General features: G+C 44.4%; 2 protein-coding genes across 2 annotated transcripts in view; both read right to left on the reverse strand.

The window, feature by feature from the left end:
• Positions 1-3,412, reverse strand: part of GSG1 (germ cell associated 1) — a 33,667-nt gene extending 30,255 nt beyond the window's left edge. The window contains exons 1-2 of the mRNA XM_056523808.1: positions 2,752-3,412; positions 1-66 (exon numbers count right to left, since the gene is read on the reverse strand). The exon at positions 1-66 is cut by the window's left edge and continues 247 nt beyond it. Coding sequence (XP_056379783.1) covers positions 1-66; positions 2,752-2,808 — 123 coding nt within the window. The 5' untranslated portion in view covers positions 2,809-3,412. The remainder of the gene's footprint in view (positions 67-2,751) is intronic.
• Positions 3,413-9,415: 6,003 nt separating this feature from the next.
• LOC130275619 (40-kDa huntingtin-associated protein-like) lies at positions 9,416-41,574 on the reverse strand. Its single transcript, XM_056523809.1, has 12 exons — positions 41,441-41,574; positions 39,051-39,097; positions 37,966-38,038; positions 33,210-33,369; positions 32,294-32,362; positions 28,975-29,095; positions 25,096-25,188; positions 23,039-23,103; positions 20,321-20,402; positions 15,932-15,978; positions 15,697-15,752; positions 9,416-9,980 (listed from the first exon to the last, which is right to left on the reverse strand). The coding sequence occupies exons 1-12, from the start codon at positions 41,545-41,547 to the stop codon at positions 9,899-9,901; spliced, it is 1,002 nt and encodes a 333-aa protein (XP_056379784.1). The 5' UTR covers positions 41,548-41,574; the 3' UTR covers positions 9,416-9,898.
• Positions 41,575-60,948: the final 19,374 nt, after the last annotated feature.

Here is a 60,948-nt window from a genome sequence, read left to right on the forward strand (position 1 = left end):
GGAAAGCAGATTGAAGCCGATGGCCAGTATTGCCCGGCGCCACGGGACAACCTCTGTGATCTCCATCTAGAGAAAACAAGATGTCAGATGTGTTATCCCTAGTGCAGCATGCATAATGTAGATACTCTATAAGACATTAATGGGGTTTGACAATCTGTCATGTGACTCAATGAAGAATTAGGAGTGCTAGAAAAAAACACACCAATATACGTGCACACTTTGGGGGAGATTTATCAAAACAGGTGTAGATGAAGAGTGGCGCATTTGCCCATAGCAACCAATGAAATTGCTTCTTTCATTTCAGAGGTCATTTTAAAGCGCAACTGTCACCAGTGTTTTACCCCCCAGACTACCCACATGACCTTACTGTTGTGAACACATGTAATGCAGCCATACACCTTTGGCTGCGCTTTCTGGCGGCTTTATCCGTGTGAATATTATGATTGGATGGCGGTCAGCAATAGTCGGTGGTCAGTAACAGTCTCTTTGGCAGTGGTCCAAGCGGTGATCTAGGGAGGATAGGCGTGGCAGTAGAGGAGGCCATTGCGAAGCCCAGCCACACCTATCCTCCCTACGTCACCGCTTGGACCACTGCCAGAGAGACAGAGGTACTCTGTACACGTGCCCTTGATGTCTTGGACGCACGCATGGTCCGGTGTCACTTGCCAGAGCGACCGCTGGCTCCTGCCGGCTGAAACCTCCGTGCGCCTGCGCTGTGCTAGAGGCAGGGAGCGAGCGAGCGAGCTCTCTGCCTCTAGCACAGCGTAGGCGCACGGAGGTTTCAGACAGCGCTCTCGGAGGGAGCGAGCGCTCGCTCTGGTAACACCACAATTTCTTAAATAAAATAATAAAATCATACCCAAAGCATGATGCATTTTGAAAACAGGCAAGAGTGTATTAGTCCATGTTCACATGGAGGAATTTGCAAGCAAAACCTGGCGGAAAACATTCCACTTGGAAATTCCATTGCAACAGAGTCCAATTGTTTTCAATGGGATTCTGCTGCGCCGTGCACACTGTGAAATTTCGGCAGAGGAAACATCTGCCATACAAATTCCGATTCCGGCCTGTGCAAAAAGAATTAAAAAGTCAATGCTTTCTGCAGAATCTGTTCTAAAATGCATTGCTGTCTATGGAACGGTGCATTTCCGAGTGGCCTGCAGTCTTCGCACATTCTGCCTTGTAAACATAGCCTAAAAATGGAGGGTGAAATAAACTCAATGTGGGTACAGATTTTGATATTTTCCTATTGACCCCCAGTTAAGGGCTCATTTACACCGCCGCTGGGCTCCGCTCTGCTTAGGGTCTGTTCGGCGCCAAAAAAGGAAGCCAAGCAGACCCTTTTCGTAACAGACACCACCAGGTCCAGACGGATCCCATTGACTTGAATGGGGTTCATCGGGTATCCATATGTTACAGGAGTTGAGTGGAGGACATAAAGAATAGGACGTGCAGTATTTTTTTTTCTCTCGCCTTTTAAATGGATTAAGCAAGGAAGCCCCCTTTAGCGGAAAAAAATTCAGGAAAACCTCCATGGCGTTTTTATTTATTTATTTTTTTGCTCCAATAGACTACTATGGGATAGAAACACCAAAATTTGGTCCAAGATCTGACTTTCAGCTAACATGTGGCCATTACGTTTTTTTTTTCAACAAAAAACAAAATACATTTCCTATATGTGCATTACCTAAAGAAAAAATACCACACAAAAGATGCATCTTGGGAGTGAACAATGAAGGGGCAGTTTTTGTTGATAAAAAAAATAAAAATAATAAATAACACAAAACTTGTGTGGAATCTCAGTCATACACCTCTATGCCCATCCCCAAGTTTGTGGGAAACATTAAAGACTAGTAAATCCCTCATTAACATATTATGCTCAATTTTGGTATTTCCTGACCAGTGTGCCTCCAGCTGTTGCCAAACTACAACTCCTTACAAAACTACAATATCCAAAAAAGGCTGGGAGTTGTAGTTTTGCAACAGCTGGAGGCACACTGGTCAAGAAACACTTCTCTGTTTTCTTCCTAGACCCAATGATGAGGTATTATGTAAGGCAGTGTTTCCCAACCAGGACGCCTCCAGCTGTTGCCAAACTACAACTCCTTAAAAAACTACAGTATCCGGAAATGCTGGAAGTTGTAGTTTTGCAACAGCTGGAGGCACACTGGTCAAGAAACACTGCTCTGTTTTCTTCCTAGACCCAATGATGAGGTATTATGTAAGGCAGTGTTTCCAAACCAGGGCACCTCCAGCTGTTGCCAAACTACAACTCCTTACAAAACTACAATATCCGGAAAGGCTGGGAGTTGTAGTTTTGCAACAGCTGGAGGCACACTGGTCAAGAAACACTGCTGTTTTCTTCCTAGACCCAATGATGAGGTATTATGTAAGGCAATGTTTCCCAACCAGGGCGCCTCCAGCTGTTGCCAAACTACAACTCCTTACAAAACTACAATATCCGGAAAGGCAGGGAGTTGTAGTTTTGCAACAGCTGGAGGCAAACTGGTCAAGAAACACTGCTCTGTTTTCGTCCTAGACCAAATGATGAGGTATCATGTAAGGCAGTTTTTCCCAACCAGGGTGCCTCCAGCTGTTGCAAAACTACAACTCCCAGCTTGCCCAGACAGCCTTCGGCTGTCTGGGCATGCTGGGAGTTGTAGTTTTGCAACAACTGGAGGCACCCTGGTTGGGAAACACTGATGTAACATATTTATGTATTTCCCCATAAACATAACAAGAAGCACTCACGGAGGTCGCCTTCTGCAGGAATCTCGCGGATGAAACGGCTTCGGAGGAGAGGTGCATGGTGCGGCCGGAGCGTAGCGCATACAATAGTTTTTTTTACGGATTGCAGATTGAAGATGCAACAAGCAGAGCGAAGAGGGAACTGCGGCTAATACTCCTCTGCTCCCGTCTAATAGCAATACCCAGGGACCAACTCGAATCATCGCCGCGAAATCACCGACATCTGCTGCACAGAAATGGAGGTTCCTAATCCACAAAACAATCAGCTCCCAGCTGTTCCCTCTAAGCCCCTCTCATTCATTCTGATCTCAGATCCTGTACACGCCATAAGTGTACTACTCACAATTTATTATAAGAACTCCAGGAAATTGTCACATGGATCACATCGTCTCGCACTGTATAATGAATTGGCGCAGTTTTATCAAAGCTTCATAACATTTCCAGATCACTGCGTTAGGGGTATGTACATACGGTAGGAAAACGTGCAGACATTCCCCACATTTAAATGATCCGAAGGGCGCTGGGACCGCTCGGAAATGCGGCGTCTCATAGACGGCAACACAGGTCTATTCTTTCTGCCTACCCCGGAATCAGGATTTCTGAGGTGGAAACATCTGCTGTGGAAATTCCACCGTGTGTACAGTGCAGCGGAATCCCCTTGAAATCAATGGGAATATCCCACGGTGTTCACATACCCTCAGTCAGAGGTATCAGTTGGCATCCCGCCAAAAACGAGATGCCAACGTATATGGTAACGCAGGGAAACGGGGTGCTCCTTATTGCAATGGACGGAACAGACTCAGTTTGGGACATATGCGCTATTTTAAAGGGGTTCTCCGGTGCTTACACATCTTATCCCCTATCCAAAGGATAGGGGATAAGATGCCTGATCGGGGGACTTCTGCCGCTGGGGACCCCCGGGATCTTGCACGCGGCACCCCATTTGTAATCAGTGCCCAGAGCGTGTTCGCTCCGGGTCTGATTATGGACGACCACAAGGCCGGCGGCGTGTGACATCACGCCTCCACCCCCGTGTGACGTCACGCTCCGCCCCTCAATGCAAGCCTACGGGAGGGGGAGTGATAGCTGTCACGTCCCCTCCCGTAGGCTTGCATTGAGGGGCGGAGCGCGATGTCACACGTGGGCGGAGGCGTGACGTGGGCGGAGGCGTGTGGTCGTCCGTAATCAGACCCGGAGCGAACATGCTCCGGGGACTGATTACAAACGGGGTGCCGCGTGCAAGATCACGAAGTCCCCAGCGGCGGGACTCCCGCGATCAGGCATCTTATCCCCTATCCTTTGGATAGGGGATAAGATGTCTAAGCACCGGAGTACCCCTTTAAGGTTGTGGTGAAAACTTGTATGCAACAATGTAAAATGGTAGGGCAGGCAAAATAAAGTACAACAGCCAAAGAGTATATTAGATTCTCACACAAAATGAAAACAAATAAATTATTATTTTTTTCTTTTTTTTATCAAAAACAAATATATCCCAAAAATAATAACCTGTCTGCTATATATGAATGTGGTGCATAGACACCTAGTAAAGGCGTGCCGCCGGGAGATTCCACATGATTAGTAAATATGTCCCAATGTACATTAGTGAGTTGCTAATCCCCATGATTGCTGTTTGCTTCACTTCTTTTATTTACTAAAGCCTGGAAAACCCCTTTAAGCCACGAACTGAAAATCTGACAAGTTATGCAACAATAAATCCCCTGATCCTGTATCTCCACCTAACTAGGCAGATGAGCCGGACCCATACGCACACAAAGGTATTCTGTTTACCAAACCGGATGAGCTTCAATCCTTTCTGACTGCAATCCTTAGCTGGACTTTAGGTCGAAGGGCGCTTCTACACGTGGGCCGAACTGTCCGAGGTGGACACGTGCGTCTATTGTGGTCGGCACCTGGACTCAACATTTTGGCCATGGCAAGTCAAAGTGCCGCCAGCGGTTAGCCGTGAATCACAAGCTGCGGCTACAAGAGCTTGAGATCAATGGTTTATTGTGGGCAAAAAAAAAGCAGTGTTTCCTAACCACTGTGCCTCCAGCTGTTGCAAAACTACAACTTCCAGCATGCCCGGACAGCCAACGGCTGTCCAGGCATGCTGGAAGTTGTAGTTTTGCAACAGCTGGAAGCACAGTGGTTGGGTAACACTGGCCTAAGGCACTGAGTTCAGGTGCTGAATGTGATTAAAGGGGTACTCCGCTCCTAGACATCTTATCTATTATGCGGCACCCGGCGTTCATGTAGAACGCGGCACCCGGCGTTCATGTAGAATGCGGCACCCGGAGTTCATGTAGAATGCGGCACCTGGCGTTCATGTAGAATGCGGCACCCGGCGTTCATGTAGAATGCGGCAACTGTTTTAGAATACTGGGTGCGGGCGGCAGGGGTCGTAATGTGACAGCCACTCCCCTCGTGACATTACACCACGCCTCCTCAATGCAAGCCTATGAAAGAGGGCGTGGCGGCCATTACACTCCCTCCCATAGATTTGCATTGAGGAGGTGTGGAGTGACGGCACGAGAAACATGGCCGTGACGTCACAAACCCCGCCGCTCACTCCAAGTGTTCGGAACAAAATGTGCTGAACACAGGGGCAGCAGAATACCCCTTCATTTGGAAAAACTTTTGAAATGTTGTCCAGACGTCAAAATTTTCGATGGCAGCGGGTTGCGAGTTGGTAGATGGCAGGGATCGGGAGTTACAGCTGGGTGAAGTGTGCAACTTACGCCCAAGCGGTCACTTAAATCTGACTCATCCCCTATAGGCCATGTTCACACTGCAACATTTTTGCGCCCATTCCACAAGACTGCGCGCTCTGCCGGAAATGTGCTGTCTCCATAGACATGTCAAATCTTTCTGCGGAGGCCAGAATCTGAATTTTCACAGAAGATGTTCCCGCCGTAGAAATTCTGCCGTGTGTACGGTGCGACAGAATCCCATTGTAAACAACGGAATATCCGATTCTGGCTAGAAATTCTGCCGTGTGAACGAGGCCTTACACTTTCCTTTGGGCCATCAGATTAACTTTAAAATAATTGTATAATACACTGTTTCTCAACCAAGGTGCCTCCAACTGTTGCAAAACTACAACTCCCAGCATGTCTGATATTGCAACAGCTGGAGGCACCCTGGTTTGGAAACACTGCTATAATATCTAATAACTGTATAATGTATCAAGTCATCAACTGCCGAGCCGAGAAGTTCGTAACTAGAGATGAGCCAACTTACAGTAAATTCGATTCGTCACAAACTTCTCGACTCGGCAGTTGATGACTTATGCTGCGTAAATTAGTTCAGTCTTCAGGTGCTCCGGTGGGCTGGAAAAGGTGGATACAGTCCTAGGAAAGAGTCTCCTAGGACTGTATCCACCTTTTCCAGCCCACGGGAGCACCTGAAAGCTGAACTAATTTATACAGGAAAAGTCATCAACTGCCGAGCCGAGAAGTTTGTGACGAATCGAATTTACTGTAAGTTCGCTCATCTCTACTCGCAATATCTGCTTAATTAAAAAAAAAAATTTAAGAATGTAAAAAGACAGACTAGAGAATAACATACCGTATATATTCATGTGGACAAACATCATTATTTATAAAAAAAATGAAAAAACAAACACTAGATAATATTGAAAACAAAGACCATTTTATTGAGGGGTTTTTACAGTACATACTATGAAATTATAGAATTTTATACATCGCAGACAGTGCTGAAAAAAACGAAATGGAATGTGATGAAAAATAAAAAAAAGATCATATTATTTTGAAACATTTTAAAAACGTCACCAGGACAGACCTCATGACCAATACAGAAATCGTAGGGGCAGGGGCGGGGTCAAACAGCGATTTTGGAAAAACAACACTGCAATTTTTTTAGGCCAAAGCCAGAAGTGGATCCAGGAGGGAGGAGAAGTATAAGGCTATGTTCACACAGCCGTATATCTGAGCAGAATTCTGCTGAATATTCCTCTCTGAAATTCCGCTGTAGCAGAGTCCCATTTATTTCGATTGGATTTTGCTGCACTGTGCACATTGCGTAAATTCTGGCAGCAACATCTGCTGCAGAAATCCCAATTCTAGCGTCTGCAGATTCCACTCGGAAATGCATTGCTGTCAATGTAATGTCGCATTTCCAAGCGGTCCTAGCACCCACGGGAACATACAAATGTGAAGAACGTCCACCCGTGTTTTCCAGGCGGACATTCCACACATTTTCTGCCATGTGAACATTGCCTTAAAGGGGTACTCTGCTGCTCAGCGTTTGGAACAAACTGTTCCGAACGCTGGAGCCTGGAGCTTATGACATCATAGCCCCGCCCCTCATGATGTCACGCCCCACCCCCTCAATGCAAGTCTATGGGAGGGGACGTGACAGCAGTCACGTACCCTCCCATAGACTTGCATTGAGGGGGCGGAACATGACATCATGAGGGGGCAGGGTTATGACATCACAAGCTCCCAGCGCTGGCTCCAGCATTCAGAACAGTTTGTTCCAAACGCTGAGCAGCGGAGTACCCCTTTAAAGGGGTATTCCATGAAAAATCATTTTTCTTCATATCAACTGGCTCCAGAAAGTTGAACAGATTTGTAAATTACTTCTATTAAAAAAATCTTAATCCTACCAGTTGCTGAAGTTGAGTTGCTCTTTTCTGTCTGACCACAGTGCTCTCTGCTGACACCTCTGTCTGTCTAAGGAACTGTCCAGAGCAGGAGAGGTTTGCTATGTTGATTTTCTCCTGCTCTGGACAGTTCCTGACAAGGACAGAGGTGTCAGCAGAGAGCACTGTGGTCAGACAGAAAAGAACCACTCAACTTCAGCAGCTGATAAGTACTGGTAGGATTAAGATTTTTTAAAGGGGTACTCCCGTGGAAAACTTTTTTTTTTAAATGAACTGGTGCCAGAAAGTTAAACAGATTAGTAAATTACACAACAGAAGAAAGAAACAGAAGGAGAGCAACTCTGTATATGAGTGGTACCGATATGAGGAGTCTGCTGCAGTTGTCAGGGTCCAGTTACTCCGTAATACCTGCGGGGTGCATGCAACTAGGTAAAGTATCAAAAATGTAACAATAAAAGAATGTAGCATTCACTCACCGCTACAATGGTATCGATGTCCCCGGCTAGAGGGGATCGCGGGTCGGCGTCTTGTGGACTTCAGGAGCGCTCAGAGGCTACAACCGGTTTGTTTCACGCGCTGTTGTGCGCTTCGTCCGACTTATCCATATTATCCATTATGGATAGGCCGGACGAAGCGCGCAACAGCGTCTGAAACAAACCGGTTGTAGCCTCTGAGCGCTCCTGAAGTCCACAAGCCAGGAACATCGATACCATTGTTGCGGTGAGTGAATGCTGCATTCTTTTATTGTTACAGATTTGTAAATTACTTCTATTAAAAAAATCTTAATCCTTCCAGTACTTTTTAGGGACTATATACTACAGAGGAAATGCTTTACTTTTTAGATTTCTCTGATGTCATGACCACAGTGCTCTCTGCTGACCTCTGCTGTCCATTTTAAGAACTGTCCAGAGCAGGAGAAAATCACCATAGCAAACATATGCTGCTCTGGACAGTTCCTAAAATGTACATCAGAGGTCAGCAGAGAGCACTGTGGTCGTGACATCAGAGAAATCTAAAAAGTAAAGCATTTCCTCTGTAGTATACAGCCCCTAAAAAGTACTGGAAGGATAAAAAAAATTTAATAGAAGTAATTTACAAATCTGTTAAACTTTCTGGAGCCAGCAGATATGAAGAAAAATGTTTTTCCATTGAATACCCCTATAAAGGAGATCTGCAGCGGTATATAACTTGTCCCCTATCCGCAGGCTAGTGCTTGTGTCGTCGACCTCACTGAAGTCAACAGACACACCCCCTCCATTCAGCTCTACGCGAGAGGCGGGGATGCAAAAACGCTGCATCTCCGCCTCTCCCATAAAGATACATGGAGGGGGCTTGTTGGCTGCGGTGTCATGCTGCGGTCAACACGCCTCCTGCACGGGGAGAGCCGCGACAGAGCCACGGCCTCGTACAGGAGATCGCGAGGGGTTCCAGCAATCGGACCCCCCGCGATCAAACACTTATCTCCTATCGTGTCGATAGGGGATAAGTTATATGCAGATCTCCTTTAAGTCCTTCCTTTAAATTATTCATTCCTTATGAACCCACTTTTGCCTTTTGCTATAAAACTGCATCAGTACTTAAAAAAAAAAATAATGTGCTGTATGTGAAACCGGCCTTAAAGGGGTACTCCGGCGCTTAGACATCTTATCGCCTATCCAAAGGATAGGGGATAAGATGCCTGATTGAGGGAGTCCCACAGCTGGGGACCCCCGTGATCTTGCACGCAGCTCCCCAGTTAAAATGAGTCCCCAGAGCATGTTCGCTCCGGGTCTGATTACCGGCGACCACCGGGCAGGCGGCATGTCACGTCACATGTCCGCCCCCTATAGGCTTGCATTGAGGGGCGGAGCGTGACGTCACACGGGGGGCGTGACGTCACACGGGGGCGGGGGCGTGACGTCACACGCCGCCTGCCCCGTGGTCGCCGGTAATCAGACTAGGAGCGAACACACTCCGGGGACTGATTTTAAATGGGGTGCAAGATCACGGGGGTCCCCAGAGGCGGGACCCCTGCGATCAGGCATCTTATCCCCTATCCTTTGGATAGGGGATAAGATGTCTAAGCGCTGTAGTACCCCTTTAAAGTTAGATCAGCACTGACAGCACATTTAGAACATGCTCTGTTCTAATGGAAACAGCAAAGAGAAATCACAATAAACATAACACAGCATAACATACCAGCCATTAAAAGTGTACGCTGCAACAAACAGTGAGAAATACCAAATGTGCAGTCACCAGCATTACGGACGTCTTCTTCACATACTTCTTGGTTATACGGATTATGCAGGAAAAAAAGAAAAACAAAGGTAATTTCTTCCAAAACCAGCGCCACACCTGTCCTCAGGTTGTGAGTGGTATTGCAGCTTGGATCCATTCAGTTCAATGGAACGGAGCTGCATTACAGCACCCAACCCGAGGACAGGGGTGGTGCTGTCTTTGAAGAAATTAGCTCTGTTGTTTCTAATCCTGGATAACACCTTTAACCAAGATTCTGCATTTTCTAGGAAGTCACCAGAATCTCAGGGTTCATATGCCTTGACCAGAAGGAAAAATCATTTCTTGAAGGACCAGATGTAGTAAGTGGTTCTGTTCTGCTGTCAACAGTGGCCTGGAAACATGAAGGGACACAGGTTATAAGTGGCACATTACTAATCATCAGACCAGTGTGCCTCCAGCTGTTGCAAAACTACAACTCCCAGCATGCCCGGACAGCCAACGGCTGTCCGGGCATGCTGGGAGTTGTAGTTTTGCAACAGCTGGAGGCACACTGGTCGGGAAACACTGCATTAGACTGTGACATTGTTCACACGTCGCTTTCAGACTGTAGCAGAAACCTGCGGCTGACCACTAGACTTCTTGCTATAGGAATGCTGCAGCTTGTCATTTAAAGGGGTATTCCAGGGAATTTTATTTATTTTTTTTTTTAATTAACTGGTGCCAGAAAGTGAAACAGATTTGTAAATTACTTTTATTTAAAAAATCTTAACCCTTCCAGTACTTATCAGCTGCTGTATGCTCCACAGGAAGTTCTTTTCTGTCTGACCACAGTGCTCTCTGCCGACACCTCTGTCCATGTCAGGAACTGTCCAGAGCAGGAGAAAATCCCCATAGCAAACTTCTCCTGCTCTGGACAGTTCCTGACATGGACAGAGGTGTCAGCAGAGAGCACTGTGGTCAGACAGAAAGGAAATTCAAAAAGAAAAGAACTTCCTGTGGAGCATAACAGCAGCTGATAAGTACTGGAAGGATTAAGATTTTTAAATAGAAGTAATTTACAAATCTGTTTAACTTTCTGGCACCAGTTGATTTAAAAAAAAAAAAATCTCACCTGAGTAACCCTTTAATGGAGGCCATTCTTCAGTTTTTTCATGCACAAATAGGTACATGCTACTTACTTCCCAGGGGGACACAAAAATGTATTCCCAATGCATGTAGAGGAAGAAGAGGGAACCCAATTCCCATGCATAAGGGGCAGACAGTCATTAAATCCAACAGGGCCCTAAAATGCTACTATTTAGAACACCCTAAATGACACCATGGTTAATGTGGTACCTTATAAGAAGGGGTTATCTAATTATCCAATTTATTCAAACTGATGATGTATCCTCCGAAAAGGCCAGCAGTATTAACCCCTTAGCTGCTGTACACGTATGGCAGACGCATGTTCCGGAAGTATAAAGTGAGCTTGGGAGCTGAGTGGGTCTCCTACACGGCAGGTGTCGCTAATATCAGCAGCCAACACTACAGACTCCGGAGATATTCCAGAGTGAGTTGCCGCGTGCATGCGCAGTATACCCGCACACATCGCTCCGCTCCCCCTGCTCCCCGAGCTAGGCCGAGAGCAGCCGCGACGTATGCGAGTATACTGCACATGCGCGCGGCGACTCGCACATCGCAGTGTGACTGCTCGTAGCGGCGGATTGCCGCTCCGAGCAGGCACATCTGAGACACACTGTAGGAGTTCATAGTCAGCGGACCCGTAGCGTAAATTACTTTGTGGATCCGCTGACGATGGAGCTCTAAGGCTACGTTTAGACGAGCGGATCAACATTGTATTTTACGCTGCGGATCCGCCGCTGCATGTTGCATTTACATGTGCCTGCTCGGAGCGGCAATACGCTGCTACAAGGAGACACACTGCGATATGCGAGTAGCCGCACGCATGCGCTGTATTCTCACACATCGCAGTAGCTCGGCCTAGCTCGTGGAGCAGGGGGAGCGGTCGCAATGTGTGTGCTAGTAAACCGCAAATGCGCAGCGACTCGCACATCGCTTCAGTGTGTCTGCTCGTAGCAGGGTATTGCCGCTCCAAGCAGGAACATGTAAAGGCACCATGAAGTGGTCCTTCGGCGGCAGATCCGCAGCGTAAAATACGCTGTGGATCCGCTCGTGTGAACGTACCCTAAGGGTCCATTCACAGGAATCCAGCGTAAATATTGGGTGCACACGGCAGAATTTTCAGAGCAGAGAACTGCTGTAGAAATTCAAATTCCAGACTCTGTAGAAAGAATGAACATGTTCAGCAGAATCCTCTCGGAAATGCAGTGCCATCTATGGAGACGTCATTTTGTCCAGGCAGATACTGGCCGTGTAAATGGGCCCTTACTATCACTGACAATTGTCAGCAATCATACCGATCCTGGTCAGTCAACCTCCTAATCTATAGTCATCGCAGCATTTAGGAGGTTGCTTGACAGGTGCTGCACCTGTCAGACCTCTGATCGGCACCTCTGCAATGTTTAAAGGGGTACTCCGGCCCCAAGACATTTTATCCCCTATCCAAAGGATAGGGGATAAGATGTCTGATCGCGGGGGTCCCCCGCAATCTAGCATGCAGCACCCACAGGTAAGTACTGCCGGAAGCGCTGGAGGTTCTCAGTCTTTTGCCTCCTGACCACGGTGACGGAGTATCGTGATGTCATGACCCCGCCGCGTGTGCTGTCATGCCCTGCCCCCTCAATGCAAGTCTATGGGAGGGGGCATGACGGACGCCCCCTGCCATAGACAAGAATGGAGGGGGCGTGGCGTGGAGTGATGTCACATCTCCGGACGCCCAAACCCAGTGTCCTAAACATACTATGTAGAATGCTGGGTCTGCACGATAGGGGATAAGATGTCTGTGGGCGGAGTACCCCTTTAACAGCATACAATGGTATATGCGGCTCTCACCAGCAAATACAGGTGACCGATTTATTTTACGGGTTTAAATCAGTGGAGGACCGACCCCTTGCACTTCTGTCAATCAACTGTTTTAAAGAGGTGCTGCACTTGTTAGGGCACTACAGCTTCCTAGTGGCAGTACAAGAGATTGCAGCTTTCCCCCATTATTTGCATGAGTCAAGGGGGTACAGAATTTGTAAGCAGAAGGCAGCACTTGCTCGGCTGTTGCACCTTTTTGAACAGGAGATCAGGGTCGCGCCAAGGGGTCTGCCTTCCACAGATCTAATATTGATGGCCTTTCCTGAGGATACGCTATCAGTTTATAAAGGCTGCCTTACCCCTTTTAAGACACGCATGGAAAAAATACAGTATTTTAACCTTGCACAACAAGAAACTCGAAAATCTGCTGAAATGTGTAAATGCAGAGTTCATAGTTTGATCCTGTAACCTGAAGTTACATTATCACTTCAATAATAACTGAGGTTACAGCAATCTAAAAACATATGAAAAGCTACAGCGATAACAGGAAAAAAAAACATGTCTTACAAACTAAGGAAGAGACTGAGAATTGCATAACATCAATAGTGCTTCAGGATTCCTTCAAGGATTAATGAAGGATTAAAGTAAGATTAGGCACTGTGTAGGAAGAAGAGAAGCTCTCTATGTTTATTACGTAATAACGCAGCCAACACATGGTGTAAAAAAACGTCAACTAACCAAATTAAGAGAGCAAATTGTTGACCCAAAACTGCCTAAAAATGAAAGGGTTATTCCAATCTTCCATATATGTCTGGGGAGATGCAGGTACATTTCTGGGACCTGCACATACACCATGGGGAGATTTATCAAAACCTGTCCAGAGGAAAAGTTGCTGAGATAAAAATGTCCAATGAACCCACGGAGAACCATTTTGTGGAACTTCACATGGAAAGTGAGTCACCAGACTGTAGCCGCGGGAGCGGGAGGAATGGGGGAGGACCTGGTGGAGTAGAAAACCATGCAGACACAGTCTGGCTATGTGGCATAGGGGCCATGGCCACACCAGGTCCCGTATTCAGAAACCACACGCTGGAGTGTGGCCAATCCAACGGGCGACCTGGCGGTGTAGGAGACCAGATGAAGGTCTGGCTGACTGGCCTCAGTCCAGAATACCTGCAGGAACAGAAATCCAGATCCCTCACACCAGCAGTGAGGTACAGGAAACCTGGCCATGCCTGCGGCAGCCCTGAGATGGGAGACCGACGGCAGTGGAAATTGTGCAGACAACAGTCTGGCTAAACAAGTACACTTCCAGGCACTGGCGAAAAGGGGGCAGCCAGATAGGCGATCACTGTGCCCCTGTGTTGCATGTGGGAGGGAGGGGAGGCCTAGGAGCCATGGATAATTTCCCCGACATCGGGGGAAGCTGAGGAACAGTGGATGGTATCCCTGTCACCCTGGATAGGGTCCATAGGACACGCTGGGTCACTTCTTCGGACACCTCGCACAGCAGTGGGGTACCGGAACTCCAGCCGCAGATGCCTCAGCCGTGTTATGAGTGACAGGCGGTGGTGGAAACCACAAAGACCACTGTCTGACTTACTGGTATGGGTCCATAGTATACAACTGGTCACTCCATCAGGCACCTCGCACTAGTAGTGGGGTACCGGAATGCCAGCCGCAGAAGTGGCAGTTGTGCAAAAGTGACAGATGAGACTCCTGTCCGGCATATCGATATCAGGTCCAATTCATGCCTACGCAGGGACACTTCCAGAGACCTTGCACTGGACGTAAGGATCCGGAGAACTATCCGCAGATGCAGTAGCCAGTGAAGGAGGGAATCATATTGTATGACACGCCAAGAAACACCCCCTTGAGGCCGGCAGACCTGACAGAGTGTCCGCAGTGTATGCAAGGAATGCAAAAGCCCTTGCAAGGGCAACCGACCAAAGTCTTGCCTCAGTTGGGAGGGACAGGAGTTAGGCCGAGGGCACGACGGACATGGTATGACACTCAGAGTAAAAGGGAAGGAGGGAGAGGGGAAAGGGGGTTTGTAGTACATACTCACCCACAGGCTCCATCTTACTCATACTCACATCTCATACTTACCCTGAAGTCTTCAATCAGCTTATGCATCACACCAGGATAAGATAGCAGGGTGAGCAGGGGCAAGTGGGGGAGACTCAGACCCAGGGTACAACCTCCAGGCGCTGGCCGTTGGCAAGAAGGGGTTACCTGAACATCCTCTGTCTGTGCCCCTTCATCGCATATGGTGGAAGCCCCTTTATCACATATGGGGGAACAGGTAGCACCATGCACCTGAACCCCCACCTGAAAAAATGGAAACAAAAGGGAGGAAAAAACCTAACTAAACAGCCCTTACTAGAAAATAATTTAAAAAAAAGACCAGGTCTGGAAAGCACCAGACCTGTGTCCTGCCTCCTACTGACACTAGCTAAACTGATTACCTCACTTCCAGTGGGCGGGTATATCCTGCCAGGGAGGAGCCGACTTTTTTTCCTTAGTGTCAGCGCCTCCTAGTGGCAAGAGCATATATCCATTGGTATAGGTGTTCCCAATGAAAAGCGACTGAGAAGTTATGTTTTTATATGTTGCTGTCATGCTGAGATGTTGCATTGAAAGTCAAAAAGGTGATATATAAAATTTAAAGGGTACTTCTCATCAAAAAAACTTTTGATATATTATAGATTAATGTATGCAGAATAACTTTACAATTGTATGTTATTAAAAAATATGCTTTTTTCTATTTAATTTTCCCCTTTGAAGAAATGACCACTAGGGGTCTCCCTACCAGTCCTGGTAGCAAGCATTTCAGACTCATGCTGGAGTCCTAAACACTACGAGCTGCCAGTCTGCTTTGTTCACAAAGGAGAACACTCAGAGCTGCCAGCCTGCTTTGTTCACAGCCTGTTTGGCTGTGAACAAAGCAGGCTGGCAGCTCTGAGTGTTTAGGACTCCAGCATGAGTCAGAAATGCTTGCTGACAGGACTGATCGGGAAAAATACAATAGAAAGAAGCATATTTTTCATTAACATGCTATTGGAAAGTTATTCAACATTCATTAATCTAAAATATATCAAAAGTTTATTTGATGAGAGGTACCCTATAAGTTCTACGTCCCTGTACAGTATAGCCTACAATGGGTAGATGACTGTGGCACATACCAAAGTTCCACTTGCAAAATCTTTAGTGATTCCACATCGTTTTCCTGGCATGCCATCTGTAGGTACAAATATACAGGTCAATAAAAGAAATGCCATAAGCCAACATGAGACCCCAAGTTTATAGAAAGAAAAGGGCATCGCAGTGTAAACCCAACCTAAGAGATACAATAACACTATAATACAGACCTTATATCATCGTCATGTACAAAACAGAAAGGTATATGGTGATACTTGCCACTACAGACTGTAACAGTAAGAATACCTCCTCCGTCAAATAATTCACTGCCGAAACAACAACAAAAAGAGAAGACAATAAAAATAAGATACTGTTGTGTCTATGGAAAGAATTAGTCATCTATTATCCACAATATGAGACACGGTCATTTTACAATTATTGGTGACTTAAGACAGGGACTGCCTGAGCTTATGTAATCCCTAAATATTTATACGATAAACAAAAGTGTAACCTCAACCCCATAAAAAAAAAAAAAAAGAACTCCTCTAATTCACCATTTTACTTGTCGATCTGTAGCTTACTGATGACCTAAAAATGCTGGTGGTTTCAACCAGCTAAGGAAGTAAGCCGCTATATTACTAATCTTATTGCGGTCCTGTCTTTGGTATCTGTGGGCTCTGACAAATGCCTAAAACAGTGTTTCCCAACCAGCGTGCCTCCAGCTGTTGCAAAACTACCACACCCAGCATGCCCGGACAGCCAACTATATTACTAGTCTTATTGCAGTCATGTCTTTGGTATCTGTGGGCTGTAACAAATTCCTAAAACAGTGTTTCCCAACCAGCGTGCCTCCAGCTGTTGCAAAACTACAACACCCAGCATGTCCGGACAGCCGTTGGCTGTCCGGGCATGCTGGGTGTTGTAGTTTTGCAACAGCTGGAGGCATGCTGGTTGGGAAACACTGGCATGAAGACACTTACATTAAAGGGGTACTCCACTGGAAAACATGTTTTTTCAAATCAACTGAGGACAGAAAGTTACACAGATTTGTAAATTACTTCTATTAAAGAATCTGAATCCTTCCACTACTTATCAGCTGCTGTATGTTCCACAGGAAGTTCTTTTCTTTTTAAATTTACTTACTGTCTGACCACACTGCTCTCTGCTGACACCTCTGTCCATGTCAGGAACTGTCCAGAGCAAGAGAGGTTTGCTTCTACTCTGGACAGAGAGTTAAAAAGATTTGTAAATTACTTCTATTAAAAAATCTTAATCCTTCCAGTACTTATAAGCTTCTGTATGCTCCACACAAATTTCTTTTCTTTTTGAATTTCTTTTCTGTCTGACCACAGTGCTCTCTGCTGACACCTCTGTCTATGTCAGGAACTGTTCAGAGTAGAAGAAAATCTCCATAGCAAACCTCTCCTGCTCCGGACAGTTCAGAGGTGTCAGCAGAGAACACTGTGGTCAGACAGAAAGGAAATAAAAAAAAAATAGAAAAAAAACTTCCTGTGGAGCATACAGAAGCTTATAAATACTGGAAGGATTAAGATTTTTTTAATAGAAGTAATTTACAATCTGAATCCTTTCAGTACTTATAAGCTTCTGTATGTTCCACAGGAAGTTCTTTTCTTTTTAAATTCTCTTTCTGTCTGACCACAGTACTCTCTGCTGACTCCTCTGTCCATGTCAGGAACTGTCCAGAGCAGGAGAGGTTTGCTATGGGGATTTTCTTCTACTCTGGACAGTTCCTGACATAGACAGAGGTGTCAGTAGAGAGCACTGTGGTCAGACAGAAAGGAAATTCAAAAAGAAAAGAAGTTCCTGTGGAGCAAACAGAAGCTTATAAGTACTGGAAGGATTAAGATTTTGTAACAGAAGTAATTTACAAATCTTTAACTTTCTGTCCTCCGTTGATTTTAAAAATGTTTTCTAGCGTAGAACCCCCTTTAAAAGGGTTCGGACAATTCCTACTTGTCAGAAGGGTCCAATGACCTAATCACATAGTGCTGCCCCCTACTGGGACCCTCGGCAATCAGTTATAATCTGTAGAGACACCTGGCAGTAATCGAACAAATTCTCTGCTCCGCCACAACGGAAGAAATTATTTTAAAAAATGTTATTCATTTGATTTTTTTATTGAAGAATTTTAAACATAACAAAATAAAGAAAAATTTAAAGTAAAGAATTTTTATTACATTTATTTTTTATAACCGTAATTTAATAACCGTAACTCTTATTTTTCTACAGACCCACATTAGGCTTGTTTTTTGTGGGACCAATTCACCATGCGATCAAACTGACATTTTATCTGATGATGATTTACTAGTTTAAAAAATAAAATAAAAAATAAAATAAAATAAATAATAATAATAATAATAATATGTATGTGTAAAATTGCCCTGTTCTGACCCCTTATAACTTTTTATTTTTCTGCCTATGGAGCTGCTTTTGGGGCCCCTTTTCATGTGTCTTTTATAGGTACCACTTTGGTATAGATAGGACTTTATTGCCTTTTTTTATTCTATTTTTGTGGTAAATTCCGGTGTTTGGTATTTTTTCGTTTACGCCATTCGCCATGAATGTTCAATAATGTTATATCCTAATAGTTCAGACAATTCTGTACATAGAGATACCAAATTTGTTTATTTTCAATGAGCAAAAAAGGGGGCGATTTCAAGTTTCAGCATGGAGGGGGTTAATTTATAGATACATACCGTATATACTCGAGTATAAGCCAAGTTTTTCAGCACGATTTTTCGTGCTGAAAACACCCCCCTCGGCTTATACTCGAGTGAACTCTCCACCCCCAGTGGTCTTCAACCTGCGGACCTTCAGAGGTTTCAAAACTACAACTCCCAGCAAGGGCTTGCTGGGAGTTGTAGTTTTGAAACCTCCGGAGGTCCGCAGGTTGAAGACCACTGCGGCCTTCGACATCATCCAGCCCCCTCTCATCCCCTTTAGTTCTGTACAGTACTCACCTCCGCTCGGCGCTGGTCCAGTGCTGCAGGACTGTCCGGTGAGGAGGTCGTCCGGTGGGATAGTGGTTCCGGGCTGCTATCTTCACCGGGGAGGCCTCTTCTAAGCGCTTCGGGCCCGGCCCCAGAATAGTCACGTTGCCTTGACAACGACGCAGAGGTACGTTCATTGCCAATGTACTTCTGCGTCATTGTCCAGGCAACGCCTCTATTCTGGGCCCGCAGCGCGGAGAAGAGGCCTCCCCGGTGAAGATAGCAGCCCGGAACCACTATCCCACCGGACCACCTACTCACCGGACAGCCCTACAGCACCGGACCAGCGCCGAGCGGAGGCGAGAACTGTACAGAACTAAAGGGGGTGAGAGGGGGCTGGATGATGTCGAAGGCCGCAGTGGTCTGCAACCTGCGGACCTCCGGAGGTTTCAAAACTACAACTCCCAGCAGTTGAGGATGATGAAGGGGGGGGGTGTGGGATGATGAAGGGGGGTTGGGATGATGACAAGGGGATGATGAAGGGGGGGGTGTGGGATGATTACAAGGGGATGATGAAGGGGGGGGTGGGATGATGATAAAGGGGGGTGGGGATGATGACAAGGGGATGATGAAGGGGGGTGGGGATGATGACAAGGGGATGATGAAGGGGGGGGTGTGGGATGATGACAGGTGATAATGATGAGGGTCTGGATGATGACAGGCGGTGATGATGATGAGGATGTTAATGACGGGGGTCTGGATGATGACAGGGGGGGAAGATGTATTTGCCACCCTAGGCTTATACTCGAGTCAATAACTTTTCCTGGGATTTTGGGTTGAAATTAGGGGTCTCGGCTTATACTCGGGTCGGCTTATACTCGAGTATATACGGTAAGCAAAGTGCTGCAGCCACTTCAAACAGCTGACTGGGGGGGGAAGGTGGAGGTACCAAAAGTTAGATGGCCTCCAGTCTGTGTTTTATAAAAGACTGGTTAACGCCTTTATTTATTCAACATGGTTGGTACGGACAATTGTAAAAATAAAATAAAAAATTAAAAAAAGGTCTTGTTGCCTACAGTAACCAGAGCTCATCTATTCGTTTATTACAATAATACAATTGGTGTGAATCTTTAGCTATTTACAGTACAATAGGTTGTTCTACCATACTGTACCAATAATGGAATCTCTCACTGCCACATAATGCTACCATTCATGGGTCTCAGTGTAATCTTAAAGGGGTACTCCGCCCCTAGACATTTTATCCCCTATAAAAAGGATAGGGGATAAGATGTCTGATGGCGGGGGTCCCGCCGCTGTGGACCCCTGCGATCTCTCCTGCAGTACCTCCTGTTCACCAGCTGCATGGAGTGAAGAATGATGACGGGCGATACAGGGGCCGGAGTATCGTGACATTACAGCCCAGCCCCCTGGATCAGACAGCTTATTCTCTATCCGTTGTATAGGGGATAAGATGTCTAGGGGTGGAGTACTTCTTTCAAGCAGTGTTTCCCAACCAGTGTGCTTCCAGCTCTTGCAAAACTACAACTACCAGCATGCCAGGACAGCCTTCGGCTGTCCAGGCATGCTGGTATTTGTAGTTTTGCAACAGCTGGAGGCACACCGTTTGGAAAACACTGTCTTAGAGAATCGGCATATAAACAATGGTGGGATTGCATTCATATTTTGCAGATATAAAATCATATGTAATCACTCATACCATGGCTATGACTGTCAAAGGCTTCCCAGTCATACTTCTCTAGAGTCTGTGCATGTTCAGGCAATAGTTTTTGAGGCGGAGGCTGAAACAAGATAACACATTATACATCATACATTACATTTTATATGGATCATTTAACCCCTTAAAAGGAGATATCCAGTGCTGAAAAACGTATCCCCTATCCTAAGGATAGGGGACAAGTTTCAGATCTCGGGGGTCCAACCGCTGGGGCCCCCTCGCGATCTCCTTACGGGACCCCGACAGCCTGCGGGGAGGGGGCGTGTTGACCACTGCACGAAGCGGTGGCTGACACGCCCCCTCAATACAACTCTATGGCAGAGCCGGAGCCCTGCCTTCGGCAATCTTTGGCTCTGCCGTAGTTATGTATTGAGGGGGCGTGTCGGCCGCCGCTTCGTGCAGTGGTCGACACCTGCTATCTGGCCAGTGAGCCGGGGCCCCATACAGGAGATCGCTTTTCAACACTGGACTACTCCTTTAAAGGACACAACCCATTTTGGTTTTGAGGTCACAGCCAACTTTCATTTTTGCATTTTCGTATTTTCCTCCTCGCCTTCTAAAAGACATAACTCTTTTCCATCCACAGACCCATATCAGGCTTGTTTTTTGCACAACCAATTGTACTTTGGAATGACACCTTTCATTTTACCATAAAACGAATGGCCCCTCGTGTTTGGCGTCTGGGAAGAGAAGGAGCGAAATTCCTTGGTGCGTCCAGAAGGCCACAGGCTCTAAAGAGGTGCTCCTGCCCCTGGAAGCCTCAGAGATAAGTTTGTCTATGTTCGCCAAAGAGCTTCACCCCTGAAAAAGGAAAGCCAGGTAGAGCCTTCTTGGAAGCTGCATCTGCCAACCACGATTTAAGCTAAATGGCCCATCGGTCGGCCACCATGCTGACTATGGCAAGAGAGGCCAAGGAGGCCTTACAGAGGAAGTCTGAGGCATGGATGAGCTGGAAAGAAAGATCCATAAGGTCATCTTATGGGAAATCAGCGGCAAGGTCCTGTGATATTTGTCAGACCCAAGCACAACAGTTCTTATTCAAGAAGAGGTGAAAGCAGGGCCCACTTGGTGATCAACTCATGGAAATAGAGCATCTGTCCTCTTAGAGAGGATGTGCACCGAATAGGATGTTTCCACTCCTTGACGAGAAGACCTCTAAAGTCCTTGTAGTCTTGAAAGGCCAGAAAAGGATGTCCAAGTCAACTAAACAAGACTTCGCTTCGGGAAGTGGAAGGAGGCTCGCCCTGGACCTGTAAGGGGTCTCCCACTTCTCGGAGCAGCGACTGCATGGCAAACTCCAGCTGATCTCCCCTGCAGGACTCAGGGCCAGAGTCGGAGGGATCCCACACAGAGGCAGACTGGACTTGAAAGGGAACAGTCTTGCTGGCAGTGGCCCCATCCAATAAAGACACAGAAGGGAACCTACTTGTAGACCACCTGGCCCTTTTAGAGGGGCCTACCCTGGAAGTTGAGAGGGAAGACCCATCCTTAGGTTATAAAGAGGGTACAGCAGGAGGCACCACCTGAGAGGAATGTCGCTCAATAGCATGGATCATGACATGGGACAGATTAGAAAGGTCACCCATGGCCAGAGAAAGGGAACTAGCCCATTCAGGAAGGACTGACTCTTGAACGGGAGGGGCAGAGGGTTTCTGGGGAGAAGACTCAGGAGTCTGCAAGTAGCAGAGGGAGCCCGACTGTCACATGCAAAATGCACATGCAAAATACGGGGCAGTACTGTCTAGACTTGTCTTTCCTGGAAGAGTACATAGTAAGGCAAGAGGGGAAAAAAAAGGAAAGGTAGCCAAGGGCTAAAGCCTACCAGACCCAGGCGCTGTAGTACCACCAGCCTGTGCAGAAGAGGTGGTAGCACAAATTCTGTGGTGTGGAGGACATCCTGGAGCTGAGGAAGCTTGCAGCAGAGAGGAGCTGCCTGCAGGAACAAACCGAGCTGCTCATGGGCTGTGAGGAGAAGCCTGTGCAGAGGAAAGGGCGGGGAAATGAAACCATTCCTCAGGAAGGGACCAGAGAGGCACAGCCAGCCTAAATAGGTAGGAAGAGGCAGGGCAGGAGGGGAAGAGCCCGCACCACACATCGGGCAGGAGTCTTGACCTTTCTGGTGTCAGGAAAGAGGATTGGCCATGGAGAAAGCTGGGGACTAAAGTAAAAACCACCATCGGGAAAGACTTGCGGTGCACAGTCCAGCCAAGCACAGCTTAGCCTCGGGTGGGGTACTGGAACTCCAACAGCGGATGCAGTAGTGGGGGGGTACGTGACCTACATAGGAAAGGCAGGCAAAAAAAAACAGCACCCTAAGGGGGGATTACATCTAGTGAGACAGCCCACCTTGATGACCCCTCTGATAAACTGAAAAAGAAAAGTAGTAAAGAGTGGCAAGGGCCTATACCCATGGTGTTGTGTCCCTAAAGCAATACACGAGAAATCACTTCTATTGCGAACAGTAGAGAAGATTGCGACAGACACTTCGTGGCTCGCTGCTGAAATGGCCCTTGCTTTCTTTTTTGTGACTGTTTGATCGCAATAAAAGTGATTTTTGTTACTCTCCTAAGTACCATAGATCATCTTTCTATTTATGTGGATTCTATGGACATTGTGCTTTCATACACAGTGAAACATTAATGTGCTGTTCTGTGACTTGTAGTGCATGCCGTAGAAACATTTGAGGTTAGGGGAACTTACTTGAAGCAACATGAGGAGAAGAACCCGGGAAACTTCACATCTTACAATAACGTCCAAAAATGCTCCTGAAACAAAGATATAGATGACAATTATCAGAACATTGGATAAACGTTAACTTGAGAGGCCCTCCCGATAAAGCCGGCGGCCATCCTGCTGTTCACTATACATGCAGCTGCTGAACTTTGCTTCAGGGGTAATGTAGCATTACAGGACTTCTAAAAGGGAATCACAACCCACCGGGAAATAACATTTTCCTTTGTATGCTTCGTTTTGTACAATAATTCTGATGCTCAACCCCTAATGTCAACTCCGGTATGTAATACCATAAGATAAATCTTTACCCGTCCGGTCCTTTTTTGCAAAACTACAACTCACAACCTTTGCTCTATCCCAGTGTTTCCCCACCAGTGTGCCTCCAGCTGTTGCAAAACTACAACTCACAGCATGCCCGAACAGCCAATACGATAAAAATGATACCCATAATAATACACTTTTCTATTACTTTTGCATTTAAAAAAAAAATCGCAAATTGTTTAACCAAATTAGTACGTTTAAAATCCCCCTATTTTGAAGACCTATAACTGTCTAATTTTTCCGTATAGGCGGCGGCATGAGGGCTCATTTTTTGCGTCATGATCTTTAATTTTTATTGATACCATACAGTGGTCCCTCAAGTTACAATATTAATTGGTTCCAGGACGACCATTGTATGTTGAAACCATTGTATGTTGAGACCATAACTCTATGGAAACCTGGTAATTGGTCCTGAAGCCCCAAAATGTCATCCAAAAATAGGAAAAAGTGAGGATTAAAGAAAAAATAAGTAGATAACTAATATAGATAAAGCAAATCCTTACATATAAAAGTAATAAAGATCTGCTGGGAGCTGTAATCACTGTCTATGTAGAGGACAGGAGCTTCTTCAGGATCCTGTACAGTACACAGTGTCCTAAAAAACGTAAAATGGAGCCGCCCTTACCTGGTGTCCATAGGAGCAGCTAACTGTGGCACAGGTAGAGTAGTACAGAACATGTAATACAGCCAGACAGTGCATGCACTTCAGTAATACAGGGGTTTTACCAGTGAATGTCCATTCAAATTGGTCAGTTCTTCCAGCCATTGACACCTTTCGCAGTTCTGGACTGTCCATAGCATTGTATGTTGAGTCTGGTTTCAAGTTACAATGGTCCAGAAAAAATCATTGTATGTTGAAACTATTGTATGTTGAGGCCATTGTAAGTTGAGGGATCACTGTATTTGCTTATAAATGGGACAATTTACGTTTTTAAATTCACGCCCCCTCCCGTAGGCATTGAGGGGTGGAGAGTGACGTCACACGGGGGTGGAGGCGTGACGTCACACGCCATCGGCCCTGTTGTCGCCGGTAATCAGACCCAGAACGAACAGGCTCCAGGGACTGATTACAAACGGGGTGCCACGTGCATGATCCCGGGGGTCCCCAGCGGCGGGACTCCCGCGATCAGGCATCTTATCCCCTATCCTTTGGATAGGGGATAAGATGTTTAAGCACCGGAGAACCCCTTTAAGTACCAGCTCACCAGGACGTACATTTACGTCCTGCATCGTTAAGGGGTTAAACAGATTTGTAAATGACTTCTATTTAAAAATCTTAATCCTTCCGGTGCTTATCAGCTCCTGTATACTCCACAGGAACTTCTTTTCTTTTTTAATTTATTTTCTGTCTGACCAAAGTGCTCCCTGCTGACACCTCTGTCCGTGTCGGGAACTGTCCAGAGCAGGAGAGGTTTGCTATGGGGATTTGTTCCTACTCTGGACAGTTCCTGACATGGACAGAGGTGTCAGCAGAGAGCACTGTAGTCAGACAGAAAGGAAATGCAAAAAGAAAAGAACTTCCTGTGGAGCATACAGCAGCTGATAAGTACTGGAAGGATTAAGATTTTTAAATAGAAGTAATTTACAGATCTGTTTAACTTTCTGGCACCAGTTGATTGTTTTCCACTGAAGTACCCCTTTTATTTGTTGGTTCCATGTATTCAATTGTGTATCTAGTATGGTTTTCAAGATGGTCTTCTTACCGACTGGCACATTGTTTCCTGGCGTGTGAAGACCCTTCTCCTGAGCAAGAAGCTGCATCTCTGTAAACACTGCAAGAGCTCCGTCATAGTCTCCTGAACAAAACGTGGGTGAAATACAGCACAGTTTAGTGGCAGCAGTCTGATCTACAGTATGTATAGAAATGGCTGTATATACAATTTACTACTGAGAGAAGAACATTATGGAATTAGAATTGTTCATCAATGGTCAGAAAATTCAATGCATGTCACCTATCAGTGAGGTCCACATTTGCAAGTAAGGAGATATATAATGTACATGGATGAACAGTCTTAATTTTTCTTTTTTTTTTTTTTTTTGGACTGTTCATCCATGTACATTATATATCTCCTTATTTGCAAATGTGGTCTACAGTACGTGGGTCGTATTGTTCAGTCAGCTCGCTCCCGTATGAACAAACACAGACACAATATTAAAAAGAATTTTGTTCTACATAGCATCTCTAGGCACATTATGACTATGCATAATAGTGAGCCTACTTGTATAAAACTTTCCATTTTAGAAAGTATTCCCCCTGACCAATCTGACCGCTTTCGAAAATTAGTGAATAGAGAATCCTTTTGGATTTTCACACTTAACACGTTATGGCCGAGAGGACTTAATGAAACAATCGAAAAAACATGTTAAATATAAGAGAATATATATACTCTTATGGGGGATGTTTTATGTTCTTATTCTTTATTTTTTATTTATTTGTTTGTATTTTTAGCCATGTACTGGTGGCTTGGAAATAATTAATTTACTTATCACAAATGTTCCTTTTCTGTTTTTTTCCATGTCTCTTTTATGTAAACTTTATGTTAATTTTATGCAAATGCACTATGATGTCATCACTGATCATGTGATCAGCTGGATATATTGCCGTACTTTTAGTCTTATACATGTCTGAGGAAGAGGACGGAGCATCCTTGAAACGCGTTACATGTAAAATAAATTCTTTTAAATACTCACCCTGGTTGTGGACAGTGCTGTAATAACCCTATCACCTGTGCACCGGAAAAGTGCACAATCTTCATGATGGTCCTTAGGCTTGGTTCACACTAGAATACTTAGGACGGAAAAAATTCCATCCAGAGAGCCCGAGTTTGGCAGGGGCAGACTGAATCAGTCAGTGAGGACCACCCAGACATAGCCGTACCCATAGACATCAATGTCTGCAGAGCGGATTCTGCCTAAAGAATGGGCAAGAAAATGTATTTGGCGGTGGAGTTTCAGTGGGAGAATATCTGACGCTATAATTCCGTAGTGTGCACTGTGTAGCGGAATATCATTGCCAGCAATGGGACTCTGTGCTGCATCACAATTTCCATGTGGAATTTCAAAACAGAATTCCGCTCAGAAATTCCGTAGTGTGAGCCATGTGGTGGTGCTCACAAGAGCAGTAAATTTAAAGAGTGTATTTAAAAAGTGTATATAGTGTTTAATTTAGGCATCAAATTCAAAATCAAGGACTTTAGGAAAATTACTATAGTGCTCAATGGTAATTACTGTTGCCTTGCAGCGCTGGGATCCTCGGTTCAAATCCCACCAAGGACAACAAAGAATTTGTATGTTCTCTCCGTGTTTGTGTGGGTTATCTTTGGTTTCCTCCCACACTTCAAAACATACTGACTTTAGTATGTGAGCCCCAAAGGGCACAGAGACCAATTTAAAGGGGTATTCCAGGAAAAAACTTTTTTATATATAGCAACTGGCTCCAGAAAGTTAAACAGATTTGTAAATTACTTCTATTAAAAAATCTTAATCCTTTTAATACTTATGAGCTTCTGAAGTTAAGGTTGTTCTTTTCTGTCTAAGTCCTCTCTGATGACAACTGTCTCGGGAAACGCCCAGTTTAGAAGCAAATCCCCATAGCAAACCTCTTCTAAACTGGGCGGTTCCCGAGACAGGTGTCATCAGAGAGGACTTAGACAGAAAAGAACAACCTTAACTTCAGGAGCTCATAAGTACTGAAAGGATTAAACATTTTTAATACAAGTAATTTACAAATCTGTTTAAATTTCTGGAGCCAGTTGCTATATATAAAAAAGTTTTTTCCTGGAATACCCCTTTAAGTGTACGGCACTGTAGAATCTGTGAGCGCTATTTAAATAAAGAATTATTATAATATACTAATAATGACCCTTTAATTTACTAGGAAACAAAAAGATCTAAAAAAATAAATAAATGATGTGGCCTTCTACTTTTTGATCAAAATGTATTCTAACAACCTAAAAAAAAATATGGAGAGCATGAAACAAAACATTCCGTACATCAGAAATTGTATTACTTTTTATTATTCTACGGCAAAAATGATTGTGTGACCAAAAATAAAACAGAGGTGTTCTCCATGGCTATGCACCAGCACTATAAGCAATAAGATTACTTCTGGTGACAAAAATGGCAAATTATATTGCATTGCCGGACCAGGAGCGTCGTACAAGCGGTTTTGTTACGCTAACCATTGCTGCTGGTGGTTTAGTGTCCCAAAACAAGGTGACAGGTTCTATTTAAACTTTCTTTACATAAGACATGACAACACTTTTAGGGTATGTTCACACCTACGCAGATTTGATGCACAGGATTATCTGCTGCAGATTCAATGTAATCTAAATGACTGCGCACAGCTTCTAATCTGCAGTTAAAAATCCTGCGCATCAAATCTGCGCAGGATCCTGTATGTGTGAACGTACCCTCATGTTACGTTCACACATACAGGATCTTGCGCAGATTTGATGCGCAGGATTTGTAACTGCCAATTAGAAGCTGTGATCAGTCATTTAGAAGGAGATTTATCAAGCTCTGCAGTATATTTATTTTGCATGCTTATTCCAAAGCACATTTCTGAAATCTGCTCACGTAGTTGTTTTTTTTTAACTTTGCAGTGGTCATGTATTTATCAAATGCGATAGTCGCTATTTATGAAGAAAAAAAAGTTGCATCTCCATTTAAAGGAAAACGGTCAGCTTTCTCCCCCGCACTAACCTGCGGTACTGGCTGGTAGTGCGGGGGATGCTGATCAGTTTCATGCTTACCGTGCCCGGATCTGCCATGCCATTCTGCCGTAATCTTCTATTATTGGTATATGCTTATGAGGTCCTAACTGGCACCGGCCCGTCTAACTGGCACTCTGATGTCAGTGCCGCCTGCCGCAGAGCCGCCCAGCTCATCAATATTCCTCCCCTGCCTCCACCTCTCCCTCTTCTCCCCGCTCTGTAATGAAGAGAGAGGGGAGGAATATTGATGAGCTGGGCGGCGCTGCGGCCAGCGGCACTGATGTCAGAGTGCCAGTTAGCCCGGCCGGTGCCAGTTAGGACCTCATTAGCATATACCGAAAATAGAAGATTACGGCCGAATGGCGAGGTGGATCCGGGCACGGTAAGCATCAAACAGATCAGCGTCCCCCGCACTACCAGCCAGTACCACTGGTTAGTGCGGGGGTTGAAAGCTGACAGTTTTCCTTTAAAAGTCACATAGGTATTCCAGGTCCAACCTACAGAAAGTGTATACGTCTGCAGAAAAGGACATTAACACCCACTTTAACAACTGTTCTTGTTCTGCATCGTGAAACAAAGCTATTACATTAAGGTTAATTATAGAAAAAATTAATTATATAACTAATAACTCTTAATTTTAATGTTGAAAATACACACTGCACACCTTGTTAATTTTAGGACACATAGATGCTGACATACCCACAAAATTTTAAAATTAATGTTGTGTTAAAATAGAATAAGGCACAAAATAATTGTGTAAGAATTTTTACAGACTACATAAATAACCCATATGTGGCACTACAAGGGGTCTCAGGAGGGCATATGGAACTCACAGAGGAGGTAACGTTTTAGGTAGTAGTTACTTACGCGTCATGATCTTACAAGTTGCTACGTATCCTAGAGACAGGAGGCATTCGATCGGAACTTGTGTCTGCAACTCTGCTGCCCGCTGGAAGTAAACTAAAGCTTCACCAAGCTTGTTCATGTCCTGGATCATAGGGAAAAAAACAGAACATCAGGTTCAGTGCATGAGAACAAGGGAATTCCATTTTCTTTATTAGTGAAGAAACCTACTTTTATTCTACATTTTCATTAGACATTAAAAATTATTCACAACATATACAAATCCACTGTACAGCAATTCTCTGTAAGCCCAGACCAATTCAAATGGATAGACTGAACTGCAGCACCAGAATCACAAAAGAAAAAGACAAGAAAAAAAAAAAAAGTGCACATAGCAGCCAATAAGTTATATCAGACCAATAGGCAAATGGTTATGTATCATGCAACCAAATGAAAGAATTACGCACTTCAGGGGTTTGCTGCTTGTCTTCTCCTAGAAAAGATTGGTGCTTTGTTGGCGCTAAAGACAGTAGTCTTGTTTGTAGGAATCACGGGAAGGTGCCATGTATTCAGGTATAATAAAATAATTGTTTATTAGATAGTGGTAAAAAACAACACGTTTCACGAGGGGACCCTCGCTTTGTCAGGCATAAGCCTGTTATTATAACCACTATCTAATAAACAAGTATTTTATTATACCCAAATACTGGTAAAAAAAAAACAATGTGTTTCGCGAGGGGTGCCGGACAAGCACACATCTTTTCCAGGAGAAGACAAGCAGAAAACTCCTAAAGTCGGGTCTGGATGCCTGGCTGCCATAAGGATATGCAAGTGTGATTAATCACTTGTTCTAAAGGAACTAAGTAATGTAATAGACAGACCCCTATTTTTTAGTATTAAGGGACTCTATAGTAACAGGGACTGTTCCCCAGGACTGGCGCATGGCAAATGTGGTACCAATATTTAAAAAGGGGATAAAAGGTGACCCTGGGAATTACAGACCTGTTAGTTTAACCTCCGTTGTATGTAAATTGTTTGAGGGTTTTCTAAGGGATTCTATTTTGGAGTATATTGATAAAAATAAATGTATGACCCCATATCAGCATGGATTTATGAGGGATCAGTCCTGTCAGACTAACCTGATCAGCTTTTATGAGGAGGTGAGCTCCAGACTGAACCAGGGGCAATCGCTGGATGTCATATATCTGGATTTTTCCAAAGCATTTGATACGGTGCCACATAAAAGGTTGGTGCATAAAATGAGAAGGTTTGGGCTGGGGGAGAATGTGTGCAAGTGGGTAAGTAACTGGCTCAATGATAGGAAACATTGAGTGACTGTTACTAGTGGGGTACCACAGGGGTCCGTCATTGGTCCTGTCCTATTTAATATATTCATTAATAACCTTGTAGAGGGCTTGAATAGTAAAGTAGCAATCTTTGCAGATGATATTAAACTCTGTAAAGCGGTAAAAACAATAGAGGACAGTGCACTGTTACAAATGGATCTGGATAGGTTGGAGGTTTGGGCTGGGAAGTGGCAGATGAGGTTCAACACTGATAAATGTAAGGTAATGCACATGGGGAAGAAAAATCCGGGCTGGGATTATGTATTAAATGGGAGAACACTTGGGACGACAGATGTAGAAAAGGACTTAGAAGTCTTAGTTAATAGTAAATTTAGCTGTAGTGACCAGTGTCGGGCAGCTGCTGCCAAGGCAAATAAAATCATGGGGTGCATCAATAGGGGCATAGATGCCCACGACAAGGAAATAATTCTACTGCTGTACAAATCACTAGTCAGACCACACATAGAATACTGTGTACAGTACTGGGCACCAGTGTACAAGAAAGATATAGTGGAGCTGGAGAGGGTTCAAAGACGGGCAACCAGGATAATATGGGGAATGGGAGGACTACAGTACCAAGAAAAATTATCAGAATAAGGGTTATTTAGTTTAGAAAAAAGAAGGCTTAGGGGAGACCTAATAACTATGTATAAATATATCAGGGGTCAGTACAGAGATCTCTCCCATGATCTATTTATACCCAGGACTGTATCTATAACAAGGGGGCATCCTCTACGTCTAGAGGAAAGAAGGTTTCTACACCAGCACAGACAGGGGTTCTTTACTGTAAGAGCAGTGAGACTGTGGAATTCTCTGCCAGAGGAAGTGGTCATGGTGAATTCTGTAAAAGAGTTCAAAAGGGACTGGATGCATTTTAGGAGAATAATAACATCGCTGGTTATGTATACTAGATCTATAGGGACAGAACGTTGATCCAGGGATTTATTCTGGTGCCATATTGGAGTCGGGAAGGAATTTTTACCACTAGTATGAGGGTTTTTTGCCTTCCCCTGGATCAACACAGTAGGGACTCAGTGATATAGGTTGAACTTGATGGACTCTGGTCTTTTTTCAACCTTATGAACTATGTTACTAATTAGGAAACATTATAGACAGTGATTCAATGATAAACACATCTGATTAGCACCCATAGAAAGGTTTTTTCAGGACATTAAAGAGTACTCCCAACATCAATACTTATCCCGTATCCACAATGTTTGGTGGGGCTCCTAATGTTGGGACCACCACCGCTCCAAATAGAGGAGAATTGTTTCCTAAATGTAGTACAGCTCGAATGCATGGTCAGCGTTCCATTTATTCGCTATTGGGCCACCAAACAAAGTGATCAGGAGTTCAAAGTGGAAGGACCCCCATTAATCAGTTTGTTATTCCTCATTCTGTGAATAAGGCATCATTTGTGTACTAGCTGCGCCTCATCCCGTACCCCAGTACTATTCAAAACTAGACAAGAGTTGCAGTACCAGGGACAGCCACTAATAAATGTATGGCGCTGTACTTGGTAAATCATAAAAAAACTGTTATGCTCTTGGGAGCGCTGCAGTCCCTTTAATCAGCTGCTCATGGGGGGGCTAGGACTCAAACCCCTATTGTTCTAAATAGCTTATAAAATCCTGGAAAGCCTCTTTAACTTTTGTGCAGGATTTGTGCAGTGAAAAATAACTTATACCCATTTCCAAAGTGTTGGACTCCTCCCCCCCGCAGTCAGACACTTATCCCCTATCCTCTCTCTGAGAGATGCTTCATTCATTCGCTACCTGAGTGCTTCACTAGGGCATCTGCCATAGAAATGAGAGCCGGGGCCCGTTTAGGAGATCGAGCAGTACCAGCAGTCGGGCCCTCTGCAATCAGACACTTATCCCCTATTCTGTGGATATGGGGTTATTTTTTGCTGCACAACCCTTTTAAGTTTCATGATTTAAAAAAAAGCAAAAAAGTTAAATCAATGTAAAAAAACAAAACATCCCATAATGAATTACCTTAAGAGCATTTCCCAGTTCCAGACACAAACTGGCTGCCATGACGGCTTGATTCAACTCAATGTAAACCTAAAAAAATATTAGAGAAATCTATAAATTTTAGACATATACTAATGCAAAAATGGTTTGGACCCATCATATGACAGGAGGAATAGGTTCTCTTGCATATTGAACAGCTATAGGGTATTATTCACATTGTGCACCAGGATTACACAATATACTGAGAACAAACACTTTCACCAGATACTCAAGGACCCTTCTGTCTCCAGAGACCATCTGAATGGGCCTGACTCAGTCAAGACTCCATATAAAGGAAAGGTTAGGTAAACATCAATTCAGGTTTAAGAAATGTTCAAGCCACATAAGTTTCCTAAAGTCCTGCATAGATAAGTAAACACTTGAAAATAATAGAAATTATCCAGGAAGAGAAGATACAGAATAGAGAATAATCCCACGTAGGATCATGCGTAGGTATATAGAGGCCTTCGAGCTTCTTATCTTTCACAATTAGCAATATGTTCTATTGCTTCTCACAGCCACAGCCTTCGGAAGTCAGGACATGATGGGAGTTGTAGTTTTTAAGCAGCTGGAGAATAACCGATTTAGTGATCATGGGTTAATACCATGACTCATTCCTTTCCATCATCTTTGGCTTTTATGTGTCCCCATGGTATAGCTGGGGTGGGCTCTGGAGATAATCAGTGTCCTTCTCCTTCTGGAAGCTGACTTTGCAGGGTCACCTCTTTGGTAACCTCACACTCTAAGTGATTGGGGCACCCTCACTCAATTCTGCAGCAGCAGAAAAGGGGATGGGTGTCTAGTGGCAGGGGAAAGAACAAGGGAGAATGCTGCCTGCTCTCCTGCATCTGGCACCGTCAGGGGCATTGCATCTGACCCAAAACTACATTAAGGTCACCTTTATGGCAAAGCTGTAGCAGTTGATAGCCGCCTGCAAATGTTCCTCGAATCCCGGACATTTTAGACGCTGGCTCTCCTTCTCTTCATGCAAAAAGAGGCGGGCGGCCTCAGTCAGGGCCATGGCTTCTCCTGGGGCATTGAACAGTGTCTGCTCGCACCTGCAAAACAAGACGCAAGTGAAGTTGTCTCCTAAAAATAAGAGAGGCAAAGGAGGTGCACAAGAAACATATACAATACTGTGAAAACGTTTTAGGCAGGTGTGGAAAAGATGCTGCAAAGACAACTCCCATGAGAAGGCAGGACAACAACCCCAAACATATGGCCAATGTCATTAAAGGGGTTATCCACCATAAAGTGATTTTAGTAATTACCTGCCAGAACTGGGTATTTCCTGTTGGATTTTGTTCTCTAAACTACACATCCCATAGTTCCATGCTTGAAAGTTTGAGGTCCTGCCCCCCCACACATCAGCCACCACACCCATTGAAACACAGTGATTTCTAACCAGGGGGCTACAGCTGTTGCAAAATTGAAGCAGGACAGGCTTCCCTCTGGTCACCTGACTGATCACCTGGCACTGGAACCTGGGAAATCCCGAGACATGAGTAATTTTGTTTGCTGTTAAAAATAAATATTGGGCCGATAATCACAGAAGAATTGTGAGAAAACTGTCACACACAGCCCCTGTAGCATAGTCAAATTCCTGGAATACCCCTTTAAGAACTATTTTCAGCGTAAAGAAGAAGAAGAGAGTCCTGGAAGTCATGATATGGTCCATACAGAGCAGTGTTTCCCAACCAGTGGGCCTCCAGCTGTTGCAAAACTATAACACCCATCATGCCCGGACAGCCGAAGGCTGTCCGGGCATGATGGGAGTTGTAGTTTTGCAACAGCTGGAGGCACACTGGTTGGGAAACACATGTTCTCTATTTCAGAATGCTAGAAGATCTGCCACCAATATGTTCTAATTAACTCTGTATTAAATGAATGTTACAATAGAAATACTGACCAATGATCAGGGCTGATCTTAAAGGGGTACTCCAGGGAAGAAAAAAAAGAAAAAGAAAAAATGTACCACCAAGCCACCACAATACCTTGTCTGGGTCCCCTGTGCGTTCTGCTTGCGATTCTGCACACTCTTGTGGCCCCTGGTGTCTTCTAGGACTTATCAGTATTCTTTCCCCCCAGCTTCTGTCTAAAACTACAACTCCCAGCAGTCAGCGTGGCTGCCGAACTATGCCTATTGGCCCGTGACTCTCCGCCCCTGAGAACAATCCCAGCAGCCATTTCGACTCAGCGTAATGGCTGCTGGCCAACTTCTATTGGCTGCATATCCTCCGGCACTTGTGGCGTCCGCACGCATGATCAGTGTTGATGTAAACACCGAGTGAGTCGCGGAAGTCATGTCTCCAACCATCGGCATAATGGTAGATATGTCTAAGAATATGTAAAAACATAAAAAAGTATCCCTTACATTTATACACACATACACACACAGGGGGAGATTTATCATTAGGTATCTATTGTAGACACAGATCTACCCCTTTACACTGCTTGTCTAATTTACACTCTTGCTCAGAATGTACAAAAGTTGTGCACGTCCTTTGATAAATTTGTCTGGGTTTAAAAAATATGTAATTTTGCTAAAAAATCTGTCCCCTTACCTCTATATCAGTTTTACCAACCAGAATGCCTTCAAGTGTTGCAAAACTTGGCATGCTGGGAGTTTTGCAACAGCTGGAGGCACTCTGGTTGGTAAACACTGTGTACATGTACCAGAGCTGAGTGTGTGATCATGTACATGTACCAGAGCTGAGTGTGTGATCATGTACATGTACCAGAGCTGAGTGTGTGATCATGTACATGTACCAGAGCTGAGTGTGTGATCATGTACATGTAGCAGAAATTAGAGTGCGGCATCTGTATGGAGCAGAGCTGAATGTGTGATTATGTGTATGCATGACCACGTGTGTATGCGTGACTTTCAGCCAGGCTAGGTCTCAGTGAGGACTTTGCTACAAGACAAGGAGGATCTGAATATGAAATCTTTTTCTCACTCCCTGTGAGTGACAGCTGAAAGAGGGAAACCGCTCTATTTAGCTAATAAATTATATTTAATCAAATACATAGGTTAGTGAGAGGGAAAGGATGGACTATGGGTTTAGTTCCCCGGAGCACCCCTTTAAGGTCTTGGATGCCTGGGTACAGGATAATTTTTTTGGTGCCCCTTGGAGGGCGTGGCTGTCTTACTCACTCCTCCTCTTTGACAATGTCTTTTCCATACATGCATATGTATATGGCAAGAACTCCTCCTCTTATTCTACAAGCCACACCCTTTTTGTAATCTGAGTACTTTCACAATAATTTACATTCATTTTTGCAATATACCCCACTCTCCCCCCCCCCCCCCCCCCCCCCCCCTTTGGCTGGTCCCGTGGCAAGTTACCGTAATTGAGCCGGGGCAGGCACGCTGTCGCTTAAAAATGACCGCACGTATGCATGGCCGACGTCACGGACGTGTCCCTGCCCCCGGCTGCTAAGCAACAGAAGGAGATCCTGCCGCCGTGAGCTGCAGCTTCCGTACAGTACAAGTTGCGGACGCTACCGTATGTAGGTGGGGAAGTGCTGGTCTCCGCTGGGGATGAAATGTGTACCGTAGTTTATTATGGCAGAGGGGTGTGGAGCACTGTAGGAGTGTGGAGGACGACGGGGGAAGGGGAGGATGGTTGGCTGTAGCAGTGTGGAGGACGTGGGGGTTGTAGGAGTGTGGAGGATGGGGGGCTGCAGGAGTGTGGAGGATGGGGGGGGCTGCAGGAGTGTGGAGGATGGGTGGCTGCGGGAGGATGGGGGGTTGTAGCAGTGTGGAAGATGGGGGGGGTGCGGCATCCTCCACACTGCTACAGCCCCCCATGTTGTTCAATGTACATACCGTAAATAAATAAGCCCTACCCTGAAAATAAGCCCTAGTGTGCTTTTTGTGACTAAAATTAATATAAGACCCGGTCTTATTTTTGGAGAAACACGGTAATACAATAATAATGAACAGCATAAGAAGTAAAATGTGAGGTTCTAAAATATTCTTCTTTTAAATATTGGCATGGCAATAAGAATATTAATATTTACCTCTGTTCAGGTGGTACAGGCCTACAGGGGTCAAGACAGTGTCTCCTATGGCGCTACAGGGATATTGTGTGTCAGTCAGTGTCAGCAGGAGGAGGATCTGCTCTTCCAAGGATCTCCTCCACCTCTCATACACTGTGTAGAGAGCATTCATTTGTACACTTGCAGTGGTGGGTCATGTGCCCCTGTGTTGAAGCTGATGTTGCAAGATTTATTTAAACTTAAAATAGGCACCTGTCCACCTGAATAGTTAGACGCGGGCATATCATTTTTGACAATACTCAGCATCCAAAGTAATAACAGAGCTCCTTTTATGAGCCCACTCAGCGCCCCCTTTTTCCTCAGATACCTTGGAGCCTGAGTACGGTGCACCCTCTGCACCCACCCAGGATTGGCCCTGCCTATAATAGCTGTGAGTCTGAACGCTAAAACCCCAGGGATTCAATGTTTTCATTAATTTAACATTTTCCTGCCCGGACATTTTCCATTTCTACCGCTTATACTTCTCCCTATACACCCATGAGCACATCCCTCTCTACCTCTCCCTATACACTCATGAGCACTTCCCTCTCTACTGCTAATACCTCTCCCTATACATCCATGAGCACTTCCCTCTCTACTGCTAATACCTCTCCCTATAAACCCATGAGCACTTCCCTCTCTACTGCTACTACCTCTCCCTATACACCCATGAGCACTTCCCTCTCTACCTCTCCCTATACACTCATGAGCACTTGCCTCTCTACTGCTAATACTTCTCCCAATACACCCATGAGCACTTCCCTCTTTACTGCTAATACCTCCCCCTATACACTCATGAGCACTTCCCTTTCTACTGCTAATACAGTTCCCTATACATCCATGAGCACTTCCCTTTCTACTGTTAATACCTCTCCCTATACACCCATGAGCACTTCCCTCTACTGCTAGAACCTCTCCTTATACACCCATGAGCACTTCCCTCTCTACTGCTAATACCTCTCCCTATACACCCATGAGCACTTCCCTCTCTACTGCTAATACCTCTCCCTATACATCCATGAGCACTTCCCTTTCTACTGCTAATACCTTTCTCTATACATCCATAAGCGCTTCCCTCTCTACTGCTAATACTTCTCCCAATACACCCATGAGCACTTCCCTCTTTACTGCTAACACCTCCCCCTATACACTCATGAGCACTTCCCTCTCTACTGCTAGTACCTCTCCCTATACACTCATGAGCACTTCCCTTTCTACTGCTAATACAGTTCCCTATACATCCATGAGCACTTCCCTCTCTACTGCTAATACCTCTCTCTATACACCCATGAGCACTTCCCTCTCTACTGATAATACCTCTCCCTATACACTCATGAGCACTTCCCTCTCTACTGCTAATACCTCTCCCTATACATCCATGAGCACTTCCCTCTCTACTGCTAATACCTCTCCCTATACACCCATGAGCATTTCTCTCTCGACTGTCAATACCTCTCTCTACACCTGAAGAGGGTACATGAGAAGGTCTTTTCCTGGTTCTATAGCATATTTTGACAGATCTGTTAACATAAGGTAAATGGGCTACTGGAAAGTCCAAATATTTGCATAAGCAAAGGCAAGATTTTAATGAATCTAGTAAACTGTTTAGTTACCGTGCCATGGCCAGGTTACAGAAGCCTGCATACTGGAGGCAGTCCTGCTGCTTCAGCTCTTTTGCCAATTGACCTAAGAGGGATAGAAAAACAATGTAATATACCATGCATACAACAGTATAATGTACGCAAGTGGTCTCCAAACTGTGGACCTCCAGCAGCTGTTGCAAAACTACAACTTCCCGCATGCAAACAGAGAGGAGGGGGTTAAAGAGCACCCTGCAGTGATTGGATGAGGAGACCCAGCACAGAACAGCAGACTCAGGGCGGAAGTGAACTCATGGTGAGTGAGGGTGGACTCAGTGCTTGCCTTGGACAGGCCCCTTCCTGAGCAGTGGATGTCAGAAACACGACCTCACAAAAAAGCTCTTCTGGATGAATTAGCTAAAATTCCCACTGACATCTCCAAAATCTTGTCCAAAGACTTCCCAGAAGAGAAGAACCCGTTACCCCATGGAAACTGACCTGCAGGACGGACACTGAAACCTGCGGCGTCCCAAATGCTGTCGCGCACTGGGCACACATTTGTTGCACATTTTCTCCATTGACTTCAATGGAGAAGAAGAAAGCAGGAACCAAATCCTGGTGTCATGGATTTAGGGACCGTTAACATTGTTATTGTGCTCCCATAAAGGGAGCTCCGTCGGCCAGTCCATCGGAAGTACACGAGTTGAGTGGAGAAAAAAAAAATACGGCACGTCCTATTTTTTTTTTCAACTCCGATCAACTCCGGTAAATAAAAAAACAACACCCGATGGACCTTACTCAAGTCAATGGGATCCGTCAGGACTTTGCTCCGTTTCTGGGTACGTTCAGCGAAAAAAAAGCCAAACGGACTCTGATCGGGTCAAAGCATAACGGCCATGTGAACTGGAGAATCGCAACAAAATCTACAGCAGTGGAAAATGAATATGATATGGAAAAAAACAAAAAAAATAACATAAATAAATAAAAAAAATAAAGATAGATAAATAAATAAAAAATAAATAGATAAATAAAAAATAAATACATACATAAATAATAAATACATAAATAAATAAAAATAAAAAAAAATAAAAATAAATGATGAGTCTGAAAGATCTTACCAAACTGCTCACTGGCTTCTGCAACATTGGGCTTTCGCAGAAATCGCCTGCAAAAGAAAAACGAACAAAGTGTCAAATAATTGATGTCACAAATAAATGTAAAATCATTGTATGTGACAGCATTTCCCAACTGGCGTGCCTCCAGCTGTTGCAAAACTACAGCTTCCAGCATGCCCGGACAGCCTACGGCTGTCCGGGCATGCTGGGAGCTGTAGTTTTGCAACAGCTGGAGGCACGCCGGTTGGGAAACACTGGTATATGTTTCCTGGCTGGGTCTCTGTGTAAATAAATTGTGTACACAACAGAATAAATTGCGTCGATTTTTAAGAGGATGTGTAGTGTGGAGGGGGGGGGGGGGGTAGGAGCCAATGGGTGTCAAGGTAGGCTGGGATGTAGTTTTGGAACAGCTGGAGGTCCACAGTTTGGAGACAACCACACTACAGGCTCTGTTCTCTGTATATACCATAGCCGCAAATGGGGCAAACAGCTAATGGTGCGGAGTACTGGGTGCCAGACTCCATCTATCACATATTGGTGGTTTTTTCTGAGGCTCGGGCATCAATGAAAACGTTTCAGAAAACACAAGTTTAATCAGATGTAACAACTGCTCTGGGATTCCTGGTGCACATCAGAACGGCAGGGGGGGGGGGGGGGGGGGGGAGAGAAGCATAAAAGGAGAACTCCGGCGAAAATGTACTAATCCCCCATCCACATAGGATAGGAGATAAGTAGCTGATCAGGGGGGGATTCCGACCAATGGGGATCCACGGGACAGGACACCTGCGCTCTTAGTGAGGAGCATGTGTTGTCTACCGGTAGACGCACGCGCTCCATTCATTTCAATGGGGGCGCCGATGATGTCTGAGAGATGTACTCGGGTCTTTTCGCCGCTCCCGTGGCAGCACACGCTCCTGACTGAGTGCCGGGTCCCGTCCCGGTGATCGTGTGGTGCCCCAGACGTCGGACTCCCAACCCCCCCGCCCCGCGATCAGCTACTTATTCCCTATCCTGTGGAGAAGGGATAAGTTAATATTTGCCAGACAGGCGATATCCAGAACTAATCTCTTCCCTAAATAGTGTCACCCCTGACCTCAGGTTGTGTGGTATTATAACTTGGCTCCATTCACTTCACTGCAACTGAGCTGCAATACTACACACAACCTGAGGACAGGGGTGGCGCTGTTTTTTTTTTTTTTTTTTTTTTTAAGAATCAGCAGTTTATTTATAATAAACCCGGATAACCTCTTTAAAGGGGTACTCCGGTGAAAACCTTTTTTCCTTTTAAATCAACTGGTGGCAGAAAGTTAAACTTATTTGTAAATTACTTCTATTAAAAAATCTTAATCCTTCCAGTACTTATTAGCTGCTGAATGCTACAGAGGAAATTCCTTTCTTTTGGGAACACTGATGACATCACGAGCACAGTGCTCTCTGCTGACATCTCTGTCCATTTTAGCAACCATGCATAGCAGATGCATAGCAGATGTATAGCAGATGTATAGCAGATGTATGCTAAGGGCAGCATGGTGGCTCAGTGGTTAGCACTGCTGCCTTGCAGTACTGGGGACTTGGGTTCAAATCCCACTAAGGACAACAATAAATAAAGTGTTATTATAAATTATTATAATAACGACAGCAGAGAGCACTGTGCTCGTGATGTCATCAGAGAGCATTCCAATAAGAAAAGAATTTCCTCTGTAGTATTCAGCAGCTAATAAGTACAGGAAGGATTAAGATTTTTTTTATAGAAGTCATTTACAAATAGGTTTAACTTTCTGCCACCAGTTGATTTAAAAGAAAAAAAAAGGTTTTCACCGGAGTACCCCTTTAAAACGGCAAAACCTGCAGCGGTCCGTGGTGTAAGAATGCGCAGATTTTTACCATCGCAAATGCTGTGTCTGTGCCCAGAGGATACAGCCTGTTTGAGCATTTATTTTTAATATTTTTTTTTATTTTTTATTGCTTATATATTACTAGGAGAAATAAAAAGCACTGTTACCACTCCTATACTACACAGACTACAAGAAGACCAGAATCCAAGCAAGGTTAGCAACTAATACATAGGACAGTGCTTCCCAACCAGGGTGCCTCCAGCTGTTGCAAAACTACAACTCCCAGCATGCCCGGACAGCCTTCGGCTGTCCGGGCATGCTGGGAGTTGTAGTTTTGCAACAGCTGGAGGCATCTTGATTGGGAAGCACTGACATATGTGAATAAAAAAAAAATTAAAGGGGAAAAAAATAAATTAAAAAAACGCCCAAGATAACGCAGAGCCCAGTGCACACCAGATATAACAACCGCAGTGCAGACTAATGTCACGTGACAAGACACATGACAAACAGTGCAGATATAGAGAAGCGCATTAAAGCTATAGACAGAACGTCTCTCACTTCTTCAGCTTGTTAGACACGGCCCGGTAACGCAGCAGAAAATCCCCGTCAGCCGCCATCGTTCCCCCGGTGACAGCAGCTAGCTGACTTCCGGTGACTGGAGCCATCCCGCCGCCATATTGAGGTTGGCCATATTTTGCTTCCGGGTATTGGTCACGGGCTGTGGAATATAAGTGAGTGCTGACACCTAAGGGTCATTAGTGGGAATAGCAGCTAGATGTTGTACTGACCAGAAAGACTCTTTTTGTTAGAAATATTTTACAGTATTTTGAGGTTTTTATTATGGGCGTTTCAGGTTTCAAAAGACAACTCAAAAAACTTTGTGAAATTATTCTTGTATTTTTTTTTGGCAACAATTTCTGGGGTCAATCAGGCTTTGGCCACAGTTTTTACTGGGAATTTTATGGTTTGCGGATTCTCGCCAGTACTGACCATTAGAAGAGATTGCCAAAAGAGGATGTTACACATGGCCCTGGAATTTTAAACCTCTTTTTTTTTCCCTAAAAGGGGTACTCCAGTGGAAAAACTTTTTTTATTTTTTTTAAATCAACTGGTGCCAGAAAGTAAAACAGATTTGTAAATAACTTCTATTAAAAAATGTTTACCCTTCCAGTACTTTTTAGCAGCTGTATGCTACAGAGGAAATTCTTTTTTTTTTTTTTTTTTCTTTTTTGTCTTGTCCACATTGCTCTCTGCTGACACCTGATGCCCGTATCAGGAACTGTGCAGAGCAGGAGAAAAATTCCCATAGCAAACCTATGCTGCTCTGGACGGTTCCTGACATGGACAGAGGTGTCAGCAGAGAGAACTGTAGACAAGGCAAAAAAGAAATTAAAAAATAATAGAATTTCCTCTGTAGCATACAGCTGATAAAAAGTACTGGAAGGGTAAAGATTTTTTAATAGAAGTAATTTACAAATCTGTTTAACTTTCTGGCACCAGTTGATTTAAAAAAATATAAATGTTTTACACCGGAGTACCCCTTTAAGTTTATAATCTGCACCTATTAAAAATGATGTTTTATGATTTTGTTCTTACAATCCCCAGTCAACCACTGGGAAACAGGTCTCTTTTGTCTGCCCAGGCAGATGTGATGTATATAAATGTACGTGTGACCTGCCAGTGGTTTAAGGCCTCTGTATGCAACTATGCATATATCTACGAGGGGAAATGACCTACAGGGGACACCTATATACCGGGGAAGATATATACTGAGAACACCTACCTAATGGGATAAAACTACATACTGGGGGGACCTGTCTTCTTACTGGATTTACCTATCTACCTGTTTGGTGGCCCTACCTTCCCCTTCTCCCCCAGCCAACTTACCTACCCACTATACAGTGCAGGATACCAAGGGGGGCATTATATATGGGGAAGGGTAAAGCACTGAGCCTAAGATGCTTATCTGGCAGGTTCTGCAGAGATGTGTTGTGGCCAAAAGAAAGCGCCGCCTTGGCGGTAGGGTTGCCACATTGCCAGTATCTTTGTATTAAAAATACCGGCCATACAATGACCGGTATTTTTCATGGCAGAGACCATCCAGAATCAGATCATTGGGTGTAGCCAAGGCCGGATTAACATCGACATGCCTGGAGCTCCTGCTCCAGGCCCCTTGCAGCCACCAGCAGCTACTTTTAGATAGATCTGCCACTTTAAGAGCACAGCTGTTTCAGCGCGCGGCACGTCTGCCAACACGTCCCCTGACGTCACTGCTGCTGTGTCCTGCTCTGCTGCCCACCGAAGAGAAGCTGCAGAGTCAAGGAGAGTGTGCACTGGGCCGCCCTTTACCTTTAGTGCTCCATCATCTGTCTCTCCGCCACTCATGGGGAGATCCGGTAAAAAGTTTTTGGTTTCAGGTATATAGTATATGCCTATGCTCCCCATGCATGTGGCCAGGCAAGATTTAGCTTATGGAGGGAGCAGTCTATACAGTATATACACTATATACTGCCTGCAGCCTACCTGCTCCAGCCATATTTGCGGACATTCCACAAACTGCGGGGTGCACAGGAATGTGCCATGTCATAGACGACAATGCATTCCGTGCTGACTCCGCATAAAGAATAAACATGTTCATTCTTTGTGCTGACACGGAAAATGGAATTTCTGTGCCAGAAACATCTGGCTCGGAAATTCCACCATGTGCACAGAGCAGCAGAATCTCATTGAATTCAACAGGATTCTGCTGCTGCGGAATCTCCGTGGCAGATTCCAATGCGAAAATTTTCCCATGTGAACATGCTTTAAAGGGGTACTCCAGTGGAAAACATTTTTTTTAAATCAACTGGTGCCAGAAAATTAAACAGATTTGTATATTACTTTTATTAAAAAATCTTTAACCTTCCAGTACTTTTTAGCAGCTGAATGCTACAGAAGAAATTCTTTTCTTTTTGAATTTCTTTTTTGTCTTGTCCACAGTGCTCTCTGCTGACACCTGATACCCTGATACCAGGAGAAAATCCCCATAGCAAACCTATGCTGCTCTGGACAGTTCCTGACATGGACAGAGGTGTCAGCAGAAAGCACTGTAGACAACACAAAAAAAGAAATTCAAAAAGAAAAGAATTTCCTCTGTAGCATACAGCTGCTAAAAAGTACTGAAAGGGTAAAGATTTTTTAATAGAAGTAATTAACAAATCTTTTTAAAGGGGTAGTCCAGTGCTGAAAAACTTATCCTAAGGATAGGGGATAAGTTTCAGATCGCGGGGGGTGGGGGGTCTGACGCCTGGGCCCCCCCCCCCCCCGTGATCTCCTGTATGGGGCCCCGGCTCGCTGGCCAGATAGCACGTGTCGACCACCGCACGAAGTGGCGGCTGACATGCCTCCTCAATACAGTGCTATGGCAGAGCTGTAGATTGCCAAAGGCAGCGCTCCGGCTCTGCCATAGAGTTGTACTGAAGGGGTGTGTCAGCCACCGCTTCATGCCATGGTCAACTAGCCCCTCCCCGCAGGCTGCCGGGGGCCCCAGCTGTTGAACCCCCCGCAATCTGAAACTTATCCCCTATACTTAAGATAGGGGATACGTTTTTCAGCACTTGATATCTTCTTTAACTTTCTGGCACCAGTTGATTAAAAAATATATATATTTTCCACCGGAGTACCCCTTTAAAGAAATCGCTGGATTGCAAGGACTACCTGAAAAGGTTGTGCAACAAAATATTATGTTCAGGAACCATCATTGTTGTCCAGCACAGGTTCATTTTTTTGTTTTACAAAATGATTCTGTTGAACCACAATTCAAAAACAACGTCTGACGTTCATCAGTTAAATACCAGTAAGGCTACTTTCACCCTATGTGTGAGGCTCCGTTATAAACGGATATTAAGGGCTTTCCCCCCCCCCACTTTTAGTTCCATTAATGTCCGTTATTGTAATGGAGCCTAACGGGAGTCATAAGGGGCACAGAGGATCCCATTCACTTGAACTCCCATTATTCCGCCGGAAGATAGCGGGAAGAAAAGACGTCACAAGCACAAATTTTTCTCCCGCTATCTTCTAACAGCCGTCACACTGCCGGGCACAAATGTCAGTGTAAAAGGAGCCTTAAAGGGGTACTCCGGTGAAAACCTTTTTTCTTTTAAATCAACTGGTGGCAGAAAGTTAAACATATTTGTAAATTACTTCTATTAAAAAAATCTTAATCCTTCCAGTACTTATTAGCTGCTGAATGCTACAGAGAAAATTCCTTTCTTTTTGGAACACTGATGACATCACGAGCACAGTGCTCTCTGCTGACATCTCTGTCCATTTTAGCAACCATGCATAGCAGATGTATGCTAAGGGCAGCATGGTGGCTCAGTTGTTAGCACTGCTGCCTTGCAGTACTGGGGACTTGGGTTCAAATCCCACTAAGGACAACAATAAATAAAGCGTTATTATTATAATAACGTCAGCAGAGAGAAAGAAAATAATTTCCTCTGTAGTATTCAGCAGCTAATAAGTACAGAAAGGATTAAGATTTTTTAATAGAAGTAATTTACAAATATGTTTAACTTTCTGCCACCAGTTGATTTAAAAGAAAAAAGGTTTTCACCGGAGTACCCCTTTAAGCTTAAGGCTAGGATTCCACTTGTTTTTTTGTGCTGTGTTTTTTTTGGGATTAAAAAAACGCCTGAAAAAACGCCATTGCAATGTCCTGCATCTGGCATTTTTTTCTGGCATTTTTTCACTTGTGTGGAAATTGAATTTTTGTCACCTTTTGGCGTTTTTTTTTGGTACCCAAAATTTGTTGGGTACCAAAAAAAAAAACGAAAAAAACAAAGGATGCAGTAGTGATGGAAACATTTTTATTAAGCGAAATGTATATATTTTATAACAAAATGTTTATTATTTTTTTATAAAGTGTGTGTGTTCCACTTTTTTCCCCTCAATTTTTTAACATTATTTAAGTAGTTCTACTGCTACCAGCATGGAACAGACTGTTCCATGATGGGAGTAGTAGTACCTGTAGTAATAGACATATCATCCCGGGTGTCAGTCTAACACCCAATGCGATCGTCCATTATACAGCACAGATGCGGCTCTATACAGCACTAGCATCTCTATTCTGTACTCCGGCCAGTCATGTGAATAGAACATCACTCATTCATATTTCCCACCCAGAGCTGTGATTGGCCGGATGGTTGCAGCCAATCACAGCTTTGAGGGAAATATGGATGAATGAGTGGCCGGAGTACAGAGCTGAGATGCGAGCGATGTATACAGTCGCTCCATCTCTGCTATAGACAGGACGATCGCAGCGGGTTTCAGTAGTGACATCCACTGTGATGTGTCCTTAACTGCAAGTACTACTACTCCCAACATGGAACACACTCTGCTCCATGCTGGGAGTAGTAGTACTACCTAAAAAATGTAAAAAAGGAAGAAAATAAAGTAAAAAACACACACACACTACATTTTTATTATTGTCAGCTACATTTTTAGGTACCCACCCGCCCACATACATTGATCCCTGTTTAAAAATTTATAAAAATTTTGTAATAAAAAAGATACATTTCGTTAGATACAATTTTTTCCTTCACTACTGTATCTTTTATTTATTTATTTTTAATGGTACCCTATGAAATTTTATTAAAAAAGGTACCTCCATCACCTTTTTAGATCACTTAAGTCCAAAAAAGAATAAAAACCGCCTGCAAAAACGCCAAAGTTGAAACCTACATATCGTTTTTCTTGGCGTTTTTTTCACTCCCATAGACTTCTATGGGAGAAAAACACCACGATTTTGACAAAAAAAACGCCAGTGGCTCAACATGCTGCGATTACCAACAATTTCAAAATCGCAAGAAAAGAGTGAAAAAACACCAAAAGGATTAAAAAACGCCAAAGTGCAAAACGCCACGTGGAATAAGAATTTTGCCATTCCTCATTGATTTACAGCTAACATATGGCCGCAGCGTTTTTTGGCCGAAAAAACGCCATGCGGCAGAATTGTCGTTTTTCCAAAAAAAAAAAAAACAAGTGGAATCCTAACCTAAAGGAGATGTCTGGTGCGGACTTTTCCTATTCCATCTTGCCCGGGCTGCAAAAAGAGAGAAAACAAACTTTCACTTACCTTCCTACATTCCTCCAGAGCTCCGCAACAGCTGATCTGTTGGTTGGGCTGTTTACTTCCTACTTCCCTTAGCCCGGGACGTCACACGGCGCTTCAGCTTATCACCGGCCGAGGCGGGACATCGCTCCGGCCAGTGATAGGCTAAAGCTCCGTGTGACGTCCCGGGCTAAGAGAAGTAGGAAGAAGACAGCCCGGCCGACAGATCAGCTGTTGGGGAGCTCCGGGGGAATGTAGGAAGGTAAGTGAAAGTTTGTTTTCTCTTTTTTTGCAGCCCGGGCAGGATGGAATAGGAAAAGGTTTATTTTTATATGACCAGTCACCGTGTAGTCCAGCATATTGTGACGGAGGATCTAAATCATGTAGTAAAGCTCCGACAGTAAGTATAACATTCCTACATTTACAGCCTTGGTGTGGATGACTTATCAGTCAATTTCTACAAAAATATTGCACAATGATGTTCAGCTGCATTGCGCAGCTTTGTGCACCCGGCTCCCCTGCCTCCTTTCTATTGTCTGTCCAGTTCCGCCGCTTTATTAATATGCTAATGAATGCGGGATGAGTGCACAGAGACCAGAGCGATTACTCACAACATTCATTAGCATATTCATTATGGGGGTGGGGGGGTGGGGGCAGACAGACATTATGAAGGAGGAGGGGAGCTGGGTGAGCCGGTTCCATTGCGCAGAGTTGCTCAATGCAGCTGAAGATCACAGTGCCATTACTCTGCAAATACAGAGTAAAACAGATTTAAGTAAGTGACCCCTCTTTGTAAAGCTGTTCACCTGCACTATATCCCAGTGTATAGGGTTTAGTGCGGGTGAACAGAGTGTCAGATTCTCTTTAACCCCTTAAGGACACAGCCCATTTTGGCCTTAAAGGGGTACTCCGACCCTAGACATCTTATCCCCTATCCAAAAAGGGGATAAGATGTCTGATCGCAGGGGGTCCGGCTGCAGGGACCCTCCCGCGTTCTCCAGCCTGACACCCCGGCATTCTGAACATTTCTGATCAGAAAACCGGCATCGGGTGGTGGTGATGAAACGCCCTGCCCCTCCTTTCACGTCTATGGGAGGACGCCTGACGGCTGTGCTCCAGTGACCGCAGCCGTCACGCCCCACTTACATAGACATAAATAGAGAAGGGTGGGTTGTGATGACACGTTCACCGGTGCCCGAAGGCGGCATTCTGAACAGTAACGTTCAGAATGCCGGTGTGCCGGGCCTAGAGATTGTGGGAAAAAGGGGCCATTTAAAAAAAAAATTTCCATAATATTTTTTATTTATTATATATTGGCACTAACAATAATACAAAACATTGTACCGAAGCAGATGACCTTTAATGGTAACGGAAGAGGGCGCAAGTACGCCAGGTCACATGGCTATGGTAAATACAACAGTGATAAATAATGAACCAAGCACATAGACAGTAACCGGACAGAATGACCATGTCAGAAAGAGCAGGGAAACATCAATGTATCCATGTGGACTTGTCTTATCAGTGCAGGGAGCTCCGGTAGCTCCAGTAAATGCACAGGCTTAATGAGAGAAGAAGGAGGGTAGAGGGGGGGAGGAAGAAAAGACAGGGCAGAATAAAGGGGGAAGAGAAGTAGAAATTGGCAGGGTAAGTAGGAGCAGGCTTGTAGATAGGCAGACTCTCCGCAGGGCGCACAGGTGGGACCCCAATCCCGCGGCGGGCTGACATCAGTGGTAAGGGCACACGTCCGAGGTATGTGAGGGCTTATGGGACCGGAGCGTCTATGTGTAGGGTCCTGTAATCGTCGTGGATAGAAATGCAATCCATGGACCCCAAATGAGATGGTGTCTGTCTATTTACTTTCTAGAGTCAGCTAGTAATTCTTCCATCCTGTGGAGGTGGGATAACTCTTGGAACCAGGAGGAAAGCGAAGGAGGGCAGGACGACTTCCACAGTCTGGGTATGACCGTCCTGGCAGCTAGTACCATGAACCTGGCTAAGTGGGCCGGCCAGCGGGGGAGGGAGAGAAAATTGAGAGTAGGAGGGGGCCTGGGTATTTTGGTATGTGTATGGACGTTAAGGTATGGATCACCTCGAGGACCTGGCACCAGAAGTTAGTCAAGCTCGGGCACGTCGGCCATATATGGGACATTGAACTCCCTTGTTCCACACATCTCCAGCAAGTGTTTGGCATGTTTGGGTAGAATTTATGTAAGAGTGAAGGGACTCTATACCATCTCGTTAAAATTTGGTAAATTTTCTTCTGTGCCTTGCAAGAGGTGGAGAGTTTATGACAGAGCCGCATCGCTCTCTCCCATTCCTTGTCCAAAAAAGTTACTCCCAATTCTCTCTCCCAACTGCTCCGAAAGGGTAGGGAATGTGTGCGGAGAGAATCTAAGAGAAGGGCATATACAGAACTGATCGGTCGAGCCGTCAAGGATGTGGCAACACACATTTTTTCAAACATTGTGAGGGAGCGGTGCAAGCCCAGCCTGTCTTTGGATGTAGTAGAAAAATGTCTGAGTTGGGTGTATTGAAAAGCTTGCAAGAAGGAGGTGGGACTGCCACTACATAATTCACTTAGAGTTTTCAAGGAGTTTGGCATGAGACAGGCCGAGAGGCTGGGTGAGTCCGTTTTGGAGAGTCCCAGGAATTGGGACGCAGAGTAAGCTGGAGGTTCCCAAACACCGGGGACAGTGGACCATCTGGGGTGTAAAGCTTCAAGGAAGGTAGGTACAAACGTTGAATATGGGCCATTGAGGCCAACACCGGTGGTAAGTCCGTGTAGGAGCGTGGGGAGAATGATTCATCTGGGAGCCATAGAAGGGTCTTAGGGTCATAGGTGGAAGCCTCCCTCTCCAAACCCAACCACAATTTGGTAGATGTGGGTGAGAAGCAGTCGAGGACCCTGGCCAGAACCGCGGCTATGTGGTAAAAGAGGCAGTTCAGGAGACCAAGACCTCCCTTAGTTTTGCGTCTGACCAGGATCCTCTGTGCCAATCTCGGGCGCCTGTTGGCCCAGACAAAGCCAGTTAGGAGCGCAGAGACCAAACCCCCCCCCGAAAAAGTACTTAGGGAGAGTGGCTGGAACTGTGGAAAATAAGTAGAGAAGATGAGGTAGTATATTCATCTTTAATATATTTATTCGTCCTATCCAGGAGAAATCCCTACGCTCCCACCTGGCCAGATCAGATTTCAGCACATTTAGTAATGGAGGAAAGTTTAGGGCATATGTATCCAACAGTGTCGTGGGGACTTGAACACCCAGGTATGGTAGAGATCTAGAACACCACTTGAAAGGATAGGTGATCTGTATGTGTTGAGCAGTACTTGTGGGTAGAGTAATATTGAGGGCTTCACTCTTCGTCGGGTTTAATTTGTAATTGCTATAGCGGGAAAAAGTGTGAATGGTGGCCATCAGAGAGGGGAGGGTGGTAACAGGGAATGAGAGGTAAAGGAGGAGGTCATCGGCGAATGCAGAGCATTTGCAATGACACGAGGAGGTCTGTAAGCCCTGAATGTTTGGGTTCTGTCGTATGGCGTTAAGAAGGTGCTCCATGCATAGAACGTACAGGAGTGGGGAAAGGGGGCAGCCCTGCCTCGTGCCATTACGAATGTCGAACGGGCGGGACAGTTGGCCATTTACTCGAACTTGTGCTTGAGGGCAGGAGTAAAGGGCCATAATACGGGTTCGCATCAGGGCCCCCACACCAATCTGGGACAAGGTAGCTTCCAGGAAGCCCCAATCCACTCGGTCAAAAGCCTTCTCCGCGTCCAGAGACAACAGGAACTGGGGCTTATTGTGTTTGCAGGCATAATAAACGGCTGAGAACGCTCGAAGGGTGTTATCCCTGGCCTCTCTGCCACAGATGAATCACACTTGGTCCGGGTGGATTAGGGAGTCCATGTGAGCAGCCAGTCTGTTTGCAATAAATTTAGCAAAAAGCTTGGTGTCCAAGTTAAGGAGAGATATGGGTCTATAGTTCTGGCATTGTGTGGGGTCTTTGCCCTCTTTGGGTATTACGGTGACAAACGCTCTGAGGAAGGAGGGAGGGATGGGGAGGAATCAGAAATAGAATTAAGTGCCGTGAGGAGGGGGGTTGATAGCTCACTAAGGAGGGACTTGTAGAATTTCGCTGAGTAGCCATCCGGGCCTGGGCTCTTCCTGGCAGGGAGGGCTGAGATCCCCTGTTCCAGTTCCTCCAGGGTAAACAGTGCTTCTAATGAGGAGACGACCTCGGTAGGGAGGGTGGGGAGGGCAGTGGAGGCGATATATTGATAGGTGGGAGTCAGGGGTCGTGACAGAAGGTGCGGGCAGGTTGTACAGGGCTGTGTAGTAGTGTCTGAAGGCTGAGAGAATGTCAAGTGTGAAAGGGCACCAGTGGGGGAAGAGACAGAGGAGACGAAGAGCGAAGACCTCTTCTCCCTCAGTGCTCGGGCTAGTAATTTGCCTGACTTGTTGCCCCATTCGTAGAACTGTCGACCTGTTAATTGCTTGTAATATCTATGCTTGGCATTTAGCAGAGACAACAGTTCTTGACGTACTCGCAGAACATCTCAGAGTTTGTTCAAGCAGGGTTTGTTTATGTAAAGATTCTAGGGAAGCCAGGTTGTCGAGCAAGGAAGCCAGTTTGGCACTATTCTCCTTTTTCAGCCAGGTCCCATGCTTCACTAGAACACCGCGAAGGACACACTTCAACGCCTCCCATTTGGTAAGCAGTGGTGTGTCATCCTGCGCGTGATCAGCATTGAAGTGAGAAATAGTATCTTTGACCTCCTGAAGGCAAAAGGTATCAAGGAGGGATTCATTAAGGCGCCAAGTGGCATGGGGCTTGGAGAAAGAGGGAAGTGTGAAGGTGAAGTGGACGGGGGCATGATCCGAGAACGTGATATTGCCTATGGTGGCCATGGTAACTGATGGTAAGAGGTGGTGTGAGCAGAAGGTATAGTCGATGCGGCTGTACATGTTCCTGGGGTGAGAGAAAAAGGTTAAGTCCCTACCTTGCGGGTGTAGTGTGCGCCAGACATCACTTAGTTGGAGGATGTGTAATTTTTGTTTGATGACCCTGAGTTGTCTATAGGACAGGGAGGAGTGGCCCGAAGAGGAGTCGGTGATAGTAGATAGAGGGATATTGAAATCACCACACAGGTTGATATGGCCTGTGGCATAGAACGACAGTGCATCTAGTGTACGGCTCAAGAATTCGGTTTGGCCGTGGTTAGAGGCGTACAGGGAGGCTATTGTGAGTCTATGGCTGGCCAATTCACCATTCGCAAAGATATATCGGGCATTGGGGTCCATGGATGAATCTATAACTTTAATGGGTAGGGATTTGTGAAATGCCAATGGTACCCCTTTAGTTTTTGCTTCTGGGTTTGTGCTATGAAGCCAGGTAGGGTAATAGCGGCTTTTGAATAAGGGGACATGTCCCTACCTGAAATGTGTTTCCTGTAGAGCCAGGATATGGGATCTCTGCTTGTGGAGGGAGTACAGGATTTGAGAACCCTTTCTCGGGCGTGTTAAAACCCTTAACATTTAGGGATGTTACCTTGATATCAGCTGCCTTAATGAGGGAGAGGATGGTAGTCAAGCTCACTGCCACGGGAGGTCTCCATCCACACGCCCATGCATCGAGTCCGTGTAGGAGATAGAGAGGTCTGCCTGGTTGGAGAGAAAGAGAAAATGAGGATAGGGAAGAGCAGAATGAAGGGATGGGAGTGGGAAGGGAGACGGAGAGGGCTGTAAGCCATTTACATTTTTATTGGGGGAGGGGATTTTTCAAATTTTTGTAACTTTTTTTTTGTACCATTTGTACCGCAGCACGGTCCGGAAACTCTCCTTATCTTGCTGCATTTTCTTCTGGCGTTGCTGCGGCTGTGCTACAGGAGGCCGGAAGTGATGTAAAACGCTGGGAGAAAGTGTGCCGGAAGTGACGTCGTGCACAGGCCGGGAAGCCTGGCGTGGCAGTTGGGAACCTGGAGATGAAGGTGCCAGTGACCAAGCAACTTGTTGGTGACCTATGGGACCCCTCCAAATTGCTCCCTCCAAGCAGGGAGGAGTTAGCCTAGTTAGTTCCCTGCTGAGGTGCAGTCCAGTGAAGACCTGAGAGTGTCTGGTGTTCCTGAGGGAGACCAAGGCCTAACCACGCAGACACTATCCGTGGAACCCCCTACAGGTGAAAATCAAAGCCTAGTAAGCCTAAATAAAGGGGAGAAGTCTAGTCAGAATAGTCAAGTCTGTCAAGTCTAAAGACTGTGTGGGATTGCATAATTGAGTCCAAGTCCATGTCTATTGCTGCTCAAATTATTTCTTTGGCAAAAAATAATCTTTTGTCTCTAAAAGCAGTACAACTGAAGGGAAGTCTGAATGTAAAAGCCTATTTTCTCAGCCGTCACAGTCTACACCAGGGAGAATGGAGACTGAACCCAAACATCTTCCAAAAGATTACACAGCTATGGGGAGTTCCACAAGTGGACTTGTTTGCCACAAGACAAAACTGCCAAGTAAGAACCTTTTGTTCCTTAAACCCAGCAGAAAGGCCCTCGGCAGTGGATGCCTTAGCTCACAAATGGGACTGGAACATAGCCTATGCATTATCCCCAATACAGCTTTTACCAAGGGTGATAAGCAAAAACAAGAAGGGAAACATATTTGTAATTGTGATTAGTGTTGAGCGGCATAGGCCATATTCGAATTCACGAATATTCACGAATATATGGACAAATATTCGTCATATATTCGCGAATATTCGCATATTCGTTATATTCTCGTTTTATTTTCGCATATGCGAAAATTCGCGTGTGCGAAAATGAACATATGTGAAAATTAGCATATACAAAATTAACATACGCGAAAATTCGCATATGCGAAGATTAGCATATGCTAATTTTCGCATATGCGAATTTCTGCACACCAGTCTCACACAGTAGTATTAGAGCCTTCTTTACACCACACAAGCTGGAAGCAGAGAGGGGTGATCACTGTGATGTGTACTGTGAAGGAAAAAAAAAAAAAAAAAAAAGAATATTCGTAATTACGAATATATAGCGCTATATTCGCGAAATTCGCGAATAATATTCAAATTGCGAATATTCGCGAGCAACACTAATTGTGATAGCCCTGTTCTGGCCCCGGAGGGCTGGGTTCTCGGCTCTGAGGTCCATGTCATAGGCAGATCCTTGGATGCTGCCAGAAATAGAGAATTAACTATTTCAGGGGCCGATTGTCCATCGTCAAGTAAAAAACTTAATTTGACTGCCTGGCCCTTGAGAGGTTGATCCTAAAAAAAAAGGTCTTTCGGAGGCAGTGATCTCTACACTACAGGCTAGTAGAAAATCTGTAACATCTAATATTTACTTCAGAATCTGGAAGGCTTATTTTAATTTCTTAAACAAGCCGCTTGTAGATCTATTTTCCCCAGACATGGCCAGAATTTTGAGTTTCTTGCAGAAGGGGTTGGATAAGGGTCTTAAATTGGCCACCCTTAAAGTCCAGGTCACCCCTGGGTCATTCGTTTTTTTTTAGGGCAGTTAAAAAACTTACCATCTGGGATTTTCCTAAGCCACCTTCTAGGGATCTCTCCTTAGTGTTAAACGCCTTTATATCTAGTGCTTAAATCTGCTTTGCTAGTGGCGATAACATCCGCCAGGAGAGTGGGGGACCTGTCAGCCCTTTCCAGTATAGAGCCCTATACTAAAATTCTAGATAGGATCATCTTCTATCCTTACCCTACTTACTTACCAAAAGTACTGTAGTATCAAAATTCCACGGAATATTTTTTGCCATCCTTCTGTTCTGACCCTTCTAATGACAGCTTTTCCATAACTTAAGGAGTTACATTCTAGAATATCTAGAGAGAACTAGGTTCTTTAAGAAGTCCTTGGGGGACATGTATCATTATTTGTGTATGGTAGAAGCAGTTCACCCCTTTTGTACTAAATTATGCGCAGAAGCGCTAAGTTTATCAATCAAGAGCAATGAGTTTCATAAATTGCGGGCAAATATAGTAATCTCCTCAATCCACTCTTTGAAAAATGGAACCAATTAGGTGCGATTCCTCCGTCTATAAGTTACAAAAGATGGAGGTCTCACTAAGACCCTAAGCAATCCTAACTTTTCATTTGTTTGTTCAATTTGTCAAAAATCTATTTAAATGACAGGAACGCTTTAACCACACTGCAGTATACCGAAACTTTAACGCTGGGAATTACGGAGGATAAACCTAGAAATAAAGAGAAAGAAACGCTCACCTGAGTCAGTGATTTACAGCTCTGAGAAAATAATATTTGAGGTTCCCAATCTTATGGGTGTCATAAATAATAAATAAATAATGCAACCAAATAAAATGTCAGATTGCTGTTAAACTCCGTATCCAGGCATGTCTTAGGCAGATATGTAAATGATTACAGGTGTGATCTGAATATTATACCTCCCAACCTTTTCTGACAGCAAAGAGGGACAGGCCATGCCCCTAACCACTGTAATAATGTAAAATGACACAGAAAACAGTATTAAACACACTTACTGATATTTATTTAATACTTTGTATAGAAGCCTTTGTTGGCAATGACAGCTTCAAGATGCCTCCTGTATGAAGAAACTAGTCGCATGCATTGGGATTTTGGCCTATTCATTCACACAAACAGTCTTCAAATCTTGAAGGTTCTGTGGGCATCATCAATGAATTATGATCTTCAGTTCTTCCTATAGATTTTCAATGGGATTTAAGTCAAGAGATTGGTTGGGCCATTCTAGCAGCTTTATTTTCTTTCTTTGAAACTATTTGAGAGTTTCCTTGGCCGTGTGTTTGGGATCATTGGGGGGAGATTTATCAAAACCTGTGGAAAGGAAAAGTTGCCCAGTTGCCCATAGCAACCAATCAGATTGCTTCTTAAATTTTTCACAGGCATAGTTAAAAATGGAAGAAGCGCTCTGATTGGTTGCTATGGGCAATTGGGAACTTTGCTTCTGGAAAGGTTTTGATAAATCTCCCCCATTGTCTTCCTAAAATGTCCGCCCTCGTTTCATCTTCATCATCCTGGTAGATGTCAGCAGATTGTTGTCATGAATATCTCAGTAAATTTGCCCATTCTTCTTTCCTTCTATTATGTGAAGTTTGCCAGTACCATTTGCTGAAAAGCCGCCCCACACCATGATGTTCCCACCTCCAAACTTCACTGTTGGTCTTGTCGGGCTATATTGGTACCAATAAAATCAGATTTTATGAAATGAGAGGTATATAGATAGTTTCAGGCATCCATCTTGAATAATATGAGTCAGTTCACCTTAATTTGACCATGTCAGGGAAAGTTTGAGAAAAACACAAGACAGAGTGGAATGTGTGAGATAAACAAAAGGTGGATTAACCTCTTAAGGATGTAGGGCGTACCTGTATGCCCTATGCCCGGTCCCGGTATTTAAAACGGGGTCACGCCGTGACCCTGCGTCATCCCGGGTTGGTCCCGGCGGCTAATGATAACCGGGACCCTGGGCTAATAGCGCGTGGCACCGATCGTTGTTCCGCGCACTATTAACCCTTTCGACATGGCGATCAAAGTTGATCACCGCGTCTAAAATGAAAGTGAAAGTTTCCCGGCAGCTCAGTCAGGCTGATCGGGACTATTGCGATAAAATCGCAATGTCCCAATCAGCTAGCACGCGAGCGTAGGTCCCCTTACCTTGCTCTGTCGCGTCCGATAGGCGTTTGATTGCTCCAAGCCTGAGATACAGGCTTGAGCAATCGACCGCCTATAACACTGATCCATGCAAAACTATGGCTTTGCAGGGATCAGTGTAAAAGATCAGTGCATGCAGTGCTATAGCCCCCTATGGGAGCTATAACACTGCAAAAAAAAGTGAAAAAAAAAAGTTAATAACGGTCATTTAACCCCTTCCCTAATAAAAGTTTGAATCACCCCCCTTTTCCCATAAAAAATTTCCCATAAAAAAAAAAAAAACTGTAAATAAAAATAAACATTTGTGGTATTGCCGCATGCAGAAATGTCAGAATTATAAAAATATATTAAGTATACTGCACGGTCAATGGCGTACGCGCAAAAAAATTCCAAAGTCCAAAATAGCGTATTTTTGGTCACTTTTTATATCATGAACAAATAAATAAAAAGCAATCAAAAAGTCCGATCAATGCAAAAATGGTACCGCTAAAAACTTCAGATCACGACGCGGAAAAATAAAAAAGTTATAGGCGTCAGAAGATGAGAATTTTAAACGTATACATTTTCCTGCATAGAAATGGAAGCCCCCAAAAGTTACAAAATGGCATTTTTTCTTCAATTTTGTCGCACAATGATTTTATTTTCCGTTTCGCAGTGGATTTTTTGGAAAGATGACTAATGTCACTGCAAAGTAGAATTGGTGGCGCAAAAAAATAAGCCATCATATGGAATTTTATGTGCAAAATTGAAAGCGTTTGATATTTAGAAGGTGATGAGGAAAAAATGAAAATGCAAAAACGGAAAAACCCTGCGTCCTTAAAGGGTTAAAAGCTAAACATAAGAGACAATAGGCATATTAAGTGACTATTCTTAGTCTGGATATGTGTGTGTGAGGATACATTGGTTTTTATTGGTCTATTGTATTCTATTTGTACTATCTCAAGCCACAGCATAGAAAGACAAATATGTGATAAAGTGACAACAATATAGCCACAATGGGGGTGATTTATCAAAACCTGTGTAGAGGAAGAGTTGTGCAGTTGCCCATAGCAACCAATCAGATAACTTCTTTCATTTTACACAGGCCTCTTTAAAAATGAAAGAAGTGATCTGATTGGTTGCTATTGGCAACTGCACCACTCTTCCTCTGCACAGGTATTGATAAATCTTCCCCAATATCCTTTACATCTATAACCCAATTATAGTAAATTCATGTTTAGCTGTGATATCATGTACCTAGACCCTGATCTCCATACACCCACCCAGTCATCATTGGATGAAATTATATTTGTTTGGGTGGATGCTTAAGAAAAGGAACAGGTTAAAAACGTGTGAGTGAGACATTAGGGATCCTCATCAAGGGACCCATCAAAGAGGATCACAGATCCCAATCACAGAAGTTCTTAGAAGCTACCTGAAGAGGCGGAGTCAGGGGAGAGTATGTCCCATTGTCATCTCTTCTCACCAGTTATGACTACAGGCATTTCTATGGACCCCAGGCAGCCATCTTTCTTTAATCCAGAAATGCAACTATGCATACTCTCGCTAAGATACACAGGTTTCTTATTTGATTAAGTTACCTCCTTTTTAATGTTGATGGAATTATATCATGTAGATGAGCAGACCTGGCTTTTTACACTCTCCATATTGAGATGGTAATATTAGTTTATAGGCCACACACCCTTCTACTGCAGATGAACAGGGCGCGTCTTATGGGGATCAATGTAATGACATATTGCATATAGCATAGTCCATGGATCTTTCTCTGCTCCACCACATGATATAATAATTACTACCACGAGAAAACTTAATTTAAGTCTTCCGAATTAGTAGCGTACTACAGATAATATATTAAGTACTTTATCTTACTACCAGATATAGTTGTGGTTAGAACTGGGTGGAGTAAGTATTCATAATTTCATTTTATATAACTAAAGATTAGATGCCCACTCAATATCATTTGATGTGGAGTTCTCTTTGTAGAGTAATACCGATATCTGAACTAACAAACTTCTGTGACTAGTTTGATGTTACTAACCAAACTTATTAAGGTATGATTCATTTTTATATCTCTTCATTTATATCATGGTCTGTTTATATTTCTCTTTTATGTTAATCTATTATAACCAATAAACCTGCAAATCATTTTTATAATAACTTATTTTATTATATTGCAAAAGTTACTTCTACCATTACTTCCTAGAACTCATATCTGGCAAAATAGTCGGGCCCAGATATGGTGAATTGCATTGTTTGTATATTTTTGGCAATTCATAAAGGTCATCATATTATTTTAATATTGTTTTTGACTAGAGTTGAGCGAACTTACAGTAAATTGGCTCGTAGCGAACCTCGTAGCTCGATTGTTGATTACTTTAGCCTGCGTAAATTAGTTCAGCTTTCCAAGGGCTCTGGTTGCCTATAAAAGTCCGGGATGACAGTCTTAAGTTTCCTTGGTCTGTATCCCCCTTTTCCAGGCAACTGGAGCCCTTGGAAAGCTGAACTAATTCATGCAGACTAAAGTAATCAACATCCGAGCTGCAAGGTTCGCTACGAGCCAATTTACTGTAAGTTCGCTCAACTCTATTTTTGACCATAAATAATAATTCATAATTGAGTTATTATCCCGACAGTCTGGTCTTTTTGTGCTGATGTGCAGGGCCATTTCTCCTCCATACATGATGGGGGGAGATTTATCAAAACCTGTGTAGAGGAAAAGTTGCTGAGTTGCCCATAGCAACCAATCAGATTGCTTCTTTCATTTTTAAGAGGCCTTTTCAAAAATGAAAGAAGCGATCTGATTGGTTGCTATGGATTCATCAACTTTTCCTCTGGACAGGTTTTGATAAATCTCCCCCCATCATGGTGTGTATTATGGTACTAAACATTTCCATTTTGCTCTTATCTGACCGCATTATATTCTCCCAGTATTTCATTGGCTTTTACAAATGTTGTGCAGTAAACGTTAATGGAGCTTCACTATGCTTTACATTCAACAATGGAGTCTTGTGGTGAGTGTGCATACAGGCTATGGCGGCAGAGTGCATTACTTACAGTTTTCTTTGAGACAACAGTACCTGCTAATTCCAGGTCTTTTTGTACCTATTCACAAGTGTCCTTGGCTCTTGGACAACTCTTCTGATCATTCTTTTCGCTCCTCTGTCAGAAATCTTGTGATGATCACCTACCTGGTCAAGGCAAATTGATGGTGAAATGATTGTCTTTCCACTTCTGTATTAGGGCCTCAACAGAGCTCACTGGGACATTCAGAAGCTTATAAAAGAGTCTGTAACCAACAGCATTGTTATGTTTTGCAACAATTAGGTTGTGAAGGTCTTGAGGCAGCTCTTTGCTTTTACCCATCATGTGTCTTGTGTGACACCTTGGCACTGAGTCCTTTATGTAGCCATCAGTTGGGACTGAACCAGCTAATATTAATTTGCACTGACAAGCTGGATTTCTCTTTAATTACTGATAGATTAACAGCTGTTGTCTTGGTTTCCATGCTCCCTTTCATCATGCATTCAATCTTTTTTCCCTTTGTCATTTCACATTATTACACATAACTTAACCCCTTAAGGACGCAGGGTTTTTCAGTTTTTGCATTTTCGTTTGTTCCTCATCACCTTCTAAAAATCATAACGCTTTCAATTTTGCACCTACAGACCCATATGAGGGCTTATTTTTTGCACCGCCAATTGTACTTTATAATGACATCAATCACTTCACCACAAAATTTACCGTGAAACCAGAAAAAAAAATTTGTGGGGCAAAATTGAAAAAAACTAAACAAAAAAAAAGGCAAGGAGCCCACCGAGCTAACCGGCAGCGCTTTTCTCCCGCTTTAAACGCCGCAATCAACTTTGATCGCAGTGTCTAAAGGGTTAATACCGGACATCAACCCGATCAGCGATGTCCGGTATTAGCCGCGGGTCCTGGCTGCTGATAGCAACCGGGACCTGAGGGGTATGAAGTTTCACATAATGTAAATGTAAATATAAGCTTGTGGTCGTTAAGGGGGTTAAAGGTGTACTTTAGTGGAGAAATATATTTTTTTTCAAATCAACCAGACAGTTAAACAGATGCCAGAAAGTTAAACACATTTGTAAATTATTTATATTAAAAAATCTTAATCCTTCCAGTACTTATCAGCTGCTGCATACTACAGAGGAAGTTGTATAATTCTTTTCTGTCTGACCACAGTGCTCTCTGCTGACACCTCTGTCCATGTCAGGAACTGTCCAGAGCAGGAGATGTTTGCTATGGGGATTTGCTCCTACTCTGGACAGTTCCTGACATAGTC

This window comes from Hyla sarda, chromosome 6 (genome assembly GCF_029499605.1).
Source record: "Hyla sarda isolate aHylSar1 chromosome 6, aHylSar1.hap1, whole genome shotgun sequence".
Lineage (NCBI taxonomy): Eukaryota > Metazoa > Chordata > Amphibia > Anura > Hylidae > Hyla > Hyla sarda.

Coding starts and splice junctions, on each gene's coding strand:
- LOC130275619 (XM_056523809.1), bottom strand. CDS start 41,547: ATGGCTCCAGTCACCGGAAGTCAGCTAGCTGCTGTCACCGGGGGAACG. Junction 32,363..33,209: donor GCTACAGCTTTGCCATAAAG/GTGACCTTAATG, acceptor ATATTTTTTTAG/GTTTACATTGAGTTGAATCA. Junction 15,753..15,931: donor TACTGTTACAGTCTGTAGTG/GCAAGTATCACC, acceptor TTGTACCTACAG/ATGGCATGCCAGGAAAACGA.